This window comes from Lissotriton vulgaris, chromosome 4_1 (genome assembly GCF_964263255.1).
Source record: "Lissotriton vulgaris chromosome 4_1, aLisVul1.2, whole genome shotgun sequence".
In the NCBI taxonomy this organism is placed as follows: domain Eukaryota; kingdom Metazoa; phylum Chordata; class Amphibia; order Caudata; family Salamandridae; genus Lissotriton; species Lissotriton vulgaris.
This window is the reverse complement of record NC_141691.1, coordinates 1486090840-1486162928: the sequence shown is the minus strand read 5'-3', so window position 1 is coordinate 1486162928 and position 72089 is coordinate 1486090840.

The window sequence follows — 72089 nt, the reverse complement described above, 5'->3', positions numbered from 1 at the left end:
TCGTGTGAGGTGTCTGGAAGGTAGCTTAGACCCCCCTCCCACCCCACACTGTTCACCATATCTGCCGTCGCGGATATCCTGGCCCCGGGAAATTCCTAGGAGGGGCATCGAGCCGCCTCCTCCCCTGGGAGGGGCCTATGACCGCCTTCCCTTCGGCGACCCCATACTTAGTGGGTGCCGCCTCCCCGTGTGAGGGGCCAATGGCCGCCCCCCCCCGGGAGCTCCCATCCATAATGGGTGGCGCCCCTCCTCTAGGGATCTTGAAATTACTGCTCACCGATCATGACCTTACCGCCCGACCAAAATAAATACGACGTTTTTTAACCTAATGAAGAGAGCGATAAAGTGGTTAAACTGAACATTGTACTATTCCTCCACTTATCTACACATGCCACACATTTAATTAGACTGTGATACTCTGCTCAACTGGATGAGAAAAAATGTTATGAAGCAAATCATTTTATTGCAGTTCAAACATTGACATCTTTATTACACACCAAAACCTGGAAAAAAGATACTATCAAAGCAAATCAACTTCATTGCACTACTAACGTTGCCATAAGGGGCTGGTGGGTGGGTCAAAATTGCTCCTTGTTCCGTCGAGGGCTCACGTGCAACGAGAGGGTGCACCTTCCGAGCACAGGAACAAGAGGATGCTTCTTTGGATTGTTGCTCCTTTTATTCCTCTTCGGGAGGGCATGTACCCTCTTCTGGTACGCCTACGGGGCATGGCCAACGGTGTAGGTGTCTAGGACAACCCCTCCTGGGTGGGAAAAGGCGCGCCCCGGATACGCCGCTTCGGGCATACCAGCCGAGACACGCTCCCAGCCCAAAATGGTTTCCCGGGGGGATCCGGGCACCCCACCATACGTTCGGGGGGACCGAGTGGTCGCCCCTTTCCATTCTCCCATTAATAGACAGAGAGTTTTAACTCATCTTGCCAAATTGAATGCTGATATCGTCTTTCTTCAGGAAACTCACCTTACGGAGGCTGAATCCTTGAAATTAAAAAAGGGTGGGTAGGGGAAATTTTCCTTTCTCAAAGAGATGGTAAACGAAATGTCTTAAATCCATCTCAGTTATGTTTATTTCACTAAATTTAGATGCGTAAGGCAGGTGGTTAATTGTTAAACTGTTATACAGGGGTGATCCAGTTTCTTTTCTAAATGTCTATGCTCCCATTGGAGGAGATACTTCCTTTTGGCCTATTTTAGCTAAACATATTTCTCAATGCATTGAGGATAATTTTCTTTGAGCAGGTGACTGCAACCAAGTGATAGACCCTTTGATTGATAGAAATTCCAAAGTATCTTTTGTTCCCGATAAATCCCACAAATCCTTTGTTCATACTATTACCCAACATAAACTTATTGATGCTTGGCGCCTATGCAATCCAGTCACCAGAGAATATACTTTGTATTCCCCACTGCATCAAACTCAGTCAAGGATTTATTATTGTCTCCCACAATATATCACAATCCCATTCGTGTGCTGATATAGTCCACATTCTTTTATTTGACCATGCCCCTGTCTCGATTGGCCTGGATATATTACCCAAGAATAATGCTCCTAAAAGATCGAGATTTAATAATAATCTCCTCTTAGACCCAAAATTTACAGCCTCCTTTGTCGCGTTTTTATGATGACTACTTTGCAATCAACAAAGATTAGTCCTTGTCCTTCTCTACTATTTGGGATGCTTTTAAGGCTTCGGCTAGAGACTTCATCATTAGCTTTGTTGCAGAGAAGTGGAAAAACAAGTGTAAACTCACTAATCATCTCCTCAATGACATTAAGAAACTGGAACACTCCTACTATGTCTCTCAGACACAAGAAACTCTAACGGCTCTTATAAAGGCTAAGCTACAATTTAACAAAAGTCAACTGATGACGCCTCTTTGTACCCTTTAAAATCCAATACAAAATGTTATGGTGGCAAGAACAAAGCAGGGAAAATATTAGCTAAGTATTTAAAAGTTCGACAAAACAAATTGAATATTGATTTTGTTTATGATAATCAATCTGTTTTAAAATTCAAGAACACTGAAATTTTAAATGAATTCTCCCTCTTTTATCAATCTTTGTACACTTCTGAAACGCAGCCATCTGATCAATTATGTCACAGTTTTTCTCAACTATCCCAAAGCCCCATCATGACTCATTGGATTTATCTTCCCTAGAAGCTGAAATACCACAACAGGAACTATTCAAAGCCCTCCAAACCCTTCAGAAAGAGAAGGCACATGGCCCGGATGGTTTTACTGTTGAGTTCTATCTTTATTTTTCTAAACTTCTTTTACCCAAATTGTACATCCTATTACACTTTTTTCACTTCACGAGCAGTTCTTTAGGTTCCTTCTCAGAGGCTCACATTTGCCTTATCCCTAAGGATGGCAAGGACCCTAGATATTGTAAAAATGATAGACCCATCTCCCTGGTTAACATTGATTACAATATATTTTCTAAAGCACTGGCTATACGCTTAGATTCCCACCTACCCTCTTTGCTGGGGAAAAAATAGTCTGGTTTTGTTAAAGGTCGGGTTTTAACAGATAACACTTGCTTGTTCTTCAACATCCTATCCAAGTCTTCCCATCTAAAACATTCACTAGCAGCAAAAGCTTTGGATGCAGAAAAAGCTTTGATAGAGTTGAATGGAAATATCTGTTTTATACTCTTAGGTGGTTTGGTTTTGGCCTGAATTTTATAACTTTAGTATCTATCCTTTACTCCAACCCCTGTGCAGCAGTTTGTGCTAATGGCTTGATTTCCCCCTATTTCAAACTAGGTAGGGTTGTACGTCAAGGATGCCCCCTTTCTCCATTTTTATTCAATTTGGCCTTAGAACCTTTCTTATCTAAATTATGTCAAAATCCAAATATATATGGTTTTCAAACTTCGAAAACCCACATTAAACTCGCAGCCTATGCTGATGATATTCTTCTTTTGATGTCAAAACCGGATGTATCAGTTTCTGCTTTTTTAGAAGAAGTACAGTCATATTCCCTTATATCTGGTTATAAATTGAAGAATGATAAATACGACATTTTTCCCCTGACCAAATACACTTTTAAAACAGAGTTCTCTGCTTCTAAATTCACATGGAGTTCCCATCATATTAAGTATCAAGGTCTACACTTTACTTCCTCAGTATCGAATACAATGACTGACTGACTGACTGAATTATTTATTAAGCACACTTATGCCGAGGCGTCTTGGCGCTGTAGGAGGAAAGTGACGGAACTACCAATTAGACCATAGAGAAGAGCCAGGTTTTCAAAGCTTTTCTAAAACGGGTCTTGTTTGTATCAAAGCGTAGCAATAACAATAACACGATGCATGAATAAATGTATTCAAAAACTTTCAGAGTTAACTACTAAATAGCACCCCTTATATATTTCCTGGCGGGCCATTTACACACCATAAAGATGATGCTAACACCCTTAGTGCTATACACGATATCCAATATTCCCATCACTGTCACAGCTAAGCTTTTTAAGAAAGTTAATTCTATTCTTTCCTCTTTTTGTGGAGTAATAAGAAACCTAAATGTCTATTTTTAAGTTATCACGCCCCAAGACAGAAGGTGGAGTCAATTATTCTGATTTTCAAGCCTATCAGAAGGCTTTCCTTTTGTGTCAAGCTTCACTTTGGTTACTTGAATCTACGGACGATTGTTCTTTATAGACCTCTATTGAACAACTCTTTTTATCCCCTTTTCCTTTTGTGAATATCTTTCCTTCTCACGTAAGCCACAATCTCTCTCTACCCCTATAATAAAACACACCTCCAAACTCCTTGACTTCACAACCCCCCCTACTCTCCTTACTAGGGAATTTTTCCTTACATCAACGATTTGGCATAACAGAAATTTAACTATTTGAGGTAAGCCTTTTTACTGGAAGATTTGGAGACAAAAAGGACTAATAAGGATCCACCAGTTATTTTCAAATTCGAACTTTGTACCTTTCCACATACTTAGACAATCATTTAGTTTACCCTCCTCCTTTATTCACAAATAGAACCTGCTTAAGGTAGCGATAATGGATGTATTTACTAAACTTCCCATCGCACATGACACTCCTGTCATTTTAGATTCCTCTTCACGACTTTGTACTTTAATAAAAACATCACCTAAAGCATCCATCATCTATAGATATTTGCAAGATTCAGTGGTAGTTAGACAAAAATCCAGAGTAGAAAAGGGCTGGGAACAAGACTTTATGACTGAGGGGCCATTATTCGTTAGGAAAATAATATGGCTTAAGATACGTAAGTCATCAAGAGCAGCCAACACCACGCAAACATTGTTCTTTGTTTATAACAGGCTCCTACTACCACAGGCTATTTTGAATAAAAGACTTCCAAATACACCAGATGCGTGTTGGACGTGGATGGAACCAAAGGCTGATCTATTTCACATGTTATTTTCTTGCTCACATGTTTGTATGATGTATGACGTATGACGTTACAACGCATACTTTTACAACGCCTACCTTTACAACGCGGTTTTTACCACGCATACCATTACAACGCATAATACTTTTAGGCACTGGATAGTGAATAGTTTAATTTACTATTCCAACTCCAGTCCCCGTGGATAGTAGGGAAGGTTATTGGATAGTAAATTAACCTATTCCCTATCCTAAAGCACCCCCCAGAGCAATGCGTTGTAATAGTTTGCGTGGTAAAAGTTGCGTTGTAATGGTAGGTTGTTGTAAAAGTTTCGTTGTAAAGGTTGTATACCAAATTAATCCTATTTTTGATACTAAGTTTTCCTTTTCTTTTTCCCATATTTTCTTGGGCAGTCTTTCTTCTGTCTGGGAGAATACTACTTTCAAAGTCAAGATTGTCGATTTATTGTTAGCAATTGCTTTTCAGCAAATCACTGTTAATTGGAAAGACTTTAAATAATCTCCTGTAAAGCATGGTGGTGTGCTGTCTGCCATAATCATAGATTGGACCCCAGTTTGGTCTATCCAGACACCTTGAACGCAGGTCCCACAAGTAAGGGCAGAATAGCGGCAAGCGGGCGAGCAGACGGCTGAGGAGCATACAAGTGAGCGAGCGGATGGGAGGGTGAGGTCAGGATCGAGTGGGAGATCACCGGACCATCCACAAGCCGCTCTCAGTCCTAGCTGGACTACTTCTGCATGGGCCCGGGCTGATTCTCTATGGGGAGTCGCAATGCCCTCCATGCTCGGTTTCCTCACCTTTCTTTCCGGCATCGACCCACTGGCCTCAGAGGGTTTGGCAGTGAGGGGTTCTGAGCTTCAGGCCCAGCAGAGCTTGGGATTCAGATTGTGGTGCGGCTGCAGCTCCGAGCTCGTCTCACTGCCGCCACTCTGCACCTCATCTCATCTAAGCGTGGGCGGAAAATCCGTTCCGCTCGCGGATTTTCGGGAAATCCGCAATCCGCGAGATTTGCGGATTTCCCGCAAAATCCGCAAATTCGCACGCAGCGGATTTTTTTAGCGGCGCGCGGCGTTGGTGATACAATTTTTGCGGCGCGCGGCGTTTATCATCGTTTGCCGAGTTGTTTTTTTCGATAGTTTGCGAGTGCTGCGCCATTTTGGATCTTGCTGTGTGATCCCGCGGGAATTGGCGAGCGCGATTACGTCATCGCGGCTTGCCAGCGATACTTTGTCAACGCGAGTACGGCGAGATCACGTCTCGCGGTACTTCGCAATTGCGAGATTTGAGATGCGGCGAGCGAAAATATAAATTTGCAATTCTGCACAAGAAATCCACCAGCAAGCAGCATAAACCTTCTAGAAATGATGATTTTTATGTGAATAACTCCTTAGTTTGACATTTGCCTGCACTTTTTTAGCGAGGAGTCCATTTTGGGGAGGGGGGCAGGGGGGTGGGAGGAAGGAAGTGCCCCATAGTCTTCAACTTCCTGTTCCTGTTCAGCAGGCTCCTCCCAGTGCTTTGTCCATCTCCTGGTCACTTTTCATTCGGATGTGGACCTGGAAGGATTACTTTTTGTGGATGCTGCTGGATCTTTGGATTTGAGGCCTTTTTGACTTTCTTTGGATCACTGTTGGATTAGAAATTTTACAAGTAAGTTTGTTTGGGGCATTACAGTTGCTGCAACTAAAATTTTGGGATTTTCGATTTTTGGGCTGTTTTGGGGCCTTTTCCCCAGGGGTACTCAGTGGTGGGTGGACTGTGGTTGTCTTGAACTTAAACATCATGGAGGCCATAGATGAATTGGGATTGTGCTGATTTTTCTGTGTTTTTCGATTTTTTTTTTTTGTAAAATTTTGTGTTTTTCGATTTTTGACCTGTTGTTGGGGCCTTGACCAGGGGTAGTGAGTGGTGCATGGGCCTAGTCTTTCTGTGGGCTGTCTTGAATTTAAACATCATGGAGGCCATGGATGGAATGGGATTGTGCTGATTTTGCAGTGTTTTTCGATTTTTGGGCCTGTACTTGTGGCCTTTTCACCAGGGGTATTTGAGTCTAGCATGGGCCTAGTCTTTCTGTGGGCTGTCTTGAATTTAAACATCATGGAGGCCATGGATGGAATAGGATTGTGCGGATTTTGCAGTGTTTTTCGATTTTTGGGCCTGTACTTGTGGCCTTTTCACCAGGGGTATTTGAGTCTAGCATGGGCCTAGTCTTTCTGTGGGATGTCTTGAATTTAAACATCATGGAGGCCATGGATTGAATGGGATTGTGCTGATTTTGCAGTGTTTTTCGATTTTTGGGGGTGTTCATGGGGAGGGACATGCCATGTGGCTGGTGGCCATTTTGAGTGCAGCTACAGGCACTGGCCATGTGCTGGCAGGCAAGTGGCCATTTTGAATGCAGGCTTTGTTGTTAGGCCTCCAACCATTTTGCCTACTTTTCAACCTTTATTTATGCCCAGGGGTAGTGAGTCTTGCATGGGCCTAGTATTTCTGTGGGTTGTCTTGAATTTAAACATCATGGAGGCCATGGATTGAATGGGATTGTGCTGATTTTGCAGTGTTTTTCGATTTTTGGGGGTGTTCATGGGGAGGGACATGCCATGTGGCTGGTGGCCATTTTGAGTGCAGCTACAGGCACTGGCCATGTGCTGGCAGGCAAGTGGCCATTTTGAATGCAGGCTTTGTTGTTAGGCCTCCAACCATTTTGCCTACTTTTCTACCTTTATTTATGCCCAGGGGTAGTGAGTCTTGCATGGGCCTAGTATTTCTGTGGGTTGTCTTGAATTTAAACATCATGGAGGCCATGGATTGAATGGGATTGTGCTGATTTTGCAGTGTTTTTCGATTTTTGGGCCTGTACTTGTGGCCTTTTCACCAGGGGTATTTCAGTCTAGCATGGGCCTAGTCTTTCTGTGGGCTGTCTTGAATTTAAACATCATGGAGGCCATGGATGGAATAGGATTGTGCTGATTTTGCAGTGTTTTTCGATTTTTGGGCCTGTACTTGTGGCCTTTTCACCAGGGGTATTTGAGTCTAGCATGGGCCTAGTCTTTCTGTGGGCTGTCTTGAATTTAAACATCATGGAGGCCATGGATGGAATAGGATTGTGCTGATTTTGCAGTGTTTTTCGATTTTTGGGCCTGTACTTGTGGCCTTTTCACCAGGGGTATTTGAGTCTAGCATGGGCCTAGTCTTTCTGTGGGTTGTCTTGAATTTAAACATCATGGAGGCCATGGATTGAATGGGATTGTGCTGATTTTGCAGTGTTTTTCGATTTTTGGGGGTGTTCATGGGGAGGGACATGCCATGTGGCTGGTGGCCATTTTGAGTGCAGCTACAGGCACTGGCCATGTGCTGGCAGGCAAGTGGCCATTTTGAATGCAGGCTTTGTTGTTAGGCCTCCAACCATTTTGCCTACTTTTCAACCTTTATTTATGCCCAGGGGTAGTGAGTCTTGCATGGGCCTAGTATTTCTGTGGGTTGTCTTGAATTTAAACATCATGGAGGCCATGGATTGAATGGGATTGTGCTGATTTTGCAGTGTTTTTCGATTTTTGGGCCTGTACTTGTGGCCTTTTCACCAGGGGTATTTGAGTCTAGCATGGGCCTAGTCTTTCTGTGGGCTGTCTTGAATTTAAACATCATGGAGGCCATGGATGGAATAGGATTGTGCTGATTTTGCAGTGTTTTTCGATTTTTGGGCCTGTACTTGTGGCCTTTTCACCAGGGGTATTTGAGTCTAGCATGGGCCTAGTCTTTCTGTGGGTTGTCTTGAATTTAAACATCATGGAGGCCATGGATTGAATGGGATTGTGCTGATTTTGCAGTGTTTTTCGATTTTTGGGGGTGTTCATGGGGAGGGACATGCCATGTGGCTGGTGGCCATTTTGAGTGCAGCTACAGGCACTGGCCATGTGCTGGCAGGCAAGTGGCCATTTTGAATGCAGGCTTTGTTGTTAGGCCTCCAACCATTTTGCCTACTTTTCAACCTTTATTTATGCCCAGGGGTAGTGAGTCTTGCATGGGCCTAGTATTTCTGTGGGTTGTCTTGAATTTAAACATCATGGAGGCCATGGATTGAATGGGATTGTGCTGATTTTGCAGTGTTTTTCGATTTTTGGGCCTGTACTTGTGGCCTTTTCACCAGGGGTATTTCAGTCTAGCATGGGCCTAGTCTTTCTGTGGGCTGTCTTGAATTTAAACATCATGGAGGCCATGGATGGAATAGGATTGTGCTGATTTTGCAGTGTTTTTAGATTTTTGGGCCTGTACTTGTGGCCTTTTCACCAGGGGTATTTGAGTCTAGCATGGGCCTAGTCTTTCTGTGGGCTGTCTTGAATTTAAACATCATGGAGGCCATGGATGGAATAGGATTGTGCTGATTTTGCAGTGTTTTTCGATTTTTGGGCCTGTACTTGTGGCCTTTTCACCAGGGGTATTTGAGTCTAGCATGGGCCTAGTCTTTCTGTGGGCTGTCTTGAATTTAAACATCATGGAGGCCATGGATGGAATAGGATTGTGCTGATTTTGCAGTGTTTTTCGATTTTTGGGCCTGTACTTGTGGCCTTTTCACCAGGGGTATTTGAGTCTAGCATGGGCCTAGTCTTTCTGTGGGTTGTCTTGAATTTAAACATCATGGAGGCCATGGATTGAATGGGATTGTGCTGATTTTGCAGTGTTTTTCGATTTTTGGGGGTGTTCATGGGGAGGGACATGCCATGTGGCTGGTGGCCATTTTGAGTGCAGCTACAGGCACTGGCCATGTGCTGGCAGGCAAGTGGCCATTTTGAATGCAGGCTTTGTTGTTAGGCCTCCAACCATTTTGCCTACTTTTCAACCTTTATTTATGCCCAGGGGTAGTGAGTCTTGCATGGGCCTAGTCTTTCTGTGGGTTGTCTTGAATTTAAACATTATGGAGGGCATGGATGGATTGGGATTGTGCTGATTTTGCAGTGTTTTTCGATTTTTTTGTGCTCTATAACTGAACTGATGTTCCTCTGTCTTCCATTTTTTTTAGGTGCACAAGACTCAAGAGAACCACCAGTGCCAGGAAGAAGTCCTGCAGCGGTGTGTGTGTGCAGCATAACGTCACGCGACGTCACGTCTGGCCTCAGACAACTCTACAATTCGTGCAACTGCGGCCTGCTGTCTGACCTGCTCTGAAGAAGATGGCCCCAAAGAAAGTTCTCCGTAGCTCCTCTAGCAAGAAAGTTGCTAGTAAGGAGCAGAAGAAGCAAGTTACCAAGGAGGCTGGTGTGCCACCCGCCACTTTTTTTGGGAGCAAAAAAAAAAGTACGCCTGCAGCAGCAGGATCTGCTGGGGACCAAGCTGGGAGCAGCACCCCTGCTCCATTGGGTTCAGTGCCTCCATCACCACGCCAACTTAAGTCAAAGCCCTTGAGTGCTTCAGAGGCAGTCAGTGTACTTCTCCAATCACCATCGACCAGTGATGTTGGCTCATCGCAAGAAAGTAGCAGCAATGTCCCTGAATCAACACAGGTTGTTGTAACTCATCTGACAAGTGTTGAACAACCACAGCCGCAACAACAACACCATGTGCAAGTACACGCCCAAGTACATGTGGAAGGAGAGGCAGCAAAAGGAGATGCGCAAGCAAAGGTGCATGGACGTTCACAAGTGCCCACAATAGTTGTTCCTCCCGAAGTAGGGGCACATTTGGAAATCGACAATGAAGCTGAGGTATCATTGGAAGCCACTCCTCCTGATGATCATTCATTGTCTTCCACATCCCTAGCAAGGAAAAGATCAAGGGGGGTGTCTACATCTTCTTCAAGCCCACCTCGTTCTGGTGCAAGTGATCTGTCTTGGGAACCACAACTGCGGTCTGACAGTGAGGCAGAGGAACACCATGATCTGACACCGTTACCTAAGCGTAAAAGGAAGGTCGTCCAAAAACTCAAACCTATGGAGTGTGATGAGGCTCAACAAGAAGTGACAGATACTGCTGGTGATGAAGCCTCTCACGATGACGACGAGCCAGTCATCACAAAGGTCACTGCAGCCCCACCGGGCATGCAGCAAAGAGACATTTTGACCCTATCCCGAGAAGCTGCTGAGCGTGATGATGATGTCGGCGAGGAGGCAATGGAAATGGAATCATTAGATTTGGAGTTAAGTAGTACACCAAAACCTACCGCTTCCATATTTCTTCGCAAGAAGGTACCCACCTCGTCCTCGACCTCAATTCGTGGTGGTGAAAGTGCAAAACGTACTGAAGTTCGGCAATCCACATCCTCCACTTCATCTGTCATTAGCAGCAGGACCACCACCACCAGTATCGCCGCCTCCTCCGGCCCCCGAAGACATTTCAAGTCTCCAGTTTGGGACTTCTTTAGTGTTTGCCCAAAAAAGGAAAACGTAGCCATTTGTAGCCTTTGTAAGCTTCGATTTAGTCGTGGTAAGCTTGGTTCTAACTATGGTACCGGAGGCCAGAGAGGTCATCTTGAGAGAAGGCACCCTGTCGAATGGTTTCCGCACCTAGAGGCGGTCAAGAAAGCCGGAATTGCACGTAATGAAAACGTTGATTTGTCATCTGCTGATGACGAGGAGGTAGAAGACGATTCAAACACTTCACTTACACCCAGTTCCCATGTCAGCAGCACACCCCATGGGAGCCACACTAAGAGTGTGGGAGAGAGTGAGACATCAATGCGGAAAACTTCATCAGCGAGCGTAACTGGGTCGAAGAGATCATCATCATCCCGTAAATCATTGGTACAGGGCAACATTAAAAAGATGTTGTTTACAGAAGCGCAATATGAACGCAACCACCCAATGACCCGTCTGTATAACACTAAGCTGGCTAAAATGCTAGCTCTGGACCTTCTCCCTTTTTCTTTTGTAGAAGGGGTTGGTTTTCTAGAATTAGTGACAGCGCTCTGCCCTAAATGGAAGGTTCCTAGCCGGTTCTATTTTGCCCGAGTTGCGGTTCCAGCACTACATGAAGATGTTCTGAAGGTGATTGGGGCAGCTTTGCAGAAGAGTGCTGTTCACACTATACATCTGACAACAGACATGTGGACCAGTGGCGCAGGCGCTGATTACATGTGCATCACTGCACACTGGGTCTCTTTTTCAGGGGCTAAAGCAAAGCTAAACTCAGGTGTTGACACTAACATTGTTTTTAAAGGTGCTCGGAAACATGCAACACTAGCCATGTTTGGTTTGGAGAAACGTCACACAGCAGAAAACATTTTGGATGTCTTTAACACAAAGGTCCTTAACTGTCTGTCCCCACTAAAACGCAAGGTTGGTTATGTTTCCACAGACAATGGCTCCAATATAGTTAAGGCCATGAGGGACGGTTACTATTTCAGAGTGCCGTGTTTGGCGCACTGTATAAACCTGGTTGTCCAAAAATTCTTGGGTAATAAACGCAGTGCAGCGTACAGTGTATTGGAGAACTGCCGAAAAATTTGCAAGCATTTCAGGCATTCTTTTAAGGCCCGCAAGCAGCTGAGGAGCATGCTATATCAAAGTCAAATGCCAGTGAAAGCACTCATCCAGGAGGTGGTAACACGTTGGAACTCAACCTTCTACATGCTTGAGCGTCTGTATGAGCAGTATACGCAACTCGATCAATATTTCTTGAAAGAGGGTATAGAGGAGCTGAGGATGGGTGGGCCGCAATGGAACATAGTTGAAAGCCTAACACGCATGCTTCGTCCTTTTGAGGTCTTCACACGTGCAGTCAGCAAGGAGGACTCTAATTTGGGAAAAGCTATCCCATTGTTGTACATGCTGGAGGACCAACTGAAGGAGGTGTGTTCTGTGTTTCGAAAAGATGACAAAAAGAAAGACTCTTTGCTTCTGGCTGAGAAATTATTAGAGCTCCTACAAGGTGATGAACGTCTTCAAAAGATCCACTCAGAACAGCATTACATTTGTGCTACTATTCTGGATCCACGCTACAAAAAGGCGCTGGCAGGCAGAGCATTCTTTCCTTTTGCTGATGAAGATGTTACAAAGTACAAACGTTGGCTAGCCTTGTCAGCCAAGAAGTTTGAAACAGAACGGCTGGAAATTGAAGGAAATGGCAGTACATCAGCAGGCCATCCCCAGTCAAAACAATCCACTTCTGCACCTGTGGCTGTGGCACAAGTGACCTCTCAGCCGTTAAAGACACCGGCAACCGGATCATCTGCACGAAAGACAACAGAAACATTGGAGGCTGAAGAGGATTGGCTAGCTCTGCGTGGGTTTGGTTCTCAAAAGGTCAGAGGCACAGCAAGAGCTACGCAAAGTGGAGGAACCTTGGAGGAGGACCTTGAGTCGATGGTGAAGGACTATCTGAATGACTCCACAGAGGTCTATGTTAATTCTGACCCATTGGCGTATTGGCATGGGAAAAAAGAATTGTGGCCACAGCTCACCAACCTGGCTTTAAACTACTTGTCTTGCCCACTCGCAAGTGTGTCTTCTGAACGGGTTTTCAGTGCGGCTGGTGGGATTGTAACTCCCAAACGGAGCCGCCTCTCGCCCAAAAATGTGGAGAGGTTAACAATGATCAAGATGAATCAGCACCTCATACCTCCAGATATAAGAGTACGAGAGAGCGTGCCGGATGAAGAGGAGGTGGCCAGCACCATAGATGAGGGAATTTCTACTCTGTCAGGTGGCACTGACCTCACCCGGGCTGAATTCGCAGAGTATGATGACGAAGCCTTATTCTTATTCCTGGACCGTGATACCGACTTCGAGCCCTGAAAATGAGACAACGAATCAATAACTTTCTTTTTCATCCTTATTCACTTTTATTCCTGTGTGTCTGTCTTTCTTTGTTGTGCACAGTTAATATAATTCAAACTTTAATCAGATAATCACAAAGACAAGCCCATCAGCAGAACTGTCTTCACTTGTTTGCTAATTTATTTGAAGGTGCCGCAGTCTGCATTCCTCAGGTTCACAAGTTCAGAAGAACATGCTCCTCTATCCTCCTCCTCCAGACTCCTATTTCCATCAAAGCAGAGGGCTGGTTTACGCCCAATGAAGAAAGACTCAGCACTTGTGGGGGTGTTGTTCTACCTCTTTGCAGGTGAGTTGACGGGTCTGGGGCCATTGCTGGGAAGCACTAAAAGTGGTTTGTGCCAAATCCGAGGCGGAAATTTTTTTGTGTTTTTGATGACTTGCTTGCCTTTGAGGTGCTCTTAGGGGGGGTTCCGTCTGTTTGTGGGTGAGTTTCGTGGTCTGAGAGCATTGCTGGGACACTCTAATCTTGATTGCATTTGCTTTTCAGGAAATCCGTCGTGCCAACCCCGACTTATGGCCTAGCTACGCAGCGCGTTTGGACCGAAGGCCCAGAAATATTGCAAGTATGAGATTTTGCTTTTGGCCTGTTTGGGGGTGTTATGCTTCTTGGCGGGTGGGTTGCCGGGTCTTGGGGCATTCCTGGGAAGGTCTAATACCGGGTAGAAGTGGTTGGGACAAAATCCAGGCCGATTTTTTTTTGGGCTATTTCAGACATTTTGCTCTATGTAGCGTTTTCGGGGGCCTGTTTGGGGGGCTTCCTGGTGTTTGTGGGTGAGTTTTGTGGTCTGGGAGCACTGCTGGGACACTCTAATCTTGATTGCATTTGCTTTTCAGGAAATCCGTCGTGCCAACCCCGACTTATGGCCTAGCTACGCAGCGCGTTTGGACCGAAGGCCCAGAAATATTGCAAGTATGAGATTTTGCTTTTGGCCTGTTTGGGGGTGTTATGCTTCTTGGCGGGTGGGTTGCCGGGTCTTGGGGCATTCCTGGGAAGGTCTAATACCGGGTAGAAGTGGTTGGGACAAAATCCAGGCCGATTTTTTTTTGGGCTATTTCAGACATTTTGCTCTATGTAGCGTTTTCGGGGGCCTGTTTGGGGGGCTTCCTGGTGTTTGTGGGTGAGTTACGTGGTCTGGGAGCACTGCTGGGACACTCTAATCTTGATTGCATTTGCTTTTCAGGAAATCCGTCGTGCCAACCCCGACTTATGGCCTAGCTACGCAGCGCGTTTGGACCGAAGGCCCAGAAATATTGCAAGTATGAGATTTTGCTTTTGGCCTGTTTGGGGGTGTTATGCTTCTTGGCGGGTGGGTTGCCGGGTCTTGGGGCATTCCTGGGAAGGTCTAATACCGGGTAGAAGTGGTTGGGACAAAATCCAGGCCGATTTTTTTTTGGGCTATTTCAGACATTTTGCTCTATGTAGCGTTTTCGGGGGCCTGTTTGGGGGGCTTCCTGGTGTTTGTGGGTGAGTTTCGTGGTCTGGGAGCACTGCTGGGACACTCTAATCTTGTTTGCATTTGCTTTTCAGGAAATCCGTCGTGCCAACCCCGACTTATGGCCTAGCTACGCAGCGCGTTTGGACCGAAGGCCCAGAAATATTGCAAGTATGAGATTTTGCTTTTGGCCTGTTTGTGGGTGTTATCCTTCTTGGCGGGTGGGTTGCCGGGTCTTGGGGCATTCCTGGGAAGGTCTAATACCGGGTAGAAGTGGTTGGGACAAAATCCAGGCCGATTTTTTTTTGGGCTATTTCAGACATTTTGCTCTATGTAGCGTTTTCGGGGGCCTGTTTGGGGGGCTTCCTGGTGTTTGTGGGTGAGTTTCGTGGTCTGGGAGCACTGCTGGGACACTCTAATCTTGATTGCATTTGCTTTTCAGGAAATCCGTCGTGCCAACCCCGACTTATGGCCTAGCTACGCAGCGCGTTTGGACCGAAGGCCCAGAAATATTGCAAGTATGAGATTTTGCTTTTGGCCTGTTTGGGGGTGTTATGCTTCTTGGCGGGTGGGTTGCCGGGTCTTGGGGCATTCCTGGGAAGGTCTAATACCGGGTAGAAGTGGTTGGGACAAAATCCAGGCCGATTTTTTTTTGGGCTATTTCAGACATTTTGCTCTATGTAGCGTTTTCGGGGGCCTGTTTGGGGGGCTTCCTGGTGTTTGTGGGTGAGTTTCGTGGTCTGGGAGCACTGCTGGGACACTCTAATCTTGATTGCATTTGCTTTTCAGGAAATCCGTCGTGCCAACCCCGACTTATGGCCTAGCTACGCAGCGCGTTTGGACCGAAGGCCCAGAAATATTGCAAGTATGAGATTTTGCTTTTGGCCTGTTTGGGGGTGTTATGCTTCTTGGCGGGTGGGTTGCCGGGTCTTGGGGCATTCCTGGGAAGGTCTAATACCGGGTAGAAGTGGTTGGGACAAAATCCAGGCCGATTTTTTTTTGGGCTATTTCTGACATTTTGCTCTATGTAGCGTTTTCGGGGGCCTGTTTGGGGGGCTTCCTGGTGTTTGCGGGTGAGTTTCGTGGTGTGGGAGCACTGCTGGCTATATATACTTTACTTTGCAAGAGGTTTGAAGCAAATCCATGGTGGCTGAGGGGACTTAGGGCCTAGCTGCAGAGCGCGCGCGGAGTGATTTGGGAAATTTGTGAAAAAGTGACTAAGTCCCCATTTTTGTACTTTTGCTCTTTGGCTGTTTGGGGGTCTTCTACTCCTTTTCTCCTGGGTTGACGGCTCTGGGGCCATTGCTGGGAAGCTCTAATACCGGATAAAAGTGTTTTGGACCAAATCCCAGGCGGAATTTTTTTTGTGTTTTTGATGACTTGCTTGCCTTTGAGGTGCTCTTAGGGGGGGGTTCCGTCTGTTTGCGGGTGAGTTTCGTGGTCTGGGAGCACTGCTGGGACACTCTAATCTTGATTGCATTTGCTTTTCAGGAAATCCGTCGTGCCAACCCCGACTTATGGCCTAGCTACGCAGCGCGTTTGGACCGAAGGCCCAGAAATATTGCAAGTATGAGATTTTGCTTTTGGCCTGTTTGGGGGTGTTATGCTTCTTGGCGGGTGGGTTGCCGGGTCTTGGGGCATTCCTGGGAAGGTCTAATACCGGGTAGAAGTGGTTGGGACAAAATCCAGGCCGATTTTTTTTTGGGCTATTTCTGACATTTTGCTCTATGTAGCGTTTTCGGGGGCCTGTTTGGGGGGCTTCCCGGTGTTTGTGGGTGAGTTTCGTGGTCTGGGAGCACTGCTGGGACACTCTAATCTTGATTGCATTTGCTTTTCAGGAAATCCGTCGTGCCAACCCCGACTTATGGCCTAGCTACGCAGCGCGTTTGGACCGAAGGCCCAGAAATATTGCAAGTATGAGATTTTGCTTTTGGCCTTTTTGGGGGTGTTACGCTTCTTGGCGGGTGGGTTGCCGGGTCTTGGGGCATTCCTGGGAAGGTCTAATACCGGGTAGAAGTGGTTGGGACAAAATCCGCGCGGAAAAGCCTTTAGTTTTGGCACTTTTTGTAACTTAGGGTTCGTTAGGGTTAGCCCTAGCAGCAGGATTGCATGTGTTTCGGGGTGTTCTAGATTTTTCAAACTGAGTTCTGGGGTCTTAGAGCACTCGTGAGAATGTGTAATTTTGGTTGCAAGTCATTTGAAGAAAATCCATGGTGGGAAAGGGGGGATTTGGCATAGTTAAAGAAAGCCTTTGCCACTATTCTTAACTTAGGGTTCGTTAGGGTTAGCAGTATTTCTATTGCATGTGTTTGAGTGGGGGGGATTTCGAGTCTTGGAGCGATGCTGGCTATGGCTACTTTTGCTTGGTTGCTTGCAAGTGGTTTGAATGCAATCCACGGTGGGTAATGGGTAATTAGGGTACTTCGGCCTACTTTTACTTTCAAAGTAAGTTTTGTCACCAGTTTTCTGCTAGGCCTCGTTTTTTGAGATTTGATTGGGGGTCTTCTACATTTTTGCGACTGGCTTTAGTAAGGGTCTGGGTGGGAGCACTGCTAGGAAGATCTAATTTTGTTCTAAAACACAGTTTACAGTACACCTAGCTTGAGGGGCAAGATCCGATACATTAATTTGCCCATACTTATTTATCCTTCAAAAGGTGACTCAGAGTACGCACTTTCAAAAACATTGTACTGTCTACTAGGAAAAACAAATTGTGACTTTTTGCACTCCACAGCCTACATACCTTATATTTATTTATCAGTGGTGTTGTAATATTATATCACTTCCTGTTTTTCGTTGAATAATTACAGGCCGGGTTTCAGTCTCTGCAATGGGGAAAAAAGGATGGAGTCAGGCTTCACAGTAGCGAGCCACAATTCAGCATCAGGCAGGCAGTGGACAGGGTGTCTTCTGGTGACCAACATCGATGGACGAAGCGTCGGCTGCAATGGAGGAGTGCCGCTAATAGGAGGATTTTTTTTCTGCGGGCAACTTACTTACCACTTCCAACAGGACCACTACAACCACATAGATACAGTATCCCTTGCCTTTTTCTCTGACTGTGACTGCATTTCTTGGCTCTCTCTCTGCTTCTACATTGATCCCTTAACACATCACTTAGTCCACTCCACTATCACATCTGCACCACACATAGTCATTTGTAAGTGCTCCTACGTAATTCGCAAGTTGCAGCACGCCCCAGGCCGTAGAGGACTGGGATGGCCCCAATGATGAAGCATGTCACCAAGGGGCAACCCTGGTGAGTGAGGGGACACCTAGAAAAAAAGCAATTTCTCCTTTTCTATCTACTATACCTTCTGTCAGGTTACGCAGCCCCTAAGCGCCTACCGTACTATGAAACTACATTTCCCATGAGTAGGCGGGAGACTTGCAGACTATTTAGTGAGACTATATGAGAGTACCCTTGTATGTTAGGACAGCACTTCACTGATGCCTGTCTTGTCTTCTGTTACAGGTATCCTTTCCCTGCTGACCCTACCTTTACCCATCCCACATTTTTTATTTTAGTTTGTTATTTTTCTCCCCCGCCTAATGCCTCGAACACCCTGTGTTTACACTTCTGGGTGTTGGTGACATTTGGAAGTGGAACCATATTTGCATCGACTGGATCACGGGGAGTAAACTAACCCTGGGCGAAGAACTACGCTCCGTTCGCGGAGTTTGCGGAGTTTCGGCAACTCCGCGCTCCGCGGAGAACGCGAAGTTGTTGAATACTCCGCAAACTGCTGCATAGCGTAGTTCTCGCGCACTCAATAGCATTTTCGCGTGCGCGAGGATGCTTGTCGGTAAGACCGAGTTGCCGAACACGCAGAAACTGCAATCTGGCACAGAATCACTCGCGAACACGTTAGTAGTGACCGGAAATAAGGGGACGCGAGCGGGCGGGACAAACCTCATGGGTAACTTCGCGCGCTACACATCCCGAGCATGCAGGCAATCAATCAATCAATCAATCAGGATATTTGTATAGCGCGCTACTCAACCAGAGGGTCTCAAGGCACTTGGGGGAGGGGGGTCCGTTACTGCTCGAACAGCCATGTCTTGAGTTGCTTCCTGAAGCAGAGGTGGTCTTGGGTCAGGCGGAGGTGGATGGGGAGGGAGTTCCAAGTCTTGGCTGCCAGGTAGGAGAAGGATCTTCCTCCCATGGTGGATCTTCGGATGCGTGGCACGGCGGCGAGGGCGTGGCTGGTCGATCGTAGCTGGCGGGTGGGAGAGTAGAAGGTCAGGCGGTTGTTGAGGTACCTGGGGCCCAGGTCGTGGAGGGTCTTGTGTGCGTGGGTGAGGAGTTGGAACGTGATTCTCTTGCTGACAAGGAGCCAGTGAAGGTCTCTCAGGTGTCCAGAGATGTGGCTGTGTCGGGGGATGTCCAAGATGAGTCGCGCGGAGGCGTTCTGGATGTGTTGGAGTCTTTTCTGGAGTTTGGCTGTGGTTCCGGTATAGAGGGTGTTTCCGTAGTCTATTCGGCTGATGAAGAGTGCCGGTGTGACCGTCTTCCTGGTTTCGGTGGTGAGCCATGGGAAGATCTTTCGGAGCATGCGTAGGATGTTGAAGCATGATGATGAGACGGTGTTGACTTGTCTGGTCATCGAGAGGGAGGAGTCCAGGATGAAGCCCAGGTTGCGTGCGTGGTCCGCTGGTTTGGGTGCGCTGCCCATGGCAGGGGGCCACCAGGAGTCGTCCCAGGCGGAGGGTGATGATCCAAGGATGAGGACTTCCGTCTTGTCTGAGTTCAGTTTCACGCGGCTGTTCCTCATCCACTCGACTACGTCTTTCATCCCTTCGTGTAGGTTGGTTCTGGCAGTTCCTGGGTCGTTGGTGAGGGAGAGGATCAGCTAGGTGTCGTCGGCGTAGGAGATGATGTTGAGGTTGTGTTGGCGAACGATGGCTGCGAGGGGGCTCATGTAGACGTTGAAGAGGGTGGGGCTGAGTGATGATCCTTGTGGTACGCCGCATAGGACTTCGGTGGCCTTGGATCTATACGGGGGGAGGCGGACTCTCTGGGTTCTTCCGGGGAGGAACGAGATGATCCACTCCAGTGCCTTCTCTTGGATTCTGATGTTGCTGAGGCGCTGCACTAGGGTGCGGTGGCAGACCGTATTGAATGCTGCGGAGAGGTCCAGGAGGATGAGGGCCGCTGTTTCCCAGTTGTCGAGCAGGGCTCGGATGTCGTCAGTGGCTGCGATGAGGGCGGTCTCGGTGCTGTGGTTGGTGCGGAAGCCGGACTGCGAGTGGTCGAGGCTGGTTGGGCGAGCGCAATTGGTGATCCACTGTGTGAGGTTGTTGGCTGCTTGGTTGGGGTCCGTTGAGCTGGCAGGTGGGATCTGGCTCAGTGAAGTGGTGAGCTGGTCGGTGGTGATCTTGTTCCAGTTCCTGCGGGGAACCTGTTGCGGGTGGTGGTGAGTCGTGGTCTTTTTGAAGCTGAAGTGGACGCAGCTGTGGTCTGTCCAGTGGAGCCCGGTGGAGTGGCTGAAGGAGATGTACTTGCTGGAGGAGAAGACTGGGTCAAGCGTGTGTCCGGCGTAGTGGGTGGGGGTGTTCACCAGTTGCATGAGTCCGAGGTTGGCGAGGTTGTCCAGCAGGGTGGTGGTGGTGTTGGTTGTCGTTGTTGTTCTCCAGGTGGAAGTTGAGGTCCCCTAGGAGGATGTAGTCAGCGGAGGCGAGGGCGTGCGGGCTGATGAAGTCTGCGATGTCTTCGCTGAATTGTGTGCGAGGTCCTGGGGTTCTGTAGATGAGGGTGCCTCTGAGTGTGGTCTTGGGGTCGGTGTGTATCTGGAAGTGAAGATGTTAAGCGGCTGTGAGAGTGTCGTCTGAGTTGGTCGTGATGCGGATGGTGTTCTTGTGGACGATGGCGATGCCTCCTCCTGTCTCGTTGACGCGGTCTCTCCGGGTGATCTTGTATCCGTCCGGGATGGTGACGGCGATGTCGGGCGCTGAGGAGGCGTTCATCCATGTTTCCGTGAGGAAGGCGACGTCTGGAGATGTGGTGTTGAGCAGGTTCCAGAGTTCCACGGCGCTCCCGAAGACGAAAAATGGCTTGCGAACTGGTCAAGCAAGCTACTACGCATGCTCGCGGAGCTATGCGTAGTTCGCGGAGTGCAAGTGCATCTTCGCGTAGCTCGCGGAGTGCGGCTACGCGAACTACGCCCAGGCTTAGAGTAAACCTGACACCTTCCAGACCAACCCCATTGAGTGTTGTTGTGAATGGATTTATAGTGACCAGCAAGGCTCTCAGGTATCTGGCTACAGAGACCTTATGTTGAATATAGTTATCAATATTTCCACCCACGCCCTGTACTGTCGCATTCTTTCTTCCACAGTTGTCGAAAGTACTAATTACTTTTAACTGACATGCATGCAGTTACAGTAGTGTATGCACTTTCAAAGATTGATGGATAGGTTTGTACCCAAAGATTTGTTTATGTTCACAATTGTTCGTCCATGCTGTGCTACTTTTTCTTGTCTCCCAAAACCTTTCCCAAAAACCCCCGTACCCATCCATTTTTCAAACCCTAACCCTCTTCCCCCGGGCTGTGTGGTTTTGATTGATGTGTGACTAAATTACAGCAATAAATCCACACACTTGCTGGGGAGGATAAGGTGATAGCAACAGGCTGGTGAAGAAATCCGAGGATATATTCTTACTCTGCTTGACAAAGACCCATGGCTAATGTCAAAGAACTTCAACCGAATTAGTTATACTTTAACATTTGTTAGGCTACAACGTGGCACTGTTCTAGTGTACTTCTGTCACCTGCTATATTCTGTATTGTACCTTTGTATTGCTCAGGAGGACAAACCAGATTTCATTTTCTTTTTTTCATAGGCAAGCAACTGCCACTGTGTCACACCACTAGTACCACCGCTATGAGGAAATTTTATCCGCCCAGGATTGCCAACCTTATTTGCTGTTTCCAGTGGAGCCAGCCCTGGGCCTAGCCCTACTTGCAAACAGAAATTACAGGTAAGATAGGCGTTTGGTTGGAGGTAGTATAATGGAGTATTAGGAGAGACGAGAGATTTGATTGACGGTAGTACTACTAAAGTCCTAGGACTATTCAGGAAAACAAACTTACTGTTATGTTAAACCCCCACCCACCAGACTCAAAAGCAGTAAAAAACAGGTATGGTCAGATAAAGTTTCAAAAAGTATATTTTTATAGCCCTAACAAAAGAATCTCCCGCAAGACCCTCCCTAACCCCAACGATTGTCCTTCAAAAGTCCCCAAAAATCACAACTCCCAATTCCCACCCCCCAAAAGTCTCTAAAAAAGGGGCAAGGGACACTATGGCAGGGTGCTGTTGGAATTAGCAGCCAGGGCATCATGCTCCTTGCGGAGGGTGGCAAGTTCGAAGCGGAGGCCCTCCACCACGTTCTTATAATTATGGACCTCCTGCTCCAGGTAGGACAGTCTGAGGGATAAGCGGCGCCGGTGTGCCTTGCAAATCCTGTGAGGGGCAGCTGCTTTCTTTGCTGCTGGGCGGTGGCGTTTGGCTTTGGTAGCCCGGCTCCGTACCGCTGGAGCACTGCGCTGGCTGGCAGCCCGCACGGAGGAGGAGGCAGCTGTCCCAGTGGACGTTGTTGTTGTTCCAGACTGCGTCTCCTCCTCCTCCAGGGCCACCAGCCGCCGATATTCAGCAACAGTGGCATCCAGCCTCCGTTGCCGGGCCATTCGAGCCTGCTCCTTCCTCCTTGATGGTGTCTTGGATTTGGAAGGAGCAACTACATGAAAAAAGAAAGACATAGTCTGTAACCAATGCTCCTTAAGATTAACACAAAATGATTGAGCAGAAAGTTGTCACAGTACAAGTAGCAAATTGAAAGCACAGTGCATAACTATTGAGGACAGTATCTATGTAACCTCCGACTTCTTCATCCTTGCTCTAACATTAGTGGGAGTTTAAGGAACAAATTCTACGAGCACTATGGACTTCTATTACAGTCGACTATGACAGTACACCACTCTTATTCTTCTTCTTCTCTCTTGTTTAGGAAAATTGGTACGTTATCTTATGCAAGCCGGCATAATGCCAGCGCAGTGAACTTGCACCCGAGAAAAACAGACGCACACCATGGTGAGTGAGACAGACTTGCGTTACTGTACCGGTCCAGTACATGCAGGTGGTGAAGCTCTTACTTTTCTATTACGGGTGGCACTGAGAATACTCTGTTAAAAGGGCTACTGCTTAATTAATTTAGCTTTCACCCTACAGTGCAAATGAGTATTAGAAAAGGAAAATGAAGAAGCTAAATTATCTGATTATCTATCACTTCACATGGGATGTATTTGATGACATATGGGATGACTTTAGGTGCTTTGCTTATTATTGAGTGAACAGTGATACCCCCACACATGAATGACGTACTACTACTAAACTAAAGTTATTAAGGGAGGTAGGGAGTGCCCACCGTAATAACTGGATATATGCTGTGCTTGCAGTTGCAATACAAACTACTGCTACTATTCATGGTAGTCTTTGGACAACGTTACAACTTCTTTTCCTTGCCTTTCCTACACTGGAACGGACGTGCGGGTGCGGTGTTACATGCTCTTCAAAGTAACACTTAGTTCATCCAGTGACCGTCTACTCTCTCTAGATTCACATATGCTATCTAAGAGTCAGATAGTACCATGAATGATCCAGGCATCCATCCATTCAAAGTATATTGCACACATACAGTTTCTGTCTCACCCACCCAGGCTGTTCTCCTTCCACCCATCCTTGCTTCATCATTCACCCAGCCATGCACCATACCATTTTCTTACCTTCCCAGCCACCTCGGGGACCAAGCAAACACATATCATTCTTCTTTGCCAGTCATCATTACATTTCTCGTGCTTCCACACTTACTTACACCCTTCTTTCGCTTTTCGTTCATCCCATCCATCAAGTTCACCTCAGATCTGATTGGGATTCTTCTCGCCAAAAACTTCACAGCTAAGTCGAAGTACATTTAGAGGAGGCTACTACCTGCTTTTTTTATAATACACCCATGCAGAAAGCACACTCTGCAGTCTTCAATCTCAATGACTAAGGAATGTATAGCTTACCTCTGCCCGCCACCACCGTGTGAACCCTCACAGGCATGTCCTTTTCCGGCACTTGCACCGCCTCCTCCCCAGAGTTGTCCTCCTCGTCCAATGCCACCACCTCCGCGCTGGCCCCGTCTCCAGATGTTCCACCTACAAAGTACATTTAATAATGTTAGAATACACCACTCACTACTATATAATATTTGGTCTAGGAGGAAGAAAGAAATGTGAAAAAAAGTGTACAATTTAATAATTTTTGACTGTGTACTCTAGAGTAAAAATGTCCCTTTTTCCAGGGAAGGCTGTTGTCTTGCTGCACTTTTTGGCACAACTGATGAATGTTTGCTTTTTACTTTTTAACACGCACCACTTTTTCTCCTAACAGACAGAACCTTGACTTCTAAGAACACGAGCAGGATCAAGTTCAAACCAGGTGAGAGCTCGGCTCGACCACAAGAAATGTGTCCAATTAATCGTCAGCACTAAGCACTTTTCCATTTTCAGTTACACGTTCACTTTTATGACAAACTTGAATTTAATAAATGTGTTTACTTTTAATAAAGCTTTTAAACTTAAATAGACTCTGTGGTTTTTGGTCCTCCAGACTAGAGTGGATGAGCTAAAGGTTTTCGAATTTTTGCAAGCATGAGTCCGTGCCTCTGCCATCGGTGACTTTGGGAGCTAAATGACTCTGCCACACTATCTAGTCAGTAAGGAGATTGGGGGTTCAACTACAAAGTCTGTTATCACTGAGGTATGTGGAAAGTCTAACAGTTACAGCACCTATTATAATTGATAAGCTAAGCGATGCATTATTTAGTGTCCATAGTTCTGTTTGTGCAGATTTGTCCCTGCAACAGTAGTAGAATGGATTGTCCTATCCAAACCAAAAGTAAAGTAGTATCTTATTATTTCTTGGTGGTGGTCATTCACCTTTTTATTGTTGGCAATGGTCAAAGCATAAACATTTAGAATACTTGAAAAGACATTATGGACAATCCCAGAGGACTACACTCAGTGCATAGAGCTATTGCTGACTAGAATGGGAGTCCAATGGAAATGCCAAATGTGCAATCTTAGTTAGCTACACAGACAGACTAATAAGAATAATCTAGTAATACCACACGGAGTCATAGGGATAAGAATTTAGATCCTGTCTACAAGAAGATCAAAGACGATTTAGAAAAAATCGAATGAGGAACGCTAGGAAAAAATAAGTACTCTATATTAAAATTAAAACTTACTGGGGCCAGCAAAGGAGCCCTCGACTGCCCGGTCCTGGCCTGCATCGACAACAGCACCCTCCTCCTCCTCCTCCTGTGTCCTCCTCTTGCCCCTGGGGGAAGCTGATGTACAACATGAAAGAAAGAAAAACAGAAAACATGGATGATATTTATTTCTCAACCAAATCAAACATTTAAAAAAGAACTAACAAAGTAACAAAATATTTTTGCGAAATAGCAAATAGGGAACGACTCCACGGGATATATTATTGACCAATCTCATGTGGTCGACTACGTCATTACTTTAGTATTGCTTGATTTGCGGACCGTCGAATTGGAAACTACCCTATGTAACTCACTAAACAAAGTACTAAAAAGGTTTGCCTAGGATTGGCAGGCAGCAGTCCGCAGCACGCAAAGTGACAGCCAAAGTCCATCGTGATTGAAGATCAGCGACAACACTAAAGTTTCCTACTACATTCACCAGTCATTAAAATACTCAAACTATTAATCCACCACCACTATTTCTTCTTATCGCCATGTGTACAAAGGAAGGACTGGACTTGAGTCTGTAGGGGCTGATTTATAAGGCCCTTGCGGCTCTTTTGCTCCATTGTTGCGTGACTTTTGTGACGCAGCGACAGCACAAAAGAGGCGCAATGGTGCGGCGTATATTAACAACGTGACGCATCTGGGAGATGCATCACGTTGTAAAGCCCTGCGCCAATAGGGGTGTTCCGGCGCAAGGGAGGGCGTTCCTGCGCAGGAACGCATCCTAAAAGTGGCTGAGGGAAATCTACAAGATTTCAATCAGTCACTTTGAGGACAATGATGCGTGACTCAAACCCTGCGCCTGCTTGAAGCAGACGTACGGCTTGACGCAGCATTGGGGAGATAGGGCACCCCAGAGAATTGATGGAGCTGCACCATCGTTGCGACGCAACTCCAGCAATGCGCCACCTTTACGGCACAGATGCGTAACGCTTTGGTGACGTTTTGGGCCCATGGCGCGCCGCATTGTAATACGGCGCACCATGGGTGATGGTGGCGTGACGCACAATTACTGGCGCATCCCTGCAACTTTGCAGGGATGCGCCGGTAATTAAAAATCTGAACCTTAGTGTGTAGCATTGCGCAGTTCTTTCAACTACACTCATACATAATTTCACAGGCCAATGAAATGAACACAAAATCTAAAACAAATAAGCATAGTAGCAACACTACTGAGAAGGAGAGCAGTGTACCTGAAATGCACAGAAGATTTTGAAATAAAATGTACCTACAATGTAATGAGCAGCATTATTGCTCTTGGTAAAAAACAAAAATTTGCAATATAATAACACAGCAGGAGAAAACATAGTAGTAAAGACATAGCTACTACTACTCACCAAGCCCGGGGATCTCAAGGCCAAGGAGGTCGAGCAGATCTCGCTCACGGGTCAGGACATCCGTCCAGCGGTGGGTGGCCTGGTTGTAGGTGCGCCAGACCCGAGAGTGGTGGTAAATGGCCTGGCACACCTTCTCCCACCGCTTCCGGCGCTCCCGGGCCCCGTACCCGGCACTGATCTTGCCGCCTCCCATGATGGTCCTGGGGAGGCGGCGCTGAACATAAAAAATGAGTTGGGCCACCTCCTCCGGGGTAAAGATCTCCCGTGGCATCACTAGCTCCCCCCTCAAACGCCCGCACGGGAGCCGGACACGGGGTGCGGGACCCTTCCCCTTCTCGGGATGCTTCCCGGCTCCCTTCACCATGGTCTGGGCGGAAAGGAATAAAGAAAATAGAATAGGGAAGAGAAGAAAAGAAAAGAGTTTACAAAAGTAGTTTAAAATTAACCAAAAGTAGCAGTAAACACAAAAATATAGGGCTAGAAAAATAGAGGGATAGATAATAAGTAAAATAGATAAAAAAAAACTTCAAACAAGCAAAGGATGGCAGAGATTGACAGAGGATACAAAGACCATGCCCAGAACCATAGCAATGAATGAGAAACAAGATGGCCGCGCCCGTTCACGACCGCGCGGGTAAGTTCGCGCGAGATTTTCCTTGCGAACACGCGCGAGACTGTACTGGCAAACCGCGGACTTTGCGAGATTACACTTCGCGCCCGGAAACGGAAATACGTCAGGCAAACAAGATGGCTGCGCCCTTGAACGACCGCGAGGGTAACTTCGCGTCTTGCGCTACGAGCGGCTCGCAAAAACGCACAAAACCTTGCCAACTAACACGCCGCAAAAAAAACAAATTGCATATTCGCACGAATTTGCGGCTTCCGAATCCGATCTTGCGCGTGTTCGCACCCCGCGAACCCCGCGAAATTGCAGAAAAACGAGTTTTTCAAAAGTGAAAGCACTCGGCAGGGGCAAGAGTTCAAACTCATCATTAGTAACAATTCCCGGTAGTGCTTCCTGACTGGGGCCCCTCCAGAATTCAGTTGCTAGTTGCAACAATTGTATGACCCTGCTCTGACCCTCACAGCAGGCTCATACAATAGCTACAAGTAGGCCACAAAGAAGGTCCTGGGGAAAAAAAATGCACTGCAACAGAAAGCAAAATTACAGATAAGGAAGCAGGTGCCAGACTGGAATTTTAAAACAGTGACACATTAATAAACTAACCCCAAATTAATTCATCTGAGTTGAAGCAGGGATGGTGTGCTTGCTTTTCCCCCCCATAATCTACAGTAATGATGAACCAGAGGGTGGCATTGATGTAACAGAGGGTTGCAGTGGTGAAACAGAGGGTGCTGGGAACCTGTGATGATGAACCAGACGTAGAAACAACATAATTCGCGACCGTTGCGCGACGAAATGTAAGTTCGCAATTGCGAACTGGTACGAAACCCTCGCGAACTGGCAGAAATCCTTGCGAACACAAAAAAAAAAAAAATCCGCAAATTCGCAAGAATTCGCGGATTTTGCGGATTGCGAGTTCAAAAATCCGCAAATTCGCGAACGCGAGATCCGCAAAATTCGCCCATGCTTAATCTCATCTTACACCGAGCTAATCACAGGAAGCTCATCATATAGACTGGGACAGAAGCCACAAATCGCAACTTATAGACAACTTAATAAACAGCTTTTAGTAAGCATATAAAATAATGTTATTTATTATTATTATAGACAAATCTGTTTACACAAAAAATCCAACACTTGCAGTGCGCTATCTTCAGTTTTCGATCAGGAATTTTCACAGTCACAAGAAGAAGCAGGTTCAAATAGTTTGTGGTAACATGTTCTACGGGTAGGTCTTCTCAACTCACTGCCTTAAATAGTTCGGCAACTGGCACTTATTTATACATTTTGGCATTTCAGAACTGACAGCTGCTACTTAGTACCCACAGCGTATTGTGGATCTTATATCCAGGCCCCGTTTGGATATCATTATTTTGTGTTTGAAGGCACCTTTATTAATTTACTGGGATTTTCCTTCCATCCAATCTAGCACAATTGAGAGGTCGGTTGTGTTATGACTTTTATAGTGTTGCATCAGAGAGGCTTGGTCGGTTCATATTAAAGGAAAAAATGTTATAGACATTGAAATATAGGTTATGGAAAATTCATAACATACCAATCCTGGTTTATCTTTTCATTTCATTTTCTATGCTTAGGGTGTGTTTGTAGCACCTAATATTCTCAATATATACCTTCGGAGGTATTCACGAAATTCCATTCACAACTTTCTATTTATTTTCACGATTGTAAAATAGTTCTCTACTCCTCCTCAGTATTAAAAAATGTCTTTAAGATGAGGCAATGAGAATCTAATTTTGACTATTTTTAATCCCAAATGGACCACTAGGACTCGTGGAGGAGCTCCTTTCTATCACATGCTTCATACATTCAGGGCACATCATAAAGACATGCATGAGTCTCTTTCGACTCAGGTCTGGTTATGTGGATACACATAATGGGTCAAAAGTATCATACTTTTTCAACCTGGCATGGTCATATTCTTTGTCTTTTAAATTTCTAATAAAGTATATAGTTTAAATCTTGTCTTCGTGTACCATATCAATCAGCCTTGAAAAAGTCCTATAAGGATGAAGCAAGTGTCAGCTGAGATCATCTATGAGGAAACCACAGCAATACATCTACAAAGGTTCACTACAACTACTGTACTTGTGAAAAAAGGAAACAAACAGCAATGCACATAAATGTTGGATCAATATATGTCCTGTTGAGTGACTAAATTATCATGGAATGTACAGTGATGATATGAGTAACAACATTTTTGTGACAAACTACTTTGAGTTGGTTAACAATAAGCATCTGTTATACAGCGCCTTGAGACCCACCTAGGGTTATAAGTGCGCTTTACAAATGCACGTGTCACTTTGTATTTTTGGTTGAATCCCGCTAAAGACTTCCAATTGCCTTGTCGCTCACAGCGGTTTGAGGGAAGCGTGCTGCAGTGTTGAATCTAGTCTGGCTGCGGCATTGCGGGCACGCTCTGCCCGGGAAGATTACTTTAGAGCGGACAGCAGTGTGGTCAATGGCACACTTCCCATGAAGTTGCAGTCTTGTTGTGGCAGCAGTGCAATTGTACAGTGTCCTCGGGCAGGTGCGTGGTTAGTAGCACGCTGCCTGTGAAGCTGCAGTGACTTGTGGCAGGCAGCAGCATGAAGGGACCTCACTGCTCAAGTGTGGTTTGAAGTCAGGCAGTGGCGTGGCAAGAATGTGCTGCCCATGAGGATTGGTGCTAGCCTGGCAGTGAGGCAAGGAGGCGGGCAGTGGTATGCGGCTGATCACATTGCCCATGAAGAAAGCCCCCCGCTGAGGATTCACCTTTGAAGAGAGCTCTGGGAGCCTGCTTGCTGTTGGGAGGTCAGACTGGCTGACCATGCCACCATTCAGGAAGGTTTCAACGCTCTTAAATGGCCAGCTGCACTATTAGAATGGGGGTGGCAATAAACAAGGCGCAACAACCAAAAAATCCCCGTCCTGCCTTGTCCCGGCAGTCTGCTAGACTTGCACCAGCGGCCAGAACAGCAATGCTAGAGAGCAGCCGGCGGGTGATTGATGTGCAACAAGGACAACTTGCGGGTCTCCCAGGCCCACCTGGAGCCAGCGTGATTTGTGCGCATGGAGGAGCAGTGCACCCAGGGGCATGAGATGCTGATTTGGGGTGGCTGGCATTAGTAAGAAGGACAGTCCTGTCGAATCGAGCAGAGTGCAGGAAGGCAGAATGCTGGTAGAGATGCAACCTGATCCACATACATGGCCTCCACTTGTAATCTGTGTTCCCTGTAGGGTGTGCACCATTTTTTTTTACCTATCACCCAATATCATTTTGAGAGCTTGCCGGCCAATCTAGTCGCCAGGAGAGAAACTTTAGCATTAAAGCTAGTGCTCCTTTTGTTGCATGGCACTGCTTGGAAAAGCACTGCACTAAACTCGACAAGAAAGGGAGACAGGCTTGTGATCAGAAGGATTTTCGAGGGTTGGAAGCAGGGGGTTCTTCCCAGTACCCTCTGCTTCACACTTAGGGGCAGATTTACGAGGCACTTGCCCCGCCGTTGAGTCACTTCTGTGACGCAGCAGCAGCGTAAAGCATGCGCCATGCGGCAACAGATTTACAACGTGACGCATCTAGGGAGATGTGTCACGCTGTAAACCCCTATGCCACATTATACCTGCGTCAGGTATAATGTGGGCGTACCATCGCAATGTGGGCAGTCCATCGCAGGAAAGCCTCGGAAAAGTGCCTGAGTGAAATATACAAGATTTCACTCAGTCACTTTTTCAACACCGCTGCGTCAAAACACAGAGCCTGCTTGAAGCAGGCGTAAGGCGTGGCAGGCCGGGTTGGAACATTGCTGGAGTTGCGTCGCACCCACGACACAACTCTAGCACTGCGCCAACCTTACGCCTGCAGATACAACACGCATCTGCCTATCAGTGCACCACGGCGCGCCGCATTCTAAAAGCGGCGTATCCTTTGTGGCGCACGGGTAGTTTTCCGTGTCGCAAGTTTTCTGGCGAATCCCTGCTGATTTGCAGAGATGCGCCAGACCTTGTAAATCTGCCCCTTCGTCTCAGAAGTGTGGGGCCAATCAGAGAGGTGTGTGAGGACTGAAAAAGCCAGCTATGTCAATGCTCCTTGCTCTGCAGTTTATTTGTAGAAAAAAACTCTGATACATTTCAGTTGATAAGTGCAGACATGAGCCACGATGAGTAGGTAGTGTGGCTGCTTTATGAAAAAGTGAGAAATCCAATGTTTGAAACTTTACGGATCACATTATCAGCAAGGAGTGTCTCTCACCTTCAATTACACCCAAACAGTAGGTGGTGAAGCCAGCAGGGCATATGGATCCAGGCTGGCGGTTCTGCTGGCATCCTGCTGTGCTGCATAAATAGGCCCATGCAGTGCAGCTATTGTATTTTTGTAGGCTCCTATTCCTGAAGTGGTTCTGAGCTTTTGCATCATGAATCCTACCCGCCCCTTTGCGTTTGCAGCTACAGTGTGGAAGGACAGAAAAAAGTTCATAACTAAGGTAAGGAGGAAAGAAGGATTGAGAGAAAGAGGAAAGAAGGATGGAAGGCTAAAAGTAAAGAAGGGGAAAAGAAGGGTGATAGGAAGTATGGATTCAGAAGAAGGTAGATAAATGTGAAAGGATGAATGGGTGAATGCATGCCGGATGTCAAAGTAAGTGGAAAGCAGGATGCATGGACAAAGGGATGATTTGATGGATGAAAGACTTTATTCATGGATGTGTAACTCAAAGGATGGATGTTTGGGTAGATGGATATATGGATAGATAAAGGCATAGATGGATGGGAGAGTGGATGGATCGAATTGCCATTGACTTGATGGAATAGTGAATGATTGAAAGAATGAATCGAAGATAGAATGGAATGGCACATGGTGGATATAATTAGGCTCATAGTTCATGACCTAAGGTAAGGAGGAAAGAAGGATTGAGAGAAAGAGGAAAGAAGGATGGAAGGCTAAAAGTAAAGAAGGGGAAAAGAAGGGTGATAGGAAGTTTGGATTCAGAAGAAGGTAGATAAATGTGAAAGGATGAATGGGTGAATGCATGCCGGATGTCAAAGTAAGTGGAAAGCAGGATGCATGGACAAAAGTATGATTTGATGGATGAAATACTTTATTCATGGATGTGTAACTCAAAGGATGGATGTTTGGGTAGATGGATATATGGATAGATAAAGACATAGATGGATGGGAGAGTGGATGGATCGAATTGCCATTGACTTGATGGAATAGTGAATGATTGAAAGAATGAATCGATGATAGAATGGAATGGCAAATGGTGGATATAATTAGATGGATGGCTAGATGAATGGAATGGTGAAATACTGAATGGCTAATGAAAGAATGAATGGATGACAATGTAAAGGTGAAACGTTCGATATCAGCAGATGAAGGGATGTGTGAAAGGATGAAGGGATAGATGCTTGGATGCAAGAGACAGAGGAGCTCTTCCAGTGAGGGTCAGGCTAACTTGCTTCACGTGCCATCAGACCTTCAGTTCAAAGTTGTGGGTACTTTAATTTTCTGGGTACTCCTTGGTAGTAAATGCTTTGCACTGCACCACAACCACCGACTACAAGAAAAAGCTGGATGCCAGTCAGCTACACTTTGCTGTTTTTTTCTTTGATTGTAATCTTTCTCTGACATTTGATTGTGATGAATAGATGTAAACACTAGAGGAAGTCAATCTCTCACTTTCACTTTGAGTTTACTTTTTTTCTTTATGTGCAACTAATGGGACCTGCCACCTAAAGTACAACATCCCCCAGAACAATAATATTGTTTGGAGTCTTTAATCCTCTTCATTTGGGTTGTGATTACAGTGATTGTATAAGCCTTTAGTTACAATTGAAAACTGAAGGAAATAATCTGAATGTCAGAAAACTTAATTTTACGCAAAATATGCACATCCATTATTCTTCTCAAATATGCAAAAGCAGGAGAATATTTAAATAATTCTTGTTAGAAATTAGGTCTCTAGTTGGCAATGGTTTGCATCTTAGTCCAAGTAGGGACCCTTGCTTCTAGTCAGGGTATGGGAGTTACTCCCTTAGACAACCCCTGCTCACCCCCTTGGTAGCTTGGCACGAGCAGTCAGACTTATTTCAGAGGCAATGTGTAAAGCATTTGTCCACACATACAGTAGCGCAGTGACAGCACTAAAAATAGACATCACGCCAGTTTAGAAAAATAGAAAATCCTTATGTGACCCAAAAAAAGACCAAACAAAAAAAAAACAATATGCATATCTTAGGATATCATAAAAAAGACTATTCACCAAAATAAAGTTTGTTGAAAGAAATAGCTCTACCTGGGGCTATCAAAACGTCGTAACAGATGAAAATCCTACAGTACAGATCCCCAAGAACAGTACCTTGGCAAACGATGAAAACAAAGACGGTGCATGGCACCATGAGGTGGTGCATCAGTGGTGCCGGATGGCGTCCATAACTCACCACCCATGGGGAGGTGAGGCATCTGCTCCTTATGACCACAAGGGAGGTGAGGCATTGGTTCCTTACTGAGAGGCAGAGGAGGTGAGGCATCAGTTCCTTACTATTGCCGGGAAGGTGACCTCATATTGGTGGTAAGGCGGCGGTTCCTTATGATTGGTTGGGGTCAATGAAGGTCACTGACATAAGGTATCGTTCCATGAAGATGAGGTGTCGGTGGAGTTGGGCTGTGGTGGGAATCAGGGCGGTGCGTGGTGAGCGTCACGAGCAGTGCTCTTGGCTCCGGTGCAGGCAGTGGCCTCAGTAAAGGCATCAGAGTCGATATGGTGCGACATCAGCAGGCATTGGGGCTGCAGTCTAAGTCGGGTGGTGTGTCGTGCACTTCATGAGCAGTGCCCCAGGCTTCATTGCAGGTGACGGTGTCACTCGTCGGCATCAATGTTGCTTTTTCTTTCTGTGGCAGCTGAAACAGCAGTTCCAGGTGCAGGAATAGAGATGGAATTAAGTCTTTGTCTCAGAGATTTCAGAACAGGAGGCAAGCTCTACACCAAGCTCTTGGAGATCGTCTTCAAGCAGGATATACAGAACAGTTCAGTCTTTGTCCTCTCCTTGGCAGAAGTAGCAACTGTAGGCCAAACCAACAAAGCATCCACACAGCAATGGGACAGTACTCCTCCTTCTAGCTTCTAGAGCTCTTCTCCTTGGCAGAGTTCCTCGTGAATGCAGAAGTATTCTAAAGTATCTGGGTCTGGGCCCTAATATTTATACCACATTTTCCTTTGTTCTATTGTGGCAGAAAGTCTCACCGGTCAGTCCAAACAAGTTCCGGCCTCTCTTGTCCAGCTTCTTGGCAGTGGGTAGATACAGCATTGTGCACAGGAGACAGGACCTATTCAGATGCAATTGAAACTTCTCCCACTACTCTAAAGGCAGCCCAGGTCTATTCAGCTCAACTCTGAGCCACCCAGGAATGCATGTCACACATTAACCCCCCCCCCCCAGGGGCTGTCTACAGTGAATGCACATCCCATCCGCTGTTAATCCAAAACCAGACATCCAAAACACAACCCAGCAGAAACACTTAGGAAGGCTAAGCAAACAAATTCCCTCCTTCTAAAAGTGGCATCTGAATACACACAATTTAAAAAACATCTTAACTAAAAGATGTGTTATTGAATTCGGAGTTCAGAGAGCATAAATTGCATCCTTCATCTTGTCCCAATGGAAAGTTGTACTTGTAAGATGTTACAAACTAACTCCCATGTTAGCCTATGAGACAGATGGCCTTTCAATAGTGAAAAATGAAATTGGCAGTATTTCACTATCAGGACATGTCACACACACCAGTACATGTCCGACCTTTCACATACACTGCACCATGCCCATGGGGATACCTTGGGCCCTACAGGTAAGAAAAGGGTAGGTTAGGGCCTGGCAAGGCCAGGTCGACATGGCAGTTTATAACTGCATGCAGACACTGCAGTGGCAAGTCCCAGATACACTTATGGGACTACTTAGGTTGGTAGCAATAACAGTGCTGCAGGCCCACTAGTAGCATTGATTTACAGGGCCTGGGCACACTACATGCACTGTACTAGAAACTTGCCAGTAAATCAAATATGTCAATCATGGATAACCAATCAATCATCATAATGTATGCAGGTAGCACTTGAACTTTGGCACTGATCAGCATTGGTTAAGTACCCAAAGAATATAGACCAGCAAAAACTAAATCCAGCACACAGCAAAAATACAGGAGGCAAATTAGAGGATCGCGTACAATTACAGAGTATTATTTTGCTGTTGGAGACAATACTGGCTAGAATAACCCGGATTTAGATCCGAAAATTGTTGGAGATCAGTATTTTCCACATATTCCAACTGTTTATAAGATAGGAGCCCTGATGATGTCCCAAGGTGACACGAAACGCGTAGGCTGTGCAAACCAATATTTGTTTTGTTTGATGTTAGATTACGAAACATTTCAACATTTTTGGAAAAATTCTTGCAAATAAAGAACTGCACACAAAGCAGGCATCGGGATTTCATTATTAGAACTACAATATTTGATTGTTGATTGATTAGATGAACGCGCTCCTTCTTGACTACCTTTTGAACTACCTCAACACTCAGAAACCCTTCATGGCCACCCACATTTTTTCTAAGGAAGTCTCGAATCTGAAGATATTCAAAAAATTCTTCATGTCCTAAATTGAATCTGAGTCATAGGCTCTCAAACGTGATTATTTCCCCCTTGTGAAAGAAATCCCCTAACTTATTAGGGCCACACTTTGGCCATCGAGTCACATTAGGCTCCCTAAAAATTTCTGGAAGGTTAGGGTTCTTGTGTAGCAGGATATAAAAGTTAAAGCTCCCAAACCTAATTTCTTCTGGATTGATGCCCAGATTTTGAAAGAGTAGCGGAGTTTCTTAAATCTCACTCTTTTTTAGTACCCATACTCAAGCTTTCACCAGAGGACCCCCCATGCTTCTTCCGCAATCAGGAGCTCGTACATGGTGGGGCAGTCCAATCTGACCTCTCCTTTTATCCCAAACATGATAGCCATCTGTTGCACAGCAGTCGACCAATAATAAAGTCTAATATAAGGTATTTGAGTGCCCTTTTAGACCTAGTATATGCCCAAATGTTCAATTATATGAATCCATTAATTCCCATCTTTAAGAGGGATATCTCTGAGTAAATAACGGATTTTGGGCAGAAAGACCATCTTAACCACATTAGTTCTTCCTATCAGAGACAGTTGATTATTTATTTTGCCACAGTCCCCTTTATATGTTAGGAGTGGGACCTGTGGCGGCCAACTGAATTATGATAATATACACCACTCTTGCAATCTCCTAATATTCACCCCTGTTAGATAAAATTGCCTTTTACCCCCGAGGCCGACGACTGCCCGCTAGTATTGCAAGTTAAAGTATACCTTGTACCCACTTCGTTAAGTTTTAAAAGTCCATACACGCTCGAAAGAAGGCTCTCAGTTAGTATAGAGCATGGATACTCGCAAACATTTTCCCAGGAGCCAAACTCTCACCTTTTGAAAAAAATACTTCTCAATGCGCTGATAGTAACTGCTTTACCAAGGTTAAAGGTTATTTATGTTAATGAAATACGCTTTTTGCATTTTGAAGCAACCGTATCATATTTTTCATGCTTGCTGTAAGATGTCTTTATAAATGAAGGTGTTCCTAAAGTTAAGTAGCTCAGGACACCCTAGGTATTAACCCTCTTTACTTGCAATTAACATTTAAATAAACGCTTGCCTGTTTGTTTAGCATATTTTAAGGGCTGCTGTTGACCAGAGGGCTGCACCTAAAGGCCAGGAGGGCCGCATGCGCAACCTGGGCCATACTTTGAGTAACACTGGTATAGAGCATATTGCATAATATTTGTTGTATGCGCTATAGCACAAACATTTTAGGGCTCTGCTCGGGCGTCATCTCGAAGATCCGAGAACGATCCTGATTGATGATAAAGCATTACAGCCGAAGTTGATGTTTGACGTTTCTTAGGGAAAGGTGAGCACGTTCTTAGCTGGAAGCAAGGAAGCGCTGATCAAGTATACCAGATTTTCCATTTCTCTGTAGTAAATGCCATTGCCTGGATTACCCTGATCCCATCATAACATCCATATATGTGGCTTCCTTTGAGCTCCATGGATCCCTTAGGTCCTGGCAGGCAGACCAAGGGGAATAATTCAGCTTCTCAGTAGCCGTAGGAGAGAAGGTTGAGGAATGTGGCTTGTTACTCCAAAAGTCTTGCTCTTGCTACTTTTCCAGGTGTTTCCGTATGGCAGTAACAAGTGCTGTTAAGTAAATTCGAAAACATTTGTCCGAGGGAGTCGGCTGGCATAGATGGATGAGTGGAGCTCGCAGCTTTCTTTCTTGGCTAGACATTGGTTTTAAGTGGTTGGTGCTGCAAACTTAGGCCAGTCGCAAGTGGACTCTTGAGACTGCAGTGACGTCTGGGCACTTCCCAGCAAAGTTTATTTATTTTAGAGATGGTATCTGGATGGGGAGTTGAAGTGGACTCAACTGCAGGAATCCTAGCGGCTGTTCAGGCAGACCCAATATCCTGCTGACATTTATGGCACAGAGCAGAGTTAGTAACATATCAAAGTATCACGTCACATGGCAAAGGGTAGTACCCACATCTGGCTAGTACTGATTAGGTCGGTCACATATAAGGACAAAGATGCTATTTAATAGTGTAGTGGACCACGAAGGGTGGCAAGAGCTTTAGCAGACATTGGATGTTAGGTCTGCCACGTCAGGACACCAGGTCTGTGGCAGAGTCAGGTATATTGGGCTCTCTTGCTAACAGTGAGTCATTTGGTTGGCAGTATTATAAATGGCGGCAGTTTGCAAGCACAAAGTATTGATTCACCACTGCAGGTCATTGCGAAGGGTCAACTGATCATCCTCCAGTCTATGTTAATGGCATTTCAGTAAGAGGAAGCTTGTTGGCTGCTCGATTCCGGTGGCGCCATGCATAAACGATGACATGAGACTCAGCCATACTGCGGGTCCTTTGTTGTAATACAGCAGGGGTACTCATAGTACGGCCCGCGGGCCGCTGGCGGCCCGGCAAGCCTTCTCTGGCGGCCCGCGGACCTTTCAGACATCTACCCGAGTTTTTTTTTTTTTAAAAGGCTGTCTACAACTCGAGCTCGACTCCGAGACTCTGCTGCCTGTGGGGGCCGGGCGATTTCCGCCGTAGTCAGAGTGGGGCTGCAGGGGCGCTGAGAGGTGACAATAGCCTCATTAACATGCTAATGGTCAGACCATTAGCATGTTAATGAGGCTATTTTCACCTCTCAGCGCCCCTGCAGCCCCACTCTGACTACGGCGGAAATCGCCCGGCCCCCACAGGCAGCAGAGTCTCGGAGTTGAGCTCGAGTTGCAGACAGCCTTTTAAAAAAAAAAATGAGGGAGGGAAAGCGAGGGAGGGAATAGTGCTACATGGGCTTAATTTGCGCCGGAGCTTTTCGGTGCAGATTGTGGCTTGTAGCAATGATACGATCTGCTGCATGACTTCCAATATGCCTGCCCTGGAAAGGCATTTCGCCTGAGCACGGGTTGACAGTTTTATACGGAGGAGCCCCTTTGAGCAATGCTAGCAGGAAACTTGGTGTGTGTGTGTAAAATGAGTCTAAAAAATACTGGCTTCTGGTGATAGTTACTTTTTGTTGACTTTAAATAGATGTCATGAAATGTGCATAACGTTACTGGAGAATACTATGCTCAATGACCTATGAAGCCATGTAGTACTCGTATTAAATGGTTGTTACAGTCATGTACCTAAAGCTTAAAATAACTATTGTCTTATGTATGATGTTGCCTACTACAGATTCAGCATTTCTTGTTTACATCTTCTGTCGTAGGAGTCCTTCCTATGTAAAGAAATCCTGCCCACTCACGTGAATTTCTACATTGAGGTTCACAGTGCCTTGGTCCTTGTGATTTCTCATCTGCCTCATCCCTTTTCCCCCTTCAAGTTGGACATGGGCTTATTTTTGTTATAATGCGGTCAGATTACCTTAACTACGTGTGTTTGAGCACAAGGTTCGAAAGACCATCTCTTTGCTTAAATGGGTGTAATTTCTGATCTATGTTTCCTACGTCGTCATTGCTTGATTTTGCTCACGAGAAAGTGTCACTCATAGTCTTTGAAATGTTACTCATAATTGCACTGACATTATGAAAATGTCAGACATTGCAATCTGAAACCTTGGCAGCTGTTATATTACATGGCTTATCGGTCAGCTGGGGCTGGTTAATCCACATTAGTTAACTGGCACAGCCAGCAGCTCCACATGGCCTTAACCCCCAATCCGCTCCTTGCAAGGAAACCAAACATTCTCTATTAAAGTATTCTTTATTTTAACAACACCTTGATATACTTGGTGTGTCAGCACAATTACGCCCCTTGCAGTGAGGCAGGCATCTAAATTGTGTGTCCTCAACACCAGTGGATTCGCAATAGTGCTGAATTCTGATCTAACTCTTCAGGGCATTGCTCTTGAAATACTGTTTTGTAATATGCTTTGTACACATTCTTTGCATCTTGCAAAATTTATATAACACACCTGAGAATGAACCTTACCTGTAGGGAAATTGCTCATGAGACTGTTTGTGATGAGTGACTTCAGAAAATCCAAACAGCCATTCACACCAGGGTCTGGAGGACACTCCTAGCAAGCATAAGGTTCATGGTAGAGTTTATCAACAAACACTAACCCTGCTCTGTGGGATGCTGCTTTTGTCACATAGATCATTTTATTACGGTGCATTTCATAAGTTATAACCAAGCACAGTGAATTATGAACTGCCATCAAAGCGCTACATGCAACCAGCATGGTACAAGTTAGAAAGTTATGTTTTTCCCCAGTCTTTGAATATCTTAATTTTACTAAAAAGGCTTTGTTTGGATAGAAATGCATTGTAATTAGTAAAGTCAAACCTAACTACTGTGTGGCCCTGCAGGAGTTACATTAGTCGTGTTAGCCAATTTATTCCAAAATAGTGCTTTACATGCACTTTTGCATTCATTTTTTTCAAAATTTTATCCGGGACAGGAGGAACCTCCTATCAAAATCTTACTTAAGGAATGCTCCCTTGCAGAAATTCAGGTCGGGTACTACATCTGGCTTTCAGAAACGCCATTTGAGAATTTGGGTGGAGTCAATAGAGTAATTGGGTTATGCCAGTGGTGGAAGTGTGTGGAGCCGGAGGAGGGGGTGGAGCCAGAGGATGTGGGTGTGGCCTCCTAAAAATAATTGAGCACCTGGACCTAATATTTTACAAAAATAAGCCGACATGCTGTGGAGATCTTTGGATTTCTGTTCAGCAGAGACCAAGTCCAATCTTCTTAACGAGATTCTCTTGCCATCATCAGCCACATCAGAACCTTAGCTGTCCTTCAATGAGGCTTTGATGGCACCTGTCGTGACAGCTTGGGAAAATCCATCATCAATGCCAGCGGTGGATAGACTTGTGGCATAAAGGTACAGTTCGGTACCAGGCAGCAACTCACTTTTTCTCTCCACACACCCATCTCCAGAGAGCCTGGTTATTTAAGCTTCTTTCTCCAGTACACAATTGAGTGGTGCCTTATTTACTGTACATGCAGATAGGGAGTCTAAAAGACTGGAAGCATGGAGCAAGAAAGCCTTCTCATCAGGGAGTACAGCTCTGAAATCGTTAAAGGCCAACTGCCTTCTCGCCTGTTGTACCCATGCTTTATTATGGGGTATAACCCAATTGATGTTGCCCCACATCCCGCAAACATGAAGGAGCATTTCAGGAGGTCAATGCAGATTGTCAGAATGCTTCCAGCCATATCATTAAATCTGGACTGGACACAGCTCTACTCCGTTGCCCATACTATGAGGACATCCATTTGTATCTATCTGCATATTTGTCTTCGGATGTCCAAATTCACTGAAGACGTCGAAACCAATCTGATGGACCTTACCTTTGTTAAAGTAGGAGGGAGGGAGGGAAAGGAAGGCAGACAGAGGAGGGAGACAGAGGGAGGGAGACTGAGGGAGGGAGGGAGACAGAGAGGGAGGGAGACAGAGGGAGGGAGACAGGGAGTGAGGGAGACAGAGAGAGGGAGGGAGACAGAGAGTGGGAGGGAAACAGAGGGAGGGAGGGGGGAGAGAGTCAGAGTGAGTAAGACAGAGGGAGAGATGTAGCGAGAGAGAGTCAGAGGGAGACAGAGACAGAGGGAGACAGAGAGACAGAGAGAGGGAGATAGAGAGGGAGAGAGAGAGGGAGAGGGAAAGGGAGAGGGAGAGGGGGAGAGAGTGAGAGGGAGTGAGAGGGAGAGAGCGGGAGAGGGAGGGAGACAGAGACAGTGAGTGAGACAGAGGAAGAGCGGGAGTGAGAGAGTCAGAGTGAGTGAGACAGAGGGAGAGATGGAGAGATGGCGAGAGATGGAGAGAGAGAGAGTCAGAGGGAGACAGAGAGTCAGAGGGAGACAGAGACAGAGAGAGGGAGAGGGCGAGGGAAAGGGAGAGGGAGGGGGAGAGAGAGGGAGAGAGAGAGGGAGAGAGGGAGAGAGAGGGGGAGAGAGGGAGAGAGAGGGAGAGAGAGATGTGTGTCTATGCCGGGTCTGGTGGCTCAGTGGACGAAGGCGTGATCAACTTTATGGTCACAGTTTTGTTTGTTGCTCTAGCCCCGCCCCTTCCCCACTGACCCCGCCCCCACCGGTGCGGCCCTCGGACACAAACCACTCTGTAAATTTGGCCCCCGAGAGAAAGTTTGTGAGTATACAGCGAGGAAATTCTAGTCACTAGCATCTGGGCTTTCAAGGAGGGGGAATTATAATCTAGATAATAAATATGTTCGGTATTGGGCTATTTCATGCTATTTAGTTAATGTACAACAACAAAAACGTCACTTTTTACGCAAGTACAAACATTAACATACTGGTGATAGCTTCGGTCATCGATACCATATACACCCATATACAGCCCTGTCATTTGGTCAAAACAACAGAAAGGATTCACTGAGTACCAAGAACATGGCATTTAATACTGCCAGTTGTATTCTTCGAACCACACCACTAGGACTGATAGCTATTAGTGCCCTCCAGTGTCGTCTCCTCTAGCTTCCAGGACCTTCTTTATTTATCTTGCAATCAAAGATCACAAGCTTAAGGTTATCTTTAATAGTTCTTAGAACTTTTCCTAACAGTGAGTGTTCCATGCATGTAAGGATCTTGGTAAGCTAACAAGTGTCCCTCTCATTATTACTGTGTCATCCTCGTATTGGCCCAGCAACTTCAGTGGGAAAGAGAATTGGAAGTTAAGCACCAGGCTTAAGTTAGACAATTTAGGTTGAATAATGATGGTGCTAGGGCACATTCTTGCTTCAGCCCTTTGCCTTTAAGTATTTTTTCTGATATTACTAAAGTTGGAGATAACCTTAATTACCATTGTCTCAGGGTAAAAACATTTGAGTGCTCGCAGCCTAGGCAAAGAAAAGCAGCATTTAACAAGTTGTCCTTTCTTTGGTCAGCTGACTGCAGCAAGGAGCTAAGATGTTACCCTTGATCTTTTTGGAATTCTTTTTGATACAAGGGTATTCAATTTGGCAGGTGCATAATCTTTCAATTTTTTTATATAAATGTTGGAAACACATTTACCCTGAGCCGCTAAAAATGAAATTAGGTGGTGTCATGCACCCACCTAGTCCCAACCTCAGAGCCCGGACTACGACTAGGAAGACAGGATCCAACTCTCGGGAAAGGGCATGTGGCTCATTAATCCAAGAACCCTGGGGCATTGCGAGGCAGATGGTTTCACCTGACTGGGGTGGGTAAAGGCCTGTTTCTACAAAATATAGTGGGAGCTCACCTAGGACAAGCTCAATAGCCTATAAAGAGGAGCCGTATAGTGCGCGTCCTTGGGATGCCGAACGGCAGGGGCACTGGGGAGCAGGTAAGTGGTCAGTAAAGGGGGTCAGCACAAGGGCCTCTCACGACAAATCTCAGTGACAAGGTGAAACCTAGATAATGCATAGGTGCTAGAGGTCCACAAAAAGGTTAGGCTAATGCACTAGGTACTTGTCTTGGCGATGGCCTAAAACAGAACTGGAGTATCAATGTTAGATGTGTGTGAAGTTTGCGTGGCGTGTTCCTCATTAACATGGGGGGGGCTCTTGATCGTGAAGGCTCCCACTAGGAGAGCAGAAACGGTAGAGCAGGTGAGGGAGATCCCTGAGGTCGGTTAACCAGTCAGCATGACAGAGGCAGCACAGAGGGACATCAGGTGGAGCGCAATAGCCAAAGGAGGAGCCGTTCTACTACGTGCCATTGGAAGGGTCAACACAGGGTAGAAACAGCCCGTGCAGCCCTGGTTAAGCCTTAGGGCCGCCCACAACACTTGGAATCAAGGTGTATCCTAGAGGTCGCAGGAAGTGCTAGATCCTTGCGGAAATGGAGCAGTGCTCAGGGTGCTGTCACAGGGTGCTGTTATGGACTTACCTGACTGAACTGGAGCTACAATTTGGCAAGAATAATGTTTAATGTTGGGGTGCAAATGTTGAAATGCACTGTTTGATCATGTTTTGTGAATAAAAACTGCGGTCGTTTTGCACCATCAAAGGACTCGTGTTAGCACTGGGTAAGGTAGGGGTGCATGCTAAGGGCTGGAGAGCTTGCGGGGTGCTCGCTCATCTGGGAGATGCTATGAATGCAGGAGTAATTCCCCTTGCTATCCCACAAGCAACTAAAAAGTGGCCATTTTGCATTTTTTTGTTTGAGTTTATCTATATGTTTATTTACATTGCTAGGGTTTATAAATCCGAGACAGCACTTTTTCGACAGTGGTTGCCTGTTTCCTACACTGTTAGTAGTACCAGAAATGTAAGTTAACACCCATGCATGGCATTATACCTTCCAGTAACCATTTGCTACACATTCTGTTTGATCCTCTTTTTCAGGCCTCCTTATCTGCCCGCCATGGCTTGCTTCAAAGGCTGCAGATGCAAATGACTAAAGACAGCAGCTGAGACATTATTTAGAAATGAGAAAGGTCACTGCATATAAAAGGCTTATTCAAGAGATGTTTTGAAACCCCTTCATCAAAAGAGCAGTGCAGAATCTTTATAATGCAGGAGTTTTTTTAGAGGCGTACGAACACACTTGGGCGCGCGCATAAACCCACACACGCACACACACATGTAAACACAAAAGTAATAAAACTGGTTTCAATTAATACGAAATAGCACCTGAACATAGAAAAAACTAGCATGGAAGTTCTGAAAATTGTTAACAGAATTTAGCACAAATCTGAAAAGCCTTTTGAGTTTACCTTTTTGTAAAGATAGCCAATCATTCTTTCTTAAAATCTATTTCTATTTCCCAGATCTCCACTGCTTTGCATCCCACTGTGACTCAGTAGATTATGCGGAAAAGGAGCTGATCAGACGGGTTTTGACAACTCTGAAAGAGAAGCTCAGCAGCTTTCGTCCTATCTCGCATGCACGCAGGGCCGTTTCTAGGTATTTTGCTGCCCTAGGCGAGAATTAAAAAAATGTCACCCCCACCCTTTTACTACCTTCACTCTCTCCCCTGTCATCCAGGCTAGAGAGGCACACCCTCTACTACCCAACCCTTCTATGTTACTCTCATTTACTATCAGGAAACACGATCACAACAGTCAGTCCTGAAAACGACTTCAAAAAAAAGGCCCAGGCCCGACCATTACAGTAGCACTAGCCATACACTCACAGAACTATGTACACGGATGCCCAATAGAGCCTTGTGTTTAAATACCACCAAGGAGTCATGTGCACCTCGTTTTCAAAACCATAAAGAACAAAAATAGTAACTTGCATTGCTCACTCACCCAGTACCTTTCCTCAGTACCCATCAGTGAACACAGACATCGGGGCTCAGTACCCATCAGTGAACACAGTCTTCTGTGCTCACTCGGCCAGTACCTGTCCTCAGTACCACTCGATGAACACAGTTTTCGAAGTCACTATCAGTACCTGTCCTCAATACCCCTGAGTGAACACAGTTTTTAATGCTCACTGGGCCAATACCTGTCCTCAATACCCCTCTGTGAACACAGTTGTCAATGCTCAGTTGGTCAGTACCTGCTCTCAGTACCCCACAGTGAATACAGTCATCAATGCTCCCTCGGTAGGTACCTGTCTTCAGTACCCATCAGTGAACACAGTCTAAAATGCTCACTCGTTCCGTACCTGCCCTCAGTAGTCCACAGTGAACACAGTCTTCAGGGCTCACTCAGTCAGTACCTGCTCTCTGTACCCCTCAATCAACACAGTCTTCAATGTTAAATTGGTCCATATCAGTCCTGAGAGACCCTCAGTAAATTCCAATTCTCAGTGCCAGTCCTTAATACCCCTCCCTATTATGCCAGTCCTCAGTGCTCCTCGCTCAATGCCAGTCTCAGTTTTCCTCAGTGCCCGTCCTCAATGACCATCACAAATACTCGTCCTCGGACCCCTTACCCTCTCCCCTCGCTAATAGTAGTCTTCAGTACTTCTTGTTCAGGGTCAGTCCTCTTTAAGCACCAGTCCTCAGTATTGCTCGCTCAGTAGCAGTCCTCCGTGGCCGTGCGTGAGTATCAATCCTCAATGTCCTTCGTTCAGTGCCAATCCGCATAATCCCTCCCCAGTGACAGTCCTCAGCGCTATTCTTCGATACACCTCGTTGAGTACCAATCCTCAAGACAGTCTGTGAGTACCAATCCTCTGTGCCAGTCCTCAGTGACCCTCTGTGAGTACCAAACCTCAAGACAGTCTGTGAGTACCAATTCTCGGTGCCAGTCGTCAGTGCCCCTCTGTGAGAACCAATCCTCAAGACAGTCTGTGAGTACCAATCCTCTGTGCCAGTCCTTAGTGTCCCTCTGTGAGTACCAATCCTCAAGACAGTCTGACTGACTGTTGTGATCGTGTTTCCTGATAGTAAATGAGAGTAACATAGAAGGGTTGGGTAGTAGAGGGTGTGCCTCTCTAGCCTGGATGACAGGGGAGAGAGTGAAGGTAGTAAAAGGGTGGGGGTGACATTTTTTTAATTCTCTCCTAGGGCAGCAAAATACCTAGAAACGGCCCTGGGTAATGGTAGTCAGGAGCGTGCATGCAGGGCCGTTTCTACCATTAGACAAGACTAGGCGGCGCCTAGCTTTACTTTCTTAGATTCAAATTAAAAAAGAATTCCCCCTTTTGCCGTCCTAGCCATTTTGCCGCCCTAGGCGGCTGCCTAGTCTTGCCTAATGGTAGAAACGGCCCTGCATGCATGCCATTTCAGAACAGTAGGGGACGCGGTTAGTGACACGCCGGCCATCTTCCCTTCATAGAATGTGCTAACACGGACTTTTGTGAAAAGTAATCTGTGCCACGTCACCGGCTGTAACGTGTCTCGAGTGCGTGGTTAGAAAGTATGGCGAGTAAATGGGTCGCTTGCATCTGTTTAAGCAGCACATATTGTGAAAGTGCATTTTGACATTTTAAAAGACTGACAACAGTGATGATATCGAGGGAAATTGCCCCAGAAGTGAAATCTGAGGAGCAGTGCAGGGGCGTGAAAGGTTAATATAGCACTTTTTATTGACACCCAGTGCTTAATTTGTAAAAAAAACAAGTGCAGGTGCTGAAAAGTTTGCCAATTTTGCCTCCGGTGAGCCCAACATTCAACACTCTCACAGCCTCAGTCTCTATCTTCTAACCTTGATCTGTTGTCTATCCCCTAAATCTTTGCTCTAAGTCTGTTCCCTCACCTCTCTAATGGGTTTCTATCATCTTTGTCACACCTGGTATGTTACCTTATTCCCTGGGTTTCTGATTTGCTCTCTATTCATTCTAGCCCTGCCCTTTTCCCTCTTCACTTTTATCCATGCTCTGCTCGCTCTCCCCTCGATCTTGGCTCTTTACTATCACTCTTCTAGCAGTGATTTGCTGTGTTATCATTTGTCTGCTTTTTTTCCTCTGCCCTGTCCTCTACATTCTTTCATTCGATCTTCTCTCTTCTTAATGCTCTCTTCTTCACATCATGGCTGCTTTCTCTTTGTATCTGATTTGCTCTCCTTTATTTTCTACTTAGCTCAGTCTTATCTCTCTCCTCTCCTGTTGTCTAGTTCTTCTCTTTACTCCTGATCTCTCTCTTATCTATAACACTCCTGATGCTTGTGACCCCTGTCTTCAGCCTGTACATTTCCCTGCTATTTTGAACTCTGCGTTTTCCTGTTGTCATTCCTAAAGAAGTGGAAGATGGCGTGTTTTACTTTTTTACCTACACCGAGTGCAAAAACAAAATGTACATCGAATGAAAATGCTTTTTTTGCATATATTATTTAGTGCGGTATGACTGGGCTGCTCGAGCACAGCAGGTGATATCACTGCTCGTGCTGCCTGTAATTAGTAGGTCCAGGGATGGCGACGGCGGACGCACCCACTGCTCAGCTTGCTGTGACCCTGCCTGTTACAGCACAGGCATTGTCCCCAGCAGTAATGTATGGCTGTGGTGTCTACTGGACTCAAGCATGCTCAGCAATTATCATGCTGAGGTTTCAGCGCACAGATTCTACAGGTGACGCTATGGCGCACAAAAGTTGTGTTGGTCCACAGCTGCATCGAGCACGTTGAAGATAGCAACAAAGCAGGGCTGCAGGATGTGCTACCCTGGCTACACAGCAAGTGGAAAGTCCACACTTACTTTCGTTTATTCTTCCTCAAGAGCCCTCACTCCCAAGTTCCAAATGCGCTCTCGCAGCTTCCTTGCCTCAACTCCGCCAGGAGCCAGCCCCCAGCTACAATTATCCAAAGGGAGGCTTAGGCTTTGGCAGTGGCAAGGTGCAGCAGACTCGGGGAATAGAATGCAAGCCATAGTTTGTAGATGACTTCTTGGATTTGTGATTGGCGTGATGACATCATCACTAATTTGGTGCTACACAACCATGCCTGCCTGGACAGGCCTGTCTATGAACATTTCTTTTGAAGAATATCGGGACTGCACGCGGGACGCCTCAAGCTGTAATTCTGAAGAAGCTGAGGTTTAAACTAAACACAGAACGTGGAAACCTGACCAGGCACCCGTTCATAGAAGCACGTTTTTTTAACCTGAATGAATGGTGCCTATCTTATGTACCGCGTGCTGAAATACTTTCGTTAATTTTAAAAAGTCCTATGTCTATCGTCAAGCATCAAAATATATATCCCTAACGATACCGATTCCATATTTCTGTTTAACAAAGGATATCAAGATATTTCTTTACTGTCCTAACCACGGCTGACTGACTTGCGGCTGCTGCTTATTATTGTAAGGAGGATGGCCCTTTATAATGATTGATAAACCAAGAACCCAAGATATTCTTATAACTGCGGATTAAATATTTGTAGCTGACAACCACTTCGTTAAGAAGGACGGTCCTCTTAACAAGAAACTCATTTTGGGAAGACAGTCATAATATATTCCTGATGAAGGCGGCTGTATCTTAAATGTACATCGAAACTCGTTGAGTGAAAGGGAGAAGTGCAATACACATTTAACAAGGATTATTCTGACTGTTGTGGAATCTTTACCTTTACTTTGCACCTCCCTTATTAGCATTAGGAACTGTTTAGGTTTAGAAATTGTATATGAATTGTTCCTTTTTTATATTGTCTGTGTTCCCAAAATTTAAAATTTTAATTTTATTCTATTTTAACATTTGTTTGTTTTTAACTGGTTTTTTATATTTTTGAATAAACTGTGCACACTGAACCTATTAGTTTTGACAGAACTGTTTTGTTGTATATTGCATTGCTCCTACTGTTAGGTCCCGATGAATGAATGATATTTGTTTGGTAGTTTATAAGAATTGTTGTCTTCTCACTGAATAATCCAAAGGGAATTTTGTTTTGACACACAGTCAGTTCTGGTACCCTATCCCTTTGGTGCTGGGGTCCCTCTCTCTTTTATTAGAGAGTATGAACATTTACCAGCCAGTCACCATGCAATGTATGTTGTTCTTTTTATTTTGAATTTGAACAATTAATATTGAGACCACCACCTGCAAGGTCAGAAATTGTAGCCTCAGCCCTGTCAAAGAAGTGCCGGTGCTGAGCACCTGAAAGCACCTGCTCAAATTAAGCACTGCTCAAAGATGGAATTATTGCATTTTGCAGCTTTCACGCCTCTCTATATCACTCTACTTACCTCGCTCTAGTAAATATGCTAGAATGAATCTAAAATGAGAAAATGGCAACATTTAAAAAAAGGCTATAATAAAGCCTAAAATGAAATTGAAAGGCATATATCGCTTCAGGTAAAAACTGAAATTGTGGTACTGGATTTGACAGGAAGTGAAAAACTTGTTTTAAAATAAAAGATGTTGGTCCTTGCTAAATATAGTTTACAATACCAGCGCCTTGAGACCCTCTGGGTAAGTAGTACGCTACATAAATCCGATGATTGATTGATTGATTGAATGTGTCAGGTTTATCAATCAGAAACGAATTTCCGCTCCCTTGCTGGTATTTCTTTAGGATTTGCCCAACCTATGTGGTCTCCCCTTTTGTGGATTTTAAATAACCGGAAATGACATAAAACGAGAGCAAGTCTGTTTTGCAGTAAAGGGAGATTACATCCTCACTCATTCATTTCTCGTCCCATTCCTTACTATATGCTCTATGACAAGCAAGGCCTCACCACTACCACACCTGCCAAGCCACTTAACCAGAAACAAGCAATTGCAATGCAATAGGTCTCGCATTTGCCAAGTTTAAGCTATTGGCATTGAAAATGACAATGCCTTTTATTTATATGTGTTGATAATTAACACATAAATAAAAGGCATTGTCATGCACAATTCCAATAGCTCAAACTCTTGTAAATGCAAGATCTTTGCAAGGAAGCAGCCGCCATTGTCCTGGTCTGCTTGGAAAGTGAAAATGCGCATGGCACGCTGACTGTTGCAAGAAAGCATATAGTGCCTGCAGTAGGAGAAACTACTTAACTTAAAGAAAATAGTGCTTACAGACTAAAAAAGACTCACTGTGTAACAACCGAAGTAAAGGGGCCAGTCCTCATGGGAGGTTACTAATGAAGACAAGGCGGTACTAATGAGGGACTAACAAGCCTAATAATGAATCATAAGTCAGCATTTAGGAAGGACAATGACGCATACCAATGACAAATATGGGTGGAAAGTGGGTGGGGCTTCTATTCCATACTCCAATACAGCATGGCATGGCATGCTGAGCAGCGCATGTGCTACCCGGGATTGACTGAAAAAATAAAAAACAACAGCTCTGCCCCCCATTACCAATAAAGGGAGACTGGGACGAAGCACACCCTGTTCTTTTGTGTAATTGTCTGCACGATGTGGGCACAGAGCAAGGACTGTTTTCGTATTTTCATTGTCATGTTTGGCCTGACGTCATCTTTGTCTCGAGGTTTGCTAAGGCAGCTCATTTTTTTGGTAATGACAGGATCGAGCCTTCCTCTGTTCTCATTGAAAGTCTGTTGGGATGCTCTTATTTCCTTTGTTTGCCTCAAGGGGGAGTTCTGCTTTGGAAAAGTGTGACAGGTTTGCGCTCTCCTTTTAACTTTTGGAAGCTTCTGCTTTTTTAGGAGAAGTGCAGAGGATTCACGCTCTTCCTTTCATTTTACCAATGGATTTGGTGTCTCCAGAAGAGCGTGTCTCCTGAGGATTAATTCTGTCTCATTTGGCAGGATTCAGGTGCCTATTCTCATGGGCCTGGGTTGCTTTAGGACTAAGAATCTTATTAATACGCGTGACATTTTCGTGCTTTCTCTGTTTTCTCTTTTTAAATATGCTTGATTAGGTAAACAGAATGGGATATAAGTATTGAACCTCAAACCCCAGAGAAGTAGGTCACTTCTGGGGTCAAGAGAAACCTTTTGCCAAGGAGAAGAGCTGTAAGGAGGAGTACTGCCCCTTTGTTTTATGCTTTGCTGGATTGGCCTACAGTTGCTTCTTCTGCCAAGGGAGAGGGAAACTTTGCTGTGGACCTGTTTGAAGAAGAATATACAAGGCCCTTTGTGTGCTGACCTCCTGTTCTGAAATCTCATGGACAAAAAAGACTTCCCCACCAGCTCCCCTCAACACCACTCCTGGGAGTTCTGACCTGCCAGGAGGTGCCTACTCTAGTTTTGGGCCTCTGAAGGTTGTTCCTGCTGTGGGGAGCTGAAGAAACTTAAAGAAAGGAAGAAAAACTACTCTGACACTGTCAGTGGTTTTGCTAGTGACACTGCAACCTGCACTGAGGCCAGGGCCACCGCTCTTGCGGTGCACGATGCACCGCCCGCTCCCCCCAGCACCGCAGCGCCGACGCCCTGCAACACTTGCCGATGGCTGCATTTATTGGCCTTCCTGAAGCCAGCTCTCGCACTGACGCAGTCATCACCTGTATCCCATTATCACAGAGCCGATAACTAATGAGGGTGACTTCACAAACTATTCGACTTCGCATCGCCTTACTATAACCTCACTCGCTCTCCCCTCGATCTTGGCTCTTTACTATCACTCTTCTAGCAGTGATTTGCTGTGACTCTGTGTTATCATTTGTCTGCTTTTTTTCCTCTGCCCTGTCCTCTACATTCTTTCATTCTATCTTCTCTCTTCTTAATGCTCTCTTCTTCACATCATGGCTGCTTTCTCTTTGTATCTGATTTGCTCTCCTTTATTTTCTACTTAGCTCAGTCTTATCTCTCTCCTCTCCTGTTGTTTAGTTCTTCTCTTTACTCCTGATCTCTCTCTTATCTATAACACTCCTGATGCTTGTGACCCCTGTCTTCAGCCTGTACATTTCCCTGCTATTTTGAACTCTGCGTTTTCCTGTTGTCATTCCTAAAGAAGTGGAAGATGGCGTGTTTTACTTTCTTACCTACACCGAGTGCAAAAACAAAATGTACACCAAATGAAAATGCTTTTTTTGCATATCTAAATTAGTGCGGTATGACTGGGCTGCTCGAGCACAGCAGGTGATATCACTGCTCGTGCTGCCTGTAATTAGTAGGTCCAGGGATGGCGACGGCGGCGGCCCCCACTGCTCAGCTTGCTGAGACCCTGCCTGTTACAGCACAGGCATTGTCCCCAGCAGTAATGTATGGCTGTGGTGTCTACTGGACTCAAGCATGCTCAGCAATTATCATGCTGATGTTTCAGCGCACAGATTCTACAGGTGACGCTATGGTGCACAAAAGTTGTATTGGTCCACAGCTGCATCGAGCACGTTGAGGATAGCAACAAAGCAGGGCTGCAGGATATGCTACCCTGGCTACGCAGCAAGTGGAAAGTCCACACTTACTTTTGTTTATTCTTCCTCAAGAGCCCTCACTCCCATGTTCCAAATGCGCTCTCGCAGCTTCCTTGCCTCAACACCGTCAGGAGCCAGCCCCCAGCTACAATTATCCAAAGGGAGGCTTAGGCTTTGGCAGTGGCAAGGTGCAGCAGACTCGGGGAATAGAATGCAAGCCATAGTTTGTAGATGACTTCTTGGATTTGTGATTGGCGTGATGACATCATCACTAATTTGGTGCTACACAACCATGCCTGCCTGGACAGGCCTGTCTATGAACATTTCTTTTGAAGAATATCGGGACTGCACGCGGGACGCCTCAAGCTGTAATTCTGAAGAAGCTGAGGTTTAAACTAAACACAGAACGTGGAAACCTGACCAGGCACCCGTTCATAGAAGCACGTTTTTTTAACCTGAATGAACGGTGCCTATCTTATGTACCGCGTGCTGAAATACTTTCGTTAATTTTAAAAAGTCCTATGTCTATCGTCAAGCATCAAAATATATATCCCTAACGATACCGATTCCATATTTCTGTTTAACAAAGGATATCAAGATATTTCTTTACTGTCCTAACCACGGCTGACTGACTTGCGGCTGCTGCTTATTATTGTAAGGAGGATGGCCCTTTATAATGATTGATAAACCAAGAACCCAAGATATTCTTATAACTGCGGATTAAATATTTGTAGCTGACAACCACTTCGTTAAGAAGGACGGTCCTCTTAACAAGAAACTCATTTTGGGAAGACAGTCATAATATATTCCTGATGAAGGCGGCTGTATCTTAAATGTACATCGAAACTCGTTGAGTGAAAGGGAGAAGTGCAATACACATTTAACAAGGATTATTCTGACTGTTGTGGAATCTTTACCTTTACTTTGCACCTCCCTTATTAGCATTAGGAACTGTTTAGGTTTAGAAATTGTATATGAATTGTTCCTTTTTTATATTGTCTGTGTTCCCAAAATTTAAAATTTTAATTTTATTCTATTTTAACATTTGTTTGTTTTTAACTGGTTTTTTATATTTTTGAATAAACTGTGCACACTGAACCTATTAGTTTTGACAGAACTGTTTTGTTGTATATTGCATTGCTCCTACTGTTAGGTCCCGATGAATGAATGATATTTGTTTGGTAGTTTATAAGAATTGTTGTCTTCTCACTGAATAATCCAAAGGGAATTTTGTTTTGACACATAGTCAGTTCTGGTACCCTATCCCTTTGGTGCTGGGGTCCCTCTCTCTTTTATTAGAGAGTATGAACATTTACCAGGCAGTCACCATGCAATGTATGTTGTTCTTTTTATTTTGAATTTGAACAATTAATATTGAGACCACCACCTGCAAGGTCAGAAATTGTAGCCTCAGCCCTGTCAAAGAAGTGCCGGTGCTGAGCACCTGAAAGCACCTGCTCAAATTAAGCACTGCTCAAAGATGGAATTATTGCATTTTGCAGCTTTCACGCCTCTCTATATCACTCTACTTACCTCGCTCTAGTAAATATGCTAGAATGAATCTAAAATGAGAAAATGGCAACATTTAAAAAAAGGCTATAATAAAGCCTAAAATGAAATTGAAAGGCATATATCGCTTCAGGTAAAAACTGAAATTGTGGTACTGGATTTGACAGGAAGTGAAAAACTTGTTTTAAAATAAAAGATGTTGGTCCTTGCTAAATATAGTTTACAATACCAGCGCCTTGAGACCCTCTGGGTAAGTAGTACGCTACATAAATCCGATGATTGATTGATTGATTGAATGTGTCAGGTTTATCAATCAGAAACGAATTTCCGCTCCCTTGCTGGTATTTCTTTAGGATTTGCCCAACCTATGTGGTCTCCCCTTTTGTGGATTTTAAATAACCGGAAATGACATAAAACGAGAGCAAGTCTGTTTTGCAGTAAAGGGAGATTACATCCTCACTCATTCATTTCTCGTCCCATTCCTTACTATATGCTCTATGACAAGCAAGGCCTCACCACTACCACACCTGCCAAGCCACTTAACCAGAAACAAGCAATTGCAATGCAATAGGTCTCGCATTTGCCAAGTTTAAGCTATTGGCATTGAAAATGACAATGCCTTTTATTTATATGTGTTGATAATTAACACATAAATAAAAGGCATTGTCATGCACAATTCCAATAGCTCAAACTCTTGTAAATGCAAGATCTTTGCAAGGAAGCAGCCGCCATTGTCCTGGTCTGCTTGGAAAGTGAAAATGCGCATGGCACGCTGACTGTTGCAAGAAAGCATATAGTGCCTGCAGTAGGAGAAACTACTTAACTTAAAGAAAATAGTGCTTACAGACTAAAAAAGACTCACTGTGTAACAACCGAAGTAAAGGGGCCAGTCCTCATGGGAGGTTACTAATGAAGACAAGGCGGTACTAATGAGGGACTAACAAGCCTAATAATGAATCATAAGTCAGCATTTAGGAAGGACAATGACGCATACCAATGACAAATATGGGTGGAAAGTGGGTGGGGCTTCTATTCCATACTCCAATACAGCATGGCATGGCATGCTGAGCAGCGCATGTGCTACCCGGGATTGACTGAAAAAATAAAAAACAACAGCTCTGCCCCCCATTACCAATAAAGGGAGACTGGGACGAAGCACACCCTGTTCTTTTGTGTAATTGTCTGCACGATGTGGGCACAGAGCAAGGACTGTTTTCGTATTTTCATTGTCATGTTTGGCCTGACGTCATCTTTGTCTCGAGGTTTGCTAAGGCAGCTCATTTTTTTGGTAATGACAGGATCGAGCCTTCCTCTGTTCTCATTGAAAGTCTGTTGGGATGCTCTTATTTCCTTTGTTTGCCTCAAGGGGGAGTTCTGCTTTGGAAAAGTGTGACAGGTTTGCGCTCTCTTTTTAACTTTTGGAAGCTTCTGCTTTTTTAGGAGAAGTGCAGAGGATTCACGCTCTTCCTTTCATTTTACCAATGGATTTGGTGTCTCCAGAAGAGCGTGTCTCCTGAGGATTAATTCTGTCTCATTTGGCAGGATTCAGGTGCCTATTCTCATGGGCCTGGGTTGCTTTAGGACTAAGAATCTTATTAATACGCGTGACATTTTCGTGCTTTCTCTGTTTTCTCTTTTTAAATATGCTTGATTAGGTAAACAGAATGGGATATAAGTATTGAACCTCAAACCCCAGAGAAGTAGGTCACTTCTGGGGTCAAGAGAAACCTTTTGCCAAGGAGAAGAGCTGTAAGGAGGAGTACTGCCCCTTTGTTTTATGCTTTGCTGGATTGGCCTACAGTTGCTTCTTCTGCCAAGGGAGAGGGAAACTTTGCTGTGGACCTGTTTGAAGAAGAATATACAAGGCCCTTTGTGTGCTGACCTCCTGTTCTGAAATCTCATGGACAAAAAAGACTTCCCCACCAGCTCCCCTCAACACCACTCCTGGGAGTTCTGACCTGCCAGGAGGTGCCTACTCTAGTTTTGGGCCTCTGAAGGTTGTTCCTGCTGTGGGGAGCTGAAGAAACTTAAAGAAAGGAAGAAAAACTACTCTGACACTGTCAGTGGTTTTGCTAGTGACACTGCAACCTGCACTGAGGCCAGGGCCACCGCTCTTGCGGTGCACGATGCACCGCCCGCTCCCCCCAGCACCGCAGCGCCGACGCCCTGCAACACTTGCCGATGGCTGCATTTATTGGCCTTCCTGAAGCCAGCTCTCGCACTGACGCAGTCATCACCTGTATCCCATTATCACAGAGCCGATAACTAATGAGGGTGACTTCACAAACTATTCGACTTCGCATCGCCTTACTATAACCTCACTCGCTCTCCCCTCGATCTTGGCTCTTTACTATCACTCTTCTAGCAGTGATTTGCTGTGACTCTGTGTTATCATTTGTCTGCTTTTTTTCCTCTGCCCTGTCCTCTACATTCTTTCATTCTATCTTCTCTCTTCTTAATGCTCTCTTCTTCACATCATGGCTGCTTTCTCTTTGTATCTGATTTGCTCTCCTTTATTTTCTACTTAGCTCAGTCTTATCTCTCTCCTCTCCTGTTGTTTAGTTCTTCTCTTTACTCCTGATCTCTCTCTTATCTATAACACTCCTGATGCTTGTGACCCCTGTCTTCAGCCTGTACATTTCCCTGCTATTTTGAACTCTGCGTTTTCCTGTTGTCATTCCTAAAGAAGTGGAAGATGGCGTGTTTTACTTTCTTACCTACACCGAGTGCAAAAACAAAATGTACACCAAATGAAAATGCTTTTTTTGCATATCTAAATTAGTGCGGTATGACTGGGCTGCTCGAGCACAGCAGGTGATATCACTGCTCGTGCTGCCTGTAATTAGTAGGTCCAGGGATGGCGACGGCGGCGGCCCCCACTGCTCAGCTTGCTGAGACCCTGCCTGTTACAGCACAGGCATTGTCCCCAGCAGTAATGTATGGCTGTGGTGTCTACTGGACTCAAGCATGCTCAGCAATTATCATGCTGATGTTTCAGCGCACAGATTCTACAGGTGACGCTATGGTGCACAAAAGTTGTATTGGTCCACAGCTGCATCGAGCACGTTGAGGATAGCAACAAAGCAGGGCTGCAGGATATGCTACCCTGGCTACGCAGCAAGTGGAAAGTCCACACTTACTTTTGTTTATTCTTCCTCAAGAGCCCTCACTCCCATGTTCCAAATGCGCTCTCGCAGCTTCCTTGCCTCAACACCGTCAGGAGCCAGCCCCCAGCTACAATTATCCAAAGGGAGGCTTAGGCTTTGGCAGTGGCAAGGTGCAGCAGACTCGGGGAATAGAATGCAAGCCATAGTTTGTAGATGACTTCTTGGATTTGTGATTGGCGTGATGACATCATCACTAATTTGGTGCTACACAACCATGCCTGCCTGGACAGGCCTGTCTATGAACATTTCTTTTGAAGAATATCGGGACTGCACGCGGGACGCCTCAAGCTGTAATTCTGAAGAAGCTGAGGTTTAAACTAAACACAGAACGTGGAAACCTGACCAGGCACCCGTTCATAGAAGCACGTTTTTTTAACCTGAATGAACGGTGCCTATCTTATGTACCGCGTGCTGAAATACTTTCGTTAATTTTAAAAAGTCCTATGTCTATCGTCAAGCATCAAAATATATATCCCTAACGATACCGATTCCATATTTCTGTTTAACAAAGGATATCAAGATATTTCTTTACTGTCCTAACCACGGCTGACTGACTTGCGGCTGCTGCTTATTATTGTAAGGAGGATGGCCCTTTATAATGATTGATAAACCAAGAACCCAAGATATTCTTATAACTGCGGATTAAATATTTGTAGCTGACAACCACTTCGTTAAGAAGGACGGTCCTCTTAACAAGAAACTCATTTTGGGAAGACAGTCATAATATATTCCTGATGAAGGCGGCTGTATCTTAAATGTACATCGAAACTCGTTGAGTGAAAGGGAGAAGTGCAATACACATTTAACAAGGATTATTCTGACTGTTGTGGAATCTTTACCTTTACTTTGCACCTCCCTTATTAGCATTAGGAACTGTTTAGGTTTAGAAATTGTATATGAATTGTTCCTTTTTTATATTGTCTGTGTTCCCAAAATTTAAAATTTTAATTTTATTCTATTTTAACATTTGTTTGTTTTTAACTGGTTTTTTATATTTTTGAATAAACTGTGCACACTGAACCTATTAGTTTTGACAGAACTGTTTTGTTGTATATTGCATTGCTCCTACTGTTAGGTCCCGATGAATGAATGATATTTGTTTGGTAGTTTATAAGAATTGTTGTCTTCTCACTGAATAATCCAAAGGGAATTTTGTTTTGACACACAGTCAGTTCTGGTACCCTATCCCTTTGGTGCTGGGGTCCCTCTCTCTTTTATTAGAGAGTATGAACATTTACCAGCCAGTCACCATGCAATGTATGTTGTTCTTTTTATTTTGAATTTGAACAATTAATATTGAGACCACCACCTGCAAGGTCAGAAATTGTAGCCTCAGCCCTGTCAAAGAAGTGCCGGTGCTGAGCACCTGAAAGCACCTGCTCAAATTAAGCACTGCTCAAAGATGGAATTATTGCATTTTGCAGATTTCACGCCTCTCTATATCACTCTACTTACCTCGCTCTAGTAAATATGCTAGAATGAATCTAAAATGAGAAAATGGCAACATTTAAAAAAAGGCTATAATAAAGCCTAAAATGAAATTGAAAGGCATATATCGCTTCAGGTAAAAACTGAAATTGTGGTACTGGATTTGACAGGAAGTGAAAAACTTGTTTTAAAATAAAAGATGTTGGTCCTTGCTAAATATAGTTTACAATACCAGCGCCTTGAGACCCTCTGGGTAAGTAGTACGCTACATAAATCCGATGATTGATTGATTGATTGAATGTGTCAGGTTTATCAATCAGAAACGAATTTCCGCTCCCTTGCTGGTATTTCTTTAGGATTTGCCCAACCTATGTGGTCTCCCCTTTTGTGGATTTTAAATAACCGGAAATGACATAAAACGAGAGCAAGTCTGTTTTGCAGTAAAGGGAGATTACATCCTCACTCATTCATTTCTCGTCCCATTCCTTACTATATGCTCTATGACAAGCAAGGCCTCACCACTACCACACCTGCCAAGCCACTTAACCAGAAACAAGCAATTGCAATGCAATAGGTCTCGCATTTGCCAAGTTTAAGCTATTGGCATTGAAAATGACAATGCCTTTTATTTATATGTGTTGATAATTAACACATAAATAAAAGGCATTGTCATGCACAATTCCAATAGCTCAAACTCTTGTAAATGCAAGATCTTTGCAAGGAAGCAGCCGCCATTGTCCTGGTCTGCTTGGAAAGTGAAAATGCGCATGGCACGCTGACTGTTGCAAGAAAGCATATAGTGCCTGCAGTAGGAGAAACTACTTAACTTAAAGAAAATAGTGCTTACAGACTAAAAAAGACTCACTGTGTAACAACCGAAGTAAAGGGGCCAGTCCTCATGGGAGGTTACTAATGAAGACAAGGCGGTACTAATGAGGGACTAACAAGCCTAATAATGAATCATAAGTCAGCATTTAGGAAGGACAATGACGCATACCAATGACAAATATGGGTGGAAAGTGGGTGGGGCTTCTATTCCATACTCCAATACAGCATGGCATGGCATGCTGAGCAGCGCATGTGCTACCCGGGATTGACTGAAAAAATAAAAAACAACAGCTCTGCCCCCCATTACCAATAAAGGGAGACTGGGACGAAGCACACCCTGTTCTTTTGTGTAATTGTCTGCACGATGTGGGCACAGAGCAAGGACTGTTTTCGTATTTTCATTGTCATGTTTGGCCTGACGTCATCTTTGTCTCGAGGTTTGCTAAGGCAGCTCATTTTTTTGGTAATGACAGGATCGAGCCTTCCTCTGTTCTCATTGAAAGTCTGTTGGGATGCTCTTATTTCCTTTGTTTGCCTCAAGGGGGAGTTCTGCTTTGGAAAAGTGTGACAGGTTTGCGCTCTCTTTTTAACTTTTGGAAGCTTCTGCTTTTTTAGGAGAAGTGCAGAGGATTCACGCTCTTCCTTTCATTTTACCAATGGATTTGGTGTCTCCAGAAGAGCGTGTCTCCTGAGGATTAATTCTGTCTCATTTGGCAGGATTCAGGTGCCTATTCTCATGGGCCTGGGTTGCTTTAGGACTAAGAATCTTATTAATACGCGTGACATTTTCGTGCTTTCTCTGTTTTCTCTTTTTAAATATGCTTGATTAGGTAAACAGAATGGGATATAAGTATTGAACCTCAAACCCCAGAGAAGTAGGTCACTTCTGGGGTCAAGAGAAACCTTTTGCCAAGGAGAAGAGCTGTAAGGAGGAGTACTGCCCCTTTGTTTTATGCTTTGCTGGATTGGCCTACAGTTGCTTCTTCTGCCAAGGGAGAGGGAAACTTTGCTGTGGACCTGTTTGAAGAAGAATATACAAGGCCCTTTGTGTGCTGACCTCCTGTTCTGAAATCTCATGGACAAAAAAGACTTCCCCACCAGCTCCCCTCAACACCACTCCTGGGAGTTCTGACCTGCCAGGAGGTGCCTACTCTAGTTTTGGGCCTCTGAAGGTTGTTCCTGCTGTGGGGAGCTGAAGAAACTTAAAGAAAGGAAGAAAAACTACTCTGACACTGTCAGTGGTTTTGCTAGTGACACTGCAACCTGCACTGAGGCCAGGGCCACCGCTCTTGCGGTGCACGATGCACCGCCCGCTCCCCCCAGCACCGCAGCGCCGACGCCCTGCAACACTTGCCGATGGCTGCATTTATTGGCCTTCCTGAAGCCAGCTCTCGCACTGACGCAGTCATCACCTGTATCCCATTATCACAGAGCCGATAACTAATGAGGGTGACTTCACAAACTATTCGACTTCGCATCGCCTTACTATAACCTCACTCGCTCTCCCCTCGATCTTGGCTCTTTACTATCACTCTTCTAGCAGTGATTTGCTGTGACTCTGTGTTATCATTTGTCTGCTTTTTTCCTCTGCCCTGTCCTCTACATTCTTTCATTCTATCTTCTCTCTTCTTAATGCTCTCTTCTTCACATCATGGCTGCTTTCTCTTTGTATCTGATTTGCTCTCCTTTATTTTCTACTTAGCTCAGTCTTATCTCTCTCCTCTCCTGTTGTTTAGTTCTTCTCTTTACTCCTGATCTCTCTCTTATCTATAACACTCCTGATGCTTGTGACCCCTGTCTTCAGCCTGTACATTTCCCTGCTATTTTGAACTCTGCGTTTTCCTGTTGTCATTCCTAAAGAAGTGGAAGATGGCGTGTTTTACTTTCTTACCTACACCGAGTGCAAAAACAAAATGTACACCAAATGAAAATGCTTTTTTTGCATATCTAAATTAGTGCGGTATGACTGGGCTGCTCGAGCACAGCAGGTGATATCACTGCTCGTGCTGCCTGTAATTAGTAGGTCCAGGGATGGCGACGGCGGCGGCCCCCACTGCTCAGCTTGCTGAGACCCTGCCTGTTACAGCACAGGCATTGTCCCCAGCAGTAATGTATGGCTGTGGTGTCTACTGGACTCAAGCATGCTCAGCAATTATCATGCTGATGTTTCAGCGCACAGATTCTACAGGTGACGCTATGGTGCACAAAAGTTGTATTGGTCCACAGCTGCATCGAGCACGTTGAGGATAGCAACAAAGCAGGGCTGCAGGATATGCTACCCTGGCTACGCAGCAAGTGGAAAGTCCACACTTACTTTTGTTTATTCTTCCTCAAGAGCCCTCACTCCCATGTTCCAAATGCGCTCTCGCAGCTTCCTTGCCTCAACACCGTCAGGAGCCAGCCCCCAGCTACAATTATCCAAAGGGAGGCTTAGGCTTTGGCAGTGGCAAGGTGCAGCAGACTCGGGGAATAGAATGCAAGCCATAGTTTGTAGATGACTTCTTGGATTTGTGATTGGCGTGATGACATCATCACTAATTTGGTGCTACACAACCATGCCTGCCTGGACAGGCCTGTCTATGAACATTTCTTTTGAAGAATATCGGGACTGCACGCGGGACGCCTCAAGCTGTAATTCTGAAGAAGCTGAGGTTTAAACTAAACACAGAACGTGGAAACCTGACCAGGCACCCGTTCATAGAAGCACGTTTTTTTAACCTGAATGAACGGTGCCTATCTTATGTACCGCGTGCTGAAATACTTTCGTTAATTTTAAAAAGTCCTATGTCTATCGTCAAGCATCAAAATATATATCCCTAACGATACCGATTCCATATTTCTGTTTAACAAAGGATATCAAGATATTTCTTTACTGTCCTAACCACGGCTGACTGACTTGCGGCTGCTGCTTATTATTGTAAGGAGGATGGCCCTTTATAATGATTGATAAACCAAGAACCCAAGATATTCTTATAACTGCGGATTAAATATTTGTAGCTGACAACCACTTCGTTAAGAAGGACGGTCCTCTTAACAAGAAACTCATTTTGGGAAGACAGTCATAATATATTCCTGATGAAGGCGGCTGTATCTTAAATGTACATCGAAACTCGTTGAGTGAAAGGGAGAAGTGCAATACACATTTAACAAGGATTATTCTGACTGTTGTGGAATCTTTACCTTTACTTTGCACCTCCCTTATTAGCATTAGGAACTGTTTAGGTTTAGAAATTGTATATGAATTGTTCCTTTTTTATATTGTCTGTGTTCCCAAAATTTAAAATTTTAATTTTATTCTATTTTAACATTTGTTTGTTTTTAACTGGTTTTTTATATTTTTGAATAAACTGTGCACACTGAACCTATTAGTTTTGACAGAACTGTTTTGTTGTATATTGCATTGCTCCTACTGTTAGGTCCCGATGAATGAATGATATTTGTTTGGTAGTTTATAAGAATTGTTGTCTTCTCACTGAATAATCCAAAGGGAATTTTGTTTTGACACACAGTCAGTTCTGGTACCCTATCCCTTTGGTGCTGGGGTCCCTCTCTCTTTTATTAGAGAGTATGAACATTTACCAGCCAGTCACCATGCAATGTATGTTGTTCTTTTTATTTTGAATTTGAACAATTAATATTGAGACCACCACCTGCAAGGTCAGAAATTGTAGCCTCAGCCCTGTCAAAGAAGTGCCGGTGCTGAGCACCTGAAAGCACCTGCTCAAATTAAGCACTGCTCAAAGATGGAATTATTGCATTTTGCAGCTTTCACGCCTCTCTATATCACTCTACTTACCTCGCTCTAGTAAATATGCTAGAATGAATCTAAAATGAGAAAATGGCAACATTTAAAAAAAGGCTATAATAAAGCCTAAAATGAAATTGAAAGGCATATATCGCTTCAGGTAAAAACTGAAATTGTGGTACTGGATTTGACAGGAAGTGAAAAACTTGTTTTAAAATAAAAGATGTTGGTCCTTGCTAAATATAGTTTACAATACCAGCGCCTTGAGACCCTCTGGGTAAGTAGTACGCTACATAAATCCGATGATTGATTGATTGATTGAATGTGTCAGGTTTATCAATCAGAAACGAATTTCCGCTCCCTTGCTGGTATTTCTTTAGGATTTGCCCAACCTATGTGGTCTCCCCTTTTGTGGATTTTAAATAACCGGAAATGACATAAAACGAGAGCAAGTCTGTTTTGCAGTAAAGGGAGATTACATCCTCACTCATTCATTTCTCGTCCCATTCCTTACTATATGCTCTATGACAAGCAAGGCCTCACCACTACCACACCTGTCAAGCCACTTAACCAGAAACAAGCAATTGCAATGCAATAGGTCTCGCATTTGCCAAGTTTAAGCTATTGGCATTGAAAATGACAATGCCTTTTATTTATATGTGTTGATAATTAACACATAAATAAAAGGCATTGTCATGCACAATTCCAATAGCTCAAACTCTTGTAAATGCAAGATCTTTGCAAGGAAGCAGCCGCCATTGTCCTGGTCTGCTTGGAAAGTGAAAATGCGCATGGCACGCTGACTGTTGCAAGAAAGCATATAGTGCCTGCAGTAGGAGAAACTACTTAACTTAAAGAAAATAGTGCTTACAGACTAAAAAAGACTCACTGTGTAACAACCGAAGTAAAGGGGCCAGTCCTCATGGGAGGTTACTAATGAAGACAAGGCGGTACTAATGAGGGACTAACAAGCCTAATAATGAATCATAAGTCAGCATTTAGGAAGGACAATGACGCATACCAATGACAAATATGGGTGGAAAGTGGGTGGGGCTTCTATTCCATACTCCAATACAGCATGGCATGGCATGCTGAGCAGCGCATGTGCTACCCGGGATTGACTGAAAAAATAAAAAACAACAGCTCTGCCCCCCATTACCAATAAAGGGAGACTGGGACGAAGCACACCCTGTTCTTTTGTGTAATTGTCTGCACGATGTGGGCACAGAGCAAGGACTGTTTTCGTATTTTCATTGTCATGTTTGGCCTGACGTCATCTTTGTCTCGAGGTTTGCTAAGGCAGCTCATTTTTTTGGTAATGACAGGATCGAGCCTTCCTCTGTTCTCATTGAAAGTCTGTTGGGATGCTCTTATTTCCTTTGTTTGCCTCAAGGGGGAGTTCTGCTTTGGAAAAGTGTGACAGGTTTGCGCTCTCCTTTTAACTTTTGGAAGCTTCTGCTTTTTTAGGAGAAGTGCAGAGGATTCACGCTCTTCCTTTCATTTTACCAATGGATTTGGTGTCTCCAGAAGAGCGTGTCTCCTGAGGATTAATTCTGTCTCATTTGGCAGGATTCAGGTGCCTATTCTCATGGGCCTGGGTTGCTTTAGGACTAAGAATCTTATTAATACGCGTGACATTTTCGTGCTTTCTCTGTTTTCTCTTTTTAAATATGCTTGATTAGGTAAACAGAATGGGATATAAGTATTGAACCTCAAACCCCAGAGAAGTAGGTCACTTCTGGGGTCAAGAGAAACCTTTTGCCAAGGAGAAGAGCTGTAAGGAGGAGTACTGCCCCTTTGTTTTATGCTTTGCTGGATTGGCCTACAGTTGCTTCTTCTGCCAAGGGAGAGGGAAACTTTGCTGTGGACCTGTTTGAAGAAGAATATACAAGGCCCTTTGTGTGCTGACCTCCTGTTCTGAAATCTCATGGACAAAAAAGACTTCCCCACCAGCTCCCCTCAACACCACTCCTGGGAGTTCTGACCTGCCAGGAGGTGCCTACTCTAGTTTTGGGCCTCTGAAGGTTGTTCCTGCTGTGGGGAGCTGAAGAAACTTAAAGAAAGGAAGAAAAACTACTCTGACACTGTCAGTGGTTTTGCTAGTGACACTGCAACCTGCACTGAGGCCAGGGCCACCGCTCTTGCGGTGCACGATGCACCGCCCGCTCCCCCCAGCACCGCAGCGCCGACGCCCTGCAACACTTGCCGATGGCTGCATTTATTGGCCTTCCTGAAGCCAGCTCTCGCACTGACGCAGTCATCACCTGTATCCCATTATCACAGAGCCGATAACTAATGAGGGTGACTTCACAAACTATTCGACTTCGCATCGCCTTACTATAACCTCACTCGCTCTCCCCTCGATCTTGGCTCTTTACTATCACTCTTCTAGCAGTGATTTGCTGTGACTCTGTGTTATCATTTGTCTGCTTTTTTTCCTCTGCCCTGTCCTCTACATTCTTTCATTCTATCTTCTCTCTTCTTAATGCTCTCTTCTTCACATCATGGCTGCTTTCTCTTTGTATCTGAGTTGCTCTCCTTTATTTTCTACTTAGCTCAGTCTTATCTCTCTCCTCTCCTGTTGTTTAGTTCTTCTCTTTACTCCTGATCTCTCTCTTATCTATAACACTCCTGATGCTTGTGACCCCTGTCTTCAGCCTGTACATTTCCCTGCTATTTTGAACTCTGCGTTTTCCTGTTGTCATTCCTAAAGAAGTGGAAGATGGCGTGTTTTACTTTCTTACCTACACCGAGTGCAAAAACAAAATGTACACCAAATGAAAATGCTTTTTTTGCATATCTAAATTAGTGCGGTATGACTGGGCTGCTCGAGCACAGCAGGTGATATCACTGCTCGTGCTGCCTGTAATTAGTAGGTCCAGGGATGGCGACGGCGGCGGCCCCCACTGCTCAGCTTGCTGAGACCCTGCCTGTTACAGCACAGGCATTGTCCCCAGCAGTAATGTATGGCTGTGGTGTCTACTGGACTCAAGCATGCTCAGCAATTATCATGCTGATGTTTCAGCGCACAGATTCTACAGGTGACGCTATGGTGCACAAAAGTTGTATTGGTCCACAGCTGCATCGAGCACGTTGAGGATAGCAACAAAGCAGGGCTGCAGGATATGCTACCCTGGCTACGCAGCAAGTGGAAAGTCCACACTTACTTTTGTTTATTCTTCCTCAAGAGCCCTCACTCCCATGTTCCAAATGCGCTCTCGCAGCTTCCTTGCCTCAACACCGTCAGGAGCCAGCCCCCAGCTACAATTATCCAAAGGGAGGCTTAGGCTTTGGCAGTGGCAAGGTGCAGCAGACCCAGGGAATAGAATGCAAGCCATAGTTTGTAGATGACTTCTTGGATTTGTGATTGGCGTGATGACATCATCACTAATGTGGTGCTACACAACCATGCCTGCCTGGACAGGCCTGTCTATGAACATTTCTTTTGAAGAATATCGGGACTGCACGCGGGACGCCTCAAGCTGTAATTCTGAAGAAGCTGAGGTTTAAACTAAACACAGAACGTGGAAACCTGACCAGGCACCCGTTCATAGAAGCACGTTTTTTTAACCTGAATGAACGGTGCCTATCTTATGTACCGCGTGCTGAAATACTTTCGTTAATTTTAAAAAGTCCTATGTCTATCGTCAAGCATCAAAATATATATCCCTAACGATACCGATTCCATATTGCTGTTTAACAAAGGATATCAAGATATTTCTTTACTGTCCTAACCACGGCTGACTGACTTGCGGCTGCTGCTTATTATTGTAAGGAGGATGGCCCTTTATAATGATTGATAAACCAAGAACCCAAGATATTCTTATAACTGCGGATTAAATATTTGTAGCTGACAACCACTTTGTTAAGAAGGACGGTCCTCTTAACAAGAAACTCATTTTGGGAAGACAGTCATAATATATTCCTGATGAAGGCGGCTGTATCTTAAATGTCCATCAAAACGCGTTGAGTGAAAGGGAGAAGTGCAATACACATTTAACAAGGATTATTCTGACTGTTGTGGAATCTTTACCTTTACTTTGCACCTCCCTTATTAGCATTAGGAACTGTTTTGGTTTAGAAATTGTATATGAATTGTTCCGTTTTTATATTGTCTGTGTTCCCAAAATTTAAAATTTTAATTTTATTCTATTTTAACATTTGTTTGTTTTTAACTGTTTTTTTTATATATTTGAATAAACTGTGCACACTGAACCTATTAGTTTTGACAGAACTGTTTTGTTGTATATTGCATTGCTCCTACTGTTAGGTCCCGATGAATGAATGATATTTGTGTGGTAGTTTGTAAGAATTGTTGTCTTCTCACTGAATAATCCAAAGGGAATTTTGTTTTGACATACAGTCAGTTCTGGTACCCTATCCCTTTGGTGCTGGGGTCCCTCTTTCTTTTATTAGAGAGTATGAACATTTACCAGCCAGTCACCATGCAATTTATGTTGTTCTTTTTATTTTGAATTTGAACAATTAATATTGAGACCACCACCTGCAAGGTCAGAAATTGTTGCCTCAGCCCTGTCAAAGAAGTGCCTGTGCTGAGCACCTGAAAGCACCTGCTCAAATTAAGCACTGCTCAAAGATGGAATTATTGCATTTTGCAGCTTTCACGCCTCTCTCTATATCACTCTAGTTACCTCGCTCTAGTAAATATGCTAGAATGAATCTAAAATGAGAAAATGGCAACATTTAAAAAAAAGGCTATAATAAAGCCTAAAATGAAATTGAAAGGCATATATCGCTTCAGGTAAAAACTGAAATTGTGGTACTGGATTTGACAGGAAGTGAAAAACTTGTTTTAAAATAAAAGATGTTGGTCCTTGCTAAATATAGTTTACAATGTGTCAGGTTTATCAATCAGAAAAGATTTTCCGCTCCCTTGCTGGTAATTCTTTAGGATTTGCCCAACCTATGTGGTCTCCCCTTTTGTGGATTTTAAATAACCGGAAATGACATAAAACGAGAGCAAGTCTGTTTTGCAGTAAAGGGAGATTACATCCTCACTCATTCATTTCTCGTCCCATTCCTTACTATATGCTCTATGACAAGCAAGGCCTCACCACTACCACACCTGCCAAGCCACTTAATCAGAAACAAGCAATTGCAATGCAATAGGTCTCGAATTTGCCAAAGTTTAAGCTATTGGCATTGAAAATGACAATGCCTTTTATTTATATGTGTTGATAATTAACACATAAATAAAAGGCATTGTCATGCACAATTCCAATAGCTCAAACTCTTGTAAATGCAAGATCTTTGCAAGGAAGCAGCCGCCATTGTCCTGGTCTGCTTGGAAAGTGAAAATGCGCATGGCACGCTGACTGTTGCAAGAAAGCATATAGTGCCTGCAGTAGGAGAAACTACTTAAAGAAAATAGTGCTTACAGACTAAGAAAGACTCACTGTGTAACAACCAAAGTAAAGGGGCCAGCCCTCATGGGAGGTTACTAATGAAGACAAGGCGGTACTAATGAGGGACTAACAAGCCTAATAATGAATCATAAGTCAGCATTTAGGAAGGACAATGACGCATACCAATGACAAATATAGGTGGAAAGTGGGTGGGGCTTCTATTCCATACTCCAATACAACATGGCATGCTGAGCAGCGCATGTGCTACTCGGGCTTGACCTAAAAAATTAAAAACAACAGCTCCGCCCCCCTCCCCCCCTTCCCCTTACCAATAAAGGGAGACTGGGACGAAGCACACCCTGTTCTTTTGTGTACTTGTCTGCACGATGTGGGCACAGAGCAAGGACTGTTTTCGTATTTTCATTGTCATGTTTCGCCTGACGTCATCTTTGTCTCGAGGTTTGTTAAGGCAGCTCATTTTTTTGGTAATGACAGGATCGAGCCTTCCTCTGTTCTCATTGAAAGTCTGTTGGGATGCTCTTATTTCCTTTGTTTGCCTCAAGGGGGAGTTCTGCTTTGGAAAAGTGACAGGTTTGCGCTCTCTTTTTAACTTTTGGAAGCTTCTGCTTTTTTAGGAGAAGTGCAGAGGATTCACGCTCTTCCTTTCATTTTACCAATGGATTTGGTGTCTCCAGAAGAGCGTGTCTCCTGAGGATTAATTCTGTCTCATATGGCAGGATTCAGGTGTCTATTCTCACGGGCCTGGGTTGCTTTAGGACTAAGGGGCATATGTATGAAAGTCCCGATTTGCGATTCTGAAATTGCGATTTTTACCGAATCGCACTTTCAGAATCGCAAATCGGTATGTATGAATGAAAATGCAAATAAATAGCGATTCCTTAGAAATCGCTATTTATTTGCGATTACCCCAAATGCGATTCCTTAACCAGTAGAAATCGCATAATTTCTGAAATCGCCCTGGAAAATCGCTATAATAGCGAAAAATCGCAAATCGCGGCGAGAAATTCGCTAATTAGCGATTTTCTCACATGATCCAATCAGGAACCCTGGTGCAGCATGATGACATCACAACCAGGAAGTGAGTGACTTCCCATGCTGCACCTGACTTCCTGAATCTGAGGCAGAGTGAAGGAGTGTTTGGCAGTGAGCAGTGCACACCTTGGAAAACATGGCTGACAGTGGAGCCACGCCCAGCCAGGATTCACAGCAGCAGGAGACTGAGAACATCAGGAAAAGAAAACAAAAGTTCTCAGAGGCAGAATTGGAGGCCCTCATCCACGAAATGGTGTCAAACCATGAACTCCTTTTTGGTGCAAGATCCAGGGAGGTTCCAGAGACCCGCAAAAGAAAGATCTGTGAGGAAATCCAGCACCATGTAAATGCTGTGTGTGTGACACACCGGAGTATTGAGGACCTCCAAAAGCGCTGGTATGACCTGCGCCTGCACTCGAAGGAGAAACTTGCAGCAAGGCTAGAACAGTCCAGGCAGACAGGTGCTGGGACCTCAACTGTACCTGCATCTACACCCCTGGAGGAACTGGTTGAGGGGACCCTGCAACCAGAGTGTGTGGGCGGATTGGCTGATTTGGACAGCTCTGACCAGCCAGCAGCAGGAAAAGGTAAGAATCATGCCCTCACAACCCTCACACCCCCTCACACCCCCTCACACCCCCTCACACCCCCTCAGACCTCCTCACACCCCCCAGCAGTGAGCCAGGTGCGCAAAACAAGATATGCAGCCCAGAGCAGGCACACAGACAGCCATAGCAATGCATTATGGGAGATGTAGTCACAATAAATGAAAGTGTCCAATATTTAGCAAAAACAGTCTATCACATTATCTGCTGTTCTTGACAGTGAAACAAGAGCACAATGTAACCGAAATATAAGTGCAAAATGTATTTATACAGTGCAAAATAGTGAAGCTAATTAATGTGTGCTGTTCTATTCACAGCACCATCTACAACACAGCCCTCAGGCAGTGGGACTTTGGCAGAGAGTCACCAGTCGGGAGATGGCGGCCAAGATGCCGACACAGATGGGGATGACAGCCCACTGACCAGGCGCAGACATGGGAGGAGACAGATAGTCAGGCCTCTGCCACCATACCAGGATGAGGCGGAAGTAATTGCAGAAAATGACAACCATGCTGACACACAGCCAGGCCAAGAGGGACATGCCACACACCAACAAGTGCCACGTACTGCAGCCAGGCGCAGACGACGCACAGCAAATCCTGTTGAAGGTCGAGGTGAAGAGTCAGTGTATGCAGGCCTGGATCTTAACATGTTGCAGGTGCAGCGCCTGCAGGCAAAAAAATATAAAACTGTTACAGCGGGAGATGAGGGAGGGCTTCCGAGCACTCAGGAAGGACCTGCAGGATGGTGTACAGGCGGTATGTGACCAAATGCGCACAAGTACGCAAAGACAAGACAGGTACACCAGGGCCATCAATCGCTTGGCGGCTATGTCTGGCATACAGGCAAGGCGCAGCATGGACATGCAGCGCCAATTCAGTCACGCAGCACAGGACATTGCCAGTGCACTAATGCAGGTGACCACTGCGGTGGATGAGTTGCACCAAATACGCGCTACTGGGCCGGTAGTGCTGACTCCCAGTGAGGAAGAAAACCAGTCTGGTAGGAGCAGCATCACACCACCACCAACCCTTGAGAGACGCCGTAGTGCCAGGACCAGTAGGGCTGCACCTACTAATGACCAATAGGCTTTGTAGCGTGTGACTGGTGAATCCTACTTATTATTTTTTTTAAGGCACTGTGACATTAACATGTGCAAAGGTATTCAATGACACTACTGTTCATTTTCACTTTATGCGTTTCCTGCCATTAAGGAATTAAAGATAATTTACACACTTGCATTACTTGGCATTGTGTTGTTTTTTCTTACCTAAAAATAGTTGCGCGTTATCTCATCACGCCTCTGTCGCCCAGCTGCTGCTACCGCGCTACCAGCTACCATACATCCAGGTCCATGCCCCTCTACATCAGAGGATCCAGAGTCACTCAGTTCCACTGGTGTCCCTTTTCTTGTTGCAATGTTATGGAGCATGGCACAAGCCACCACTATTTTACAACACATATTGGGGCTGTATTGGAGTGCTCCTCCACTCTTATGGAGGCACCGGAATCTGCTTTTCAGTATTCCAAATGTCCGTTCTATGGTGCCTCGGGTAGCAATGTGTGCCCTGTTATATCTGCGTTCACTTGCATTGTTGGGATTGAGGTAGGGAGTCAAGATGAAATCACGAACAGCATAAGCACTGTCACCTGTGGGTTAGAGAAAAAGATGTTAGCATGTGACATGCACATGGTAGTTACTATAAATGACCCCTATGTGTGAAGGCATTTACCGAGTAGGTTTCCCTCGCCAAACTCCCCTCTTGCGAGTCTACGGTAGATTCCACTGTGTCTGAAGATGAAAGCATCATGGGTGCTGCCAGGGTACTTTGCTACAATGTCAGTAATGATGTGTTTGGCATCACACACCACCTGAATGTTCAGTGAGTGGTAGCATTTCCGATTTCTGAAGAGGTATTCATTGTATGCGGGTGGGGTTATTGCAACATGTATGCCATCAATACATCCGATCACGTGTGGGAAATGCGCTATTTGATAGAAGTCCTGCTTTGTCTGTGCAATTGCCTGAGGAGTGCTGGGGTGGTATATATGATGAGGCATCCTCTGGACCATGGCATCTAGGAAGGCATGGAAGAATCGATAGGGAACTCTGTGACACCCCTCCTGCTGACGCTATCACCCCCTGGAAACTTCCAGAGGCCAAGAGGTGTAGTGAACAGAGGACCTGTATTTCTGTGGGAATGGCATTTGTCCTGCGGGTGGGGTGTTCAAGGTAGGGTCTGAGTTCAGCTATCAAATCATTAATGCTGTCTTCATCAAGCCTGTAATGG